This window comes from Taudactylus pleione, unplaced genomic scaffold (assembly GCF_031769625.1).
Source record: "Taudactylus pleione unplaced genomic scaffold, aTauple2 ptg000066l, whole genome shotgun sequence".
Lineage (NCBI taxonomy): Eukaryota > Metazoa > Chordata > Amphibia > Anura > Myobatrachidae > Taudactylus > Taudactylus pleione.
The window spans coordinates 5,988,663-6,060,751 of record NW_028284468.1 but is presented as its reverse complement, the minus strand read 5'-3'; the positions used below and the strand labels follow the sequence as shown (position 1 = coordinate 6,060,751).

At 46.1% G+C, this 72,089-nt stretch overlaps 1 protein-coding gene across 1 annotated transcript; it reads right to left on the bottom strand.

Moving 5' to 3' along the window:
• Positions 1–19,215: 19,215 nt before the first annotated feature.
• LOC148534399 (uncharacterized) lies at positions 19,216–63,123 on the bottom strand. The gene is made up of 2 exons (XM_088466795.1): positions 63,014–63,123; positions 19,216–20,154 (listed from the first exon to the last, which is right to left on the bottom strand). The coding sequence occupies exon 2, from the start codon at positions 20,128–20,130 to the stop codon at positions 19,216–19,218; it is 915 nt and encodes a 304-aa protein (XP_088322921.1). The 5' UTR covers positions 20,131–20,154; positions 63,014–63,123.
• Between the last annotated feature and the right edge of the window lie 8,966 nt (positions 63,124–72,089).

Genomic DNA, 72,089 nt, shown 5'->3' with positions numbered 1-72,089 from the left:
CCTGAATACAGAATAGTGGTTATTGTTATATTCTATCTTCACTATACAATACATAATACAAGAGATGCTTTACCTAGTGGCCCAGCTGGCGTTTGCCTGTGCGGCATAGCGTACACTCCCGCCACCTGGCAGTTCCTCGTGAAAGTGAATGTGGCCTGGGGGTGTGGTTTTATAGGTGTTTCCGCCCATGTGGATTGCGTGTATTGTTTGCACCTGCATACGCTTATGCCTATAAATATCACCACCTGCGTTTTTAAAAAAAATGGCAGTCATGGAGGAGAATATGACTTCTGATTTAGCAGCCTGGTTTACTGATATACATGAATTTCTGGAGGAATTTGGAATGGGTTTAGGATAAGAAGATGAACTTAATTACACACTTGCAGATGTGGATGGTGAGAGTGGTCCTGGGACAATACCAAATGTTTCTCCTCCACCTCCTACAAACACATCACCTCCAGATGTGTCTGCCCCTGATGGTGAGATACAGGGTTACATTATTCCTTGTACGGCAACGGATACTGTCATCCATGAGGCACTAACCAGATTTTACAGTGGCGAAGAAGTGACATATACAGACCGTGGATAGATCTGGGCAGACATTACCTAGAAGATCAATAAGATGCACTCCACTCGTTATGCGGCTGCTACATTGCGCAAAAGGTAATTTATGCACAATTTTTTTATTTTATTTTGGAAACTAGAATCTGAAAATTTGTAATTGTAATTGGAATTTACAATATTAGATGGAGTGACGTTTACAGCCGACTCTGGACATAAGTAAATTCCTGGATCCGACACCTAAATGGCCCAGGGGGTCCCCTCCCTGACATCTTGGCTTTAAGCCAAAGAGAAATACAGCTCTTGGGGACCTTAGAATGGAGGTTATTGCCCAATGCCAATTTAACACATCTGGTGACTGGCCAAGCTACCCCACATGCTGTGTCTGGTAAATATTTGCAAACACCTGTCTCTGTATCTGTCTCTTTATGTGTAAAGTCCAAAAACTAATATTTTTAACCCATTTTCAAAGGACCTGTCGAGGAACAATGGCTGCAGTTGGATGTGGGGAGGGAACAACCTCCATCAACTGTGCCTCCCCCCTGCCACCCTTGCCGAACTCATGAATGGGCTTAGGGTGACAGTGGATCGGCAAGCTGCAGCAAATGAGACAGTCCAGGCCAGCATGGTGGAGGTAACCTCCATTCTAAAGTCAATTGGCCAAGATATCAGGGAGCTGAAAGACCGACTGGGCCAAGAGAAGGTGTGAGTGTGGTGGACCAGTGCCCTGCTCTGGCTGGAACGAGTTCCAAGCAGGGTACACAACAGCCCACCAGGATCCGGAAATTGACATATTGGGAGTTGGCTGCAAAGCGTCCAAAAAAGGATTGATCTTCTTGGTAAATTTCTCCCCAGATCTTTTCAGGAACTTTATTTACTTTTTCGGCAAGGTAAGATCTGGTTAGTGCCTCTGGCAAGCCTACAAGGAATAATTTAACCTTGTATCTTGCCATCATATGTGGCAGACATATTTGGAGGTGAACTTTGATTTGTAGGAGGTGAAGGAGGGACATTTGGTGATGGCACAAGTCACATTCCACATCTGCAAGTGTCTACCCATTCCAAATTCCTCCAGAAAATCATGTATATGATTTTTTGTGTGTTTCTTTTCTTACTAAATAAAATGGTGTGTAAACACAGTGTTGTACCTCAAAATTACATTTAAAAAAAAATGTGAGAGTTTTATTTATAATATGCATTTTAAATGTTGGTATAACAAAAATACAAATTAATATGTCCTCTATTGGCTGCTGTGGAACTACACATCCAAGCATTGGCTAACACAGTTTTGATTTTAAAAGTTGTAATTACTCAGAAATGTCATGCTGGGATGTGCAGTTCCACAGTAGCACCATTTATAAAATACTTTTTAATTACAAATTTGAATTGTTGTGTCATTTTAATTACACAATTAGGAATGTCTTTAATTAAAATAAACATGACACAAATTGTTAGGACACTAAAATGTATTTGAAACCAGTAAACACACACAATAATAAAGTATAAAAATATTTGAATGTGAACTCAATTGGCTTGTGTAAAAAAACACATTTAAACAGCAATCCGAGTGCAATGAGCAGCAGCTGCTACTCTCTTCTGTGTGTTTGCAATCATCAGTAACTGGGAACCATCGAATGCATTCATAGTGCTTGAGGTAGACCCTGGGCCCTTAAACTGGTGTAAGAACATCCAGCCACGCCTATGCTAGTGCAAGCACACCCCACTTACAAAGACTGGGCCTTGTCAACACCCACTCACGCCCTCGTGCTGTCACTCAAACTTCGCTGTGTGTTTCGGAAGAGAGCGAGCTTCTCCCGATCGCAGTGCGTGCTTCGCGCACTGCGGCGTATTCGCATTGACAGTTGGTTGACCATCAGCCGGCTGCGTGCGTGCGTTCGCAGCTTAGCGTCAAGGTCTGAATCAGGCCCTTAGTACATTATCCAAGTACCATATCTTATACCATTCTGTGCCAGTTCTGCATCTGAAGCCACAGTGTGTGTACTTAGGATCTGATTCAGACCCGCTCGCTAGGATGCGATCACTCGTATCTGGCCGATATTTGAATTCTGCGCATGCGTATGCATCACAATGCGCGTGCGTGACCCACTGCAACAGATCGGGAAGCACTTGCATAGACAGCCCAGTTGAATGAGTGACAGGAGAGGCCGTTTGTGGGTGGTAACAGGGGCAGGCCACTAGAAATGGGGGAGTGGAGGTGCGAACGCAGGCGTGCCTGTGTGTTTCAACGCCGTTTCATAGGCGTACATTACTAACAGGCAGCGTCATTGTACACGTCACCTGGTTGTATTTCACACTGAAGTGCTCGCAGTGCTTGCGGCCAGGTATAGTCAACCTCAAGCGCTGCGATCACATCCGATGGTGCTCGGTGTACCAATGTTTTAATGCGCTTCCAGGAGATGACGTGCACAAGTGGGCGTCTTATGAATGGCTGGTGGGCATCTGCATAGACAAAGTGATTGCTCACCTAGACATAGTGGGTGTGCTAATGCCTTCCCGTGTGATCGCCTGCCTTGCTGCGCGTGCGCTGGATTTGCATACGCTGGGAGCGAGCGATCGCATCTAGCGAGCGGCTCTGAATCAGGTCGTTAGTACATCATCCAAGTATCATCTCATCATACCATTCTCATGTGTCAGTTCTGCGTCTGAAGCCACAGTGTGTGTAATTAGTACATCATCCAAGTATCATCTCATCATACCATTCTCATGTGTCAGTTCTGCGTCTGAAGCCACAGTGTGTGTAATTAGTACATCATCCAAGTACCATCTCATCATACCATTCTTTTGTGCCAGTTCTGCGTCTGAAGCCACAGTGTGTGTACTTAGTACGTCATTCAAGTACAATCTCCTAGTGCCATTCTCCTGTGCCAGGTCTGCGCCTGAAGCCACAGTGTGTGTACTTAGTACATCATCCAAGTACCAACTCATAATATCATTCTCCTGTGCCAGTTCTGCATCTGAAGCCACAGCGTATGTACTTAGTACATCATCCAAGTACCATCTCATCATACCATTCTCCTGTGCCAGTTCTGCGTCTGAAGCCACAGCGTATGTACTTAATAGGTCATCCAAGTACAGTCTCCTAGTGCCATTCTACTGTGTCAGCCTTGCGTCTGGATCAACAGAGCTTGTACTCAATACATCACCCCAGTACAAGATTCCAGTATCTTTTTCCTTTGCATTCCCTGTGATAGTGTTCTTCCATTTCCTATTTGTGCCTGATATCTGACCAATGGGTCGCGACCTGCTTGCTGGGTGCAGCTTAAGCCCAAATCCCGCCTGCCTAATGGTGGAGCCGGCCCTGATCCCACCCCAATTTTTTTTTAAAAAGCAGTATTGAAAGTAAATTAGGCACCCACCGCAACTTTCGGGTCAGAAAAATAAAGTAGAATATCATCAGCGAATGCCGAAAATTGAATCTCTGAATGAGCTATTGTGAAATCCCGCCATCTAGTTTCTTTTAGGAAATGTCTGAGAAGGGGGTCAAGAGCCAAATTAAACAGGAGGGGGGAGAGTGGGCAACCCTCTCGTGTACCTCGAAACAAGCCTTAATAGCATATATTTAAAGAGTTAACCATCAGAAATTCTTCTGGCTTTTGATACAAAGTGTTAAAAGCATGGATGAAATCAGGGCCAAAGCTCTGATATTGAAATAGTCTATTTAAATGTGCCCAAGGCATTCTGTCGAACGCCTCGTCTTCGTCACAGCTGATAACAATGTTGTCCCTCTCACGCCCCTGGTGAGTTTTAATCATAGCTGAATGGCGGTTTCAGAGAAACCCTATTTGAGCAGGATGGAGAAGTTTAGGTAAAATTAATTGAAGAAGCATAGCGAGCATTTTTGTAAAAATTTTTGATCTTTATTCAGGAGAGAAATCAGTCTATAGGAAGAGACCAGTGTGGGATCTTTCTTTGGTTTTGGTAGGGCGGTATAGAAACCAGATGGGGCAGCACCACCAGCAAAAATAGAGCTAAATAATTTGGAGAGGTGGGGAGTTACAAAAATTCCCTACCCCTTTCAGAGTGGTCAGAGGGAGCAAAATAAAATGATTCAAAATGTTTGAGGAAGGTCTCACTAACTTGGTCTGAACACGTGGTGAGTGTCCCTTGTGTTCTGTGGACAGAAGAAATAAGTTTAACAGCAGTAGAGGCTCTCGCTAAAGTCGATAAAAATTTCCCTGGACGATTACCCCATCAGAAATATTTATTTTTCTTATAGCTAAGATCCATTTGTGCCCAATCCTCACAAAGAGCATCATAGACAGCTTTAGCATCTTTATACAGTATTAGCCTCCGAGGGGTCTGCCAATAGGGCAGAATATTTAGGGGATACTATATTAACGGCCTGGGAGAACCGGTGCTGTAATTGTTTCTTTTTGGAGGCAGTGTATGCCAGCAAATGTCCCCTCAAAACCAGTTTAGATGCTTGCCAGAAAAGGCTAATGTCATTACTGTGAACAGCATTATCAGTTACATAATTTTAGAATGTCTGCTGGAGGTGTTTTTGGAAATACTCTGAAGAGGCTAAGAAATCAGGGAAATGCCAATTAAATGAGGAAAAGCGGGGAGCATTTAACTGAATTGTCAGTTTGATAAGGGCATGATCGAAATAAGAATGTCAGCTATTGTGGCATCTTCAATTCTATGAATCAAAGTGCTTGATGTTAACCAATAGTCTAAACAAGAAAAGGACCTGTGGGGGTGTGAAAAAAAGCAGTATTACCTAGAGACTGGATGGAGGTAACACCATGGGTCCATTAACTGAAGGGAGTCTAAGAACAATGCAACCGTGGGAGGTGCATTATGACTATGTCCATCCAAGTAACATCCAAGGAAGAGTCCAAGACTACATTAACATCCCCACCTAAGATCAAGGGACCCTCCACCCAGGCCTGTAAGGTCGCATAGATATCAGAAAAGAAAATTGCATTAGGGCCCGGGGCACATAAAGACACGTTAAGGTAAAAGTTAAATTTTCAATAACCACCTTTATAAAAAATATACCTCCCTTCTGCATCAACCTTTTTGTCCTTAATGGTATAGTTGAGAGAATTACTAAACAATATCGGTACACCCCGTGTCTTAGCAGTGTAGGATGCGATTCTATAGTCCTTTACCAAATTGTCTCTCAGAGTGTTCGGATCAGTAATACTCCAATGCGTCTCTTGTAAAAAGACTACAGTATGTCAGGGCAAACATTTTTAAGGTGACGTAATATTTTCTTATGCTTGACTGGAGTATTTAGCCCCTCCACCAGTGTAAAGTTACTTCTAATTAAGGTGACCCTAACAGTAGGTAACATTGTAGTAGACATCAGCCCACACCAGTTTTAAGAAAACAAATGAAAAGAAACCTCTTGTGAAACCCCCCAAACCCGACCCAGCGAGCAAGCCAAGGGAATTCCAATAGAATAATTAGAATATAGATATACAAAACATATAATAGTTTAATACCAGTATATGTGAAAAAAGAAAAAATTTGCAAAATAACAATCCGTCAAATTTCAAATATTTTATCTGAACCCAAAATGGCAATCGCGTAGACTGCCTCAATATAAACATTAAACCGTTAAAAAATAAATGCAAAAAACAGTGTATTAAGAATGAACAATCAGAGACGCCCTGATTGTGTGACCACACTAAAACTGCAGAAGTTAAGTAAAATTAACCATAAGAATAAGCGATATTGTTAGTCAAAATACAGACGGCCGGGAAGCCATCTGACGAAATCCCAACGTCTAAATCCCTATTTGGGACTAAAGATAGGAGTCTAAATCCCGATGCCTATCTTTAGCCCGATGAAGGAATCCCAGCAGACAGCTTCCCAAAGGTAAGTCGGCTACTGTCAGCTCTTGGCCAAAGGGGGGGAAGGGTTATTTTTAGGCACTCCCGGGAGGACTTAGGGTTAGGCACCACCAAGGAAGGGTTAGGGTTGGGGGGGGGAGAAAGGTAGGGTTAGCTGACTTACCTGCCCCGTCGAGAATCTTCTTGTTCAGGCTTCCAGCGTCGGTATTTCATACCCAACCCGAATAAGCATATCAAGAAGTACATCATGAAAAAGGTAACAGTATATGTTACAATAAGAAACGTATTAATACAATACTTATCACCACTCAAAAGGATCAATAATTGTCATCCAGAGTAGAGTGAGGAGAGGCAGAACCCATAGATTGGAGATCTGTGCAGTTTTCGGAGAATCAAAGTAGTAGGGTTTGCCTTTGTGAATAACTTGCAGCTTTGCAGGATATAGGAGGGCGAAGTGTATGCCCTTTGAGAACAGTTTGGTGAGAATTCACATCTCCTCAAGGACACTTGAAAGGAGAAGTCCTGAAATATGAGCAATTTGGAACCTTCATAACACAGGTTATTAGTTTTACAGTAGGCTTCCAGGAGTTTGACCTTGTCCAGATAGTTCAGTAGTTTGAAGCTAACCGGTCTTGGTCATTGTTGAGAGGCTTGACGATCAGGGCCAACACTGTGCACCCTCTCCACCATCAGTGGCGACAAAGCCGGAGAGACTCCCAAGGTTATAGGAAGCCTTGTAGACAAAAGTGTATGAAGATCTTTGGGTTTAATAGACTCTTCAAGGCCAATAATGTGCAAGTTATTCCTTCTATTACGATTTTCCAGGTTCTCGACCTTATCATGTAATGCAGTAAGTGTGGTATCCTGGGAGTGTAGCAAAGTTTTAACCTTTTGGAGCTCATCTTCCAAAGTGGAGATGTGATCCTCTGCTTCAGTCAGCCTTTTGGTATGTTGAGAGATCTACACAGTTGCAGTATTGATTGCCTCTGTGAGTGGGGTCAATTTTATATCCAATAAAGGCGAAATAATATCAGATACCTCTTTAGCTCTTTGCACGGAGAGAGAGGTATACCAGCTGGTATCAAACAAAGCATCCATGGGCTCATCCTGCCCAGGTGATAGGTGATGGTGGAGAGAGGGATGCATCAGAAACAGAAGTTGGACTCTTATTCGTTAGCTTGTGAACCTCTAGGAACTTTAGGGGTTTTAGCCACATATTTTTCTAGCTGGTCTAAATGCCAATGGCTGAATCACGAGAAGGGACTTAAGATAGGCGTTGAAATACTGACACCTTTCTTAATGCCGACGCCAGAACCCAGAAGGACGGCTGCCTGAACAAGGTAAGTCTGGTGCGTCCGTCCTTAGTGTCAGCCGTGGGGCGGAGAGGGTTAGATTTAAGTTACATAGTGGGGTTAGCATTAGGTTTTGGGGGGGAGGTTAGGTTTAGGCACCCCTAGGGGGGAGAGTTAGGATTAGGCACCACTGGGGGGGTTAGGCACTAAGGGGGGAGGGTTAAGTTTAGGCATGAAGGAGGGAGACTTAGGTTTAGGCACCAATGGGGAGGGTTAGGGTACGGGGTGTGGAGGGTTAGGCTACAAGAAGGGAGGGTTAGGGGGAGAAGGGTATACTTAACAATGGGCGGGTAAGTATACTTACCCAACCCCTGTTGGGATACCAATCATCGGGATGCCGCTGTCGGAATTGTGACAGGAACTTTATTTACTTTTTCGGCAAGGTAAGATCTGGTTAGTGCCTCTGGCAAGCCTACAAGGAATAATTTAACCTTGTATCTTGCCATCATATGTGGCAGACATATTTGATTTGTAGGAGGTGAAGGAGGGACATTTGGTGATGGCACAAGTCACATTCCACATCTGCAAGTGTCTACCCATTCCAAATTCCTCCAGAAAATCATGTATATGATTTTTTGTGTGTTTCTTTTCTTACTAAATAAAATGGTGTGTAAACACAGTGTTGTACCTCAAAATTACATTTAAAAAAAAAATGTGAGAGTTTTATTTATAATATGCATTTTAAATGTTGGTATAACAAAAATACAAATTAATATGTCCTCTATTGGCTGCTGTGGAACTACACATCCAAGCATTGGCTAACACAGTTTTGATTTTAAACGTTGTAATTACTCAGAAATGTCATGCTGGGATGTGCAGTTCCACAGTAGCACCATTTATAAAATACTTTTTAATTACAAATTTGAATTGTTGTGTCATTTTAATTACACAATTAGGAATGTCTTTAATTAAAATAAACATGACACAAATTGTTAGGACACTAAAATGTATTTGAAACCAGTAAACACACACAATAATAAAGTATAAAAATATTTGAATGTGAACTCAATTGGCTTGTGTAAAAAAACACATTTAAACAGCAATCCGAGTGCAATGAGCAGCAGCTGCTACTCTCTTCTGTGTGTTTGCAATCATCAGTAACTGGGAACCATCGAATGCATTCATAGTGCTTGAGGTAGACCCTGGGCCCTTAAACTGGTGTAAGAACATCCAGCCACGCCTATGCTAGTGCAAGCACACCCCACTTACAAAGACTGGGCCTTGTCAACACCCACTCACGCCCTCGTGCTGTCACTCAAACTTCACTGTGTGTTTCGGAAGAGAGCGAGCTTCTTTCGATCGCAGTGCGTGCTTTGCGCACTGCGGCGTATTCGCATTGACAGTTGGTTGACCATCAGCCGGCTGCGTGCGTGCGTTCGCAGCTTAGCGTCAAGGTCTGAATCAGGCCCTTAGTACATTATCCAAGTACCATATCTTATACCATTCTGTGCCAGTTCTGCATCTGAAGCCACAGTGTGTGTACTTAGGATCTGATTCAGACCCGCTCGCTAGGATGCGATCACTCGTATCTGGCCGATATTTGAATTCTGCGCATGCGTATGCATCACAATGCGCGTGCGTGACCCACTGCAACAGATCGGGAAGCACTTGCATAGACAGCCCAGTTGAATGAGTGACAGGAGAGGCCGTTTGTGGGTGGTAACAGGGGCAGGCCACTAGAAATGGGGGAGTGGAGGTGCGAACGCAGGCGTGCCTGTGTGTTTCAACGCCGTGCTCGGTGTACCAATGTTTTAATGCGCTTCCAGGAGATGACGTGCACAAGTGGGCGTCTTATGAATGGCTGGTGGGCATCTGCATAGACAAAGTGATTGCTCACCTAGACATAGTGGGTGTGCTAATGCCTTGCCGTGCGATCACCTGCCTTGCTGCGCGTGCGCTGGATTTGCATACGCTGGGAGCGAGCGATCGCATCTAGCGAGCGGCTCTGAATCAGGTCGTTAGTACATCATCCAAGTATCATCTCATCATACCATTCTCATGTGTCAGTTCTGCGTCTGAAGCCACAGTGTGTGTAATTAGTACATCATCCAAGTATCATCTCATCATACCATTCTCATGTGTCAGTTCTGTGTCTGAAGCCACAGTGTGTGTAATTAGTACATCATCCAAGTACCATCTCATCATACCATTCTTTTGTGCCAGTTCTGCGTCTGAAGCCACAGTGTGTGTACTTAGTACGTCATTCAAGTACAATCTCCTAGTGCCATTCTCCTGTGCCAGGTCTGCGCCTGAAGCCACAGTGTGTGTTCTTAGTACATCATCCAAGTACCAACTCATAATATCATTCTCCGGTGCCAGTTCTGCATCTGAAGCCACAGCGTATGTACTTAGTACATCATCCAAGTACCATCTCATCATACCATTCTCCTGTGCCAGTTCTGCGTCTGAAGCCACAGCGTATGTACTTAATAGGTCATCCAAGTACAGTCTCCTAGTGCCATTCTACTGTGTTAGCCTTGCGTCTGGATCAACAGAGCTTGTACTCAATACATCACCCCAGTACAAGATTCCAGTATCTTTTTCCTTTGCATTCCCTGTGATAGTGTTCTTCCATTTCCTATTTGTGCCTGATATCTGACCAATGGGTCGCGACCTGCTTGCTGGGTGCAGCTTAAGCCCAAATCCCGCCTGCCTAATGGTTGAGCCGGCCCTGATCCCACCCAAATTTTTTTTTAAAAAGCAGTATTGAAAGTAAATTAGGCACCCACCGCAACTTTCGGGTCAGAAAAATAAAGTAGAATATCATCAGCGAATGCCGAAAATTGAATCTCTGAATGAGCTATTGTGAAATCCCGCCATCTAGTTTCTTTTAGGAAATGTCTGAGAAGGGGGTCAAGAGCCAAATTAAACAGGAGGGGGGAGAGTGGGCAACCCTCTCGTGTACCTCGAAACAAGCCTTAATAGCATATATTTAAAGAGTTAACCATCAGAAATTCTTCTGGCTTTTGATACAAAGTGTTAAAAACATGGATGAAATCAGGGCCAAAGCTCTGATATTGAAATAGTCTATTTAAATGTGCCCAAGGCATTCTGTCGAACGCCTTGTCTTCGTCACAGCTGATAACAATGTTGTCCCTCTCACGCCCCTGGTGAGTTTTAATCATAGCTGAATGGCGGTTTCAGAGAAACCCTATTTGAGCAGGATGGAGAAGTTTAGGTAAAATTAATTGAAGAAGCATAGCGAGCATTTTTGTAAAAATTTTTGATCTTTATTCAGGAGAGAAATCAGTCTATAGGAAGAGACCAGTGTGGGATCTTTCTTTGGTTTTGGTAGGGCGGTATAGAAACCAGATGGGGCAGCACCACCAGCAAAAATAGAGCTAAATAATTTGGAGAGGTGGGGAGTTACAAAAATTCCCTACCCCTTTCAGAGTGGTCAGAGGGAGCAAAATAAAATGATTCAAAATGTTTGAGGAAGGTCTCACTAATTTGGTCTGAACACGTGGTGAGTGTGCCTTGTGTTCTGTGGACAGAAGAAATAAGTTTAACAGCAGTAGAGGCTCTCGCTAAAGTCGATAAAAATTTCCCTGGACGATTACCCCATCAGAAATATTTATTTTTCTTATAGCTAAGATCCATTTGTGCCCAATCCTCACAAAGAGCATCATAGACAGCTTTAGCATCTTTATACAGTATTAGCCTCCGAGGGGTCTGCCAATAGGGCAGAATATTTAGGGGATACTATATTAACGGCCTGGGAGAACCGGTGCTGCAATTGTTTCTTTTTGGAGGCAGTGTATGCCAGCAAATGTCCCCTCAAAACCAGTTTAGATGCTTGCCAGAAAAGGCTAATGTCATTACTGTGAACAGCATTATCAGTTACATAATTTTAGAATGTCTGCTGGAGGTGTTTTTGGAAATACTCTGAAGAGGCTAAGAAATCAGGGAAATGCCAATTAAATGAGGAAATGCGGGGAGCATTTAACTGAATTGTCAGTTTGATAAGGGCATGATCGAAATAAGAATGTCAGCTATTGTGGCATCTTCAATTCTATGAATCAAAGTGCTTGATGTTAACCAATAGTCTAAACAAGAAAAGGACCTGTGGGGGTGTGAAAAAAAGCAGTATTACCTAGAGACTGGATGGAGGTAACACCATGGGTCCATTAACTGAAGGGAGTCTAAGAACAATGCAACCGTGGGAGGTGCATTATGACTATGTCCATCCAAGTAACAACCAAGGAAGAGTCCAAGACTACATTAACATCCCCACCTAAGATCAAGGGACCCTCCACCCAGGCCTGTAAGGTCGCATAGATATCAGAAAAGAAAATTGCATTAGGGCCCGGGGCACATAAAGACACGTTAAGGTAAAAGTTAAATTTTCAATAACCACCTTTATAAAAATATACCACCCTTCTGCATCAACCTTTTTGTCCTTAATGGTATAGTTGAGAGAATTACTAAACAATATCGGTACACCCCGTGTCTTAGCAGTGTAGGATGCGATTCTATAGTCCTTTACCAAATTGTCTCTCAGAGTGTTCGGATCAGTAATACTCCAATGCGTCTCTTGTAAAAAGACTACAGTATGTCAGGGCAAACATTTTTAAGGTGACGTAATATTTTCTTATGCTTGACTGGAGTATTTAGCCCCTCCACCAGTGTAAAGTTACTTCTAATTAAGGGGACCCTAACAGTAGGTAACATTGTAGTAGACATCAGCCCACACCAGTTTTAAGAAAACAAATGAAAAGAAACCTCTTGTGAAACCCCCCAAGCCCGACCCAGCGAGCAAGCCAAGGGAATTCCAATAGAATAATTAGAATATAGATATACAAAACATATAATAGTTTAATACCAGTATATGTGAAAAAAGAAAAAATGTGCAAAATAACAATCCGTCAAATTTCAAATATTTTATCTGAACCCAAAATGGCAATCGTGTAGACTGCCTCAATATAAACATTAAACCGTTAAAAAATAAATGCAAAAAACAGTGTATTAAGAATGAACAATCAAAGACGCCCTGATTGTGTGACCACACTAAAACTGCAGAAGTTAAGTAAAATTAACCATAAGAATAAGCGATATTGTTAGTCAAAATACAGACGGCCGGGAAGCCATCTGACGAAATCCCAACGTCTAAATCCCTATTTGGGACTAAAGATAGGAGTCTAAATCCCGATGCCTATCTTTAGCCCGATGAAGGAATCCCAGCAGACAGCTTCCCAAAGGTAAGTCGGCTACTGTCAGCTCTTGGCCAAAGGGGGGGAAGGGTTATTTTTAGGCACTCCCGGGGGGACTTAGGGTTAGGCACCACCAAGGAAGGGTTAGGGTTGGGGGGGGGAGAAAGGTAGGGTTAGCTGACTTACCTGCCCCGTCGAGAATCTTCTTGTTCAGGCTTCCAGCGTCGGTATTTCATACCCAACCCGAATAAGCATATCAAGAAGTACATCATGAAAAAGGTAACAGTATATGTTACAATAAGAAACGTATTAATACAATACTTATCACCACTCAAAAGGATCAATAATTGTCATCCAGAGTAGAGTGAGGAGAGGCAGAACCCATAGATTGGAGATCTGTGCAGTTTTCGGAGAATCAAAGTAGTAGGGTTTGCCTTTGTGAATAACTCGCAGCTTTGCAGGATATAGGAGGGCGAAGTGTATGCCCTTTGAGAACAGTTTGGTGAGAATTCACATCTCCTCAAGGACACTTGAAAGGAGAAGTCCTGAAATATGAGCAATTTGGAACCTTCATAACACAGGTTATTAGTTTTACAGTAGGCTTCCAGGAGTTTGACCTTGTCCAGATAGTTCAGTAGTTTGAAGCTAACCGGTCTTGGTCATTGTTGAGAGGCTTGACGATCAGGGCCAACACTGTGCACCCTCTCCACCATCAGTGGCGACAAAGCCGGAGAGACTCCCAAGGTTATAGGAAGCCTTGTAGACAAAAGTGTATGAAGATCTTTGGGTTTAATAGACTCTGGAAGGCCAATAATGTGCAAGTTATTCCTTCTATTACGATTTTCCAGGTTCTCGACCTTATCATGTAATGCAGTAAGTGTGGTATCCTGGGAGTGTAGCAAAGTTTTAACCTTTTGGAGCTCATCTTCCAAAGTGGAGATGTGATCCTCTGCTTCAGTCAGCCTTTTGGTATGTTGAGAGATCTACACAGTTGCAGTATTGATTGCCTCTGTGAGTGGGGTCAATTTTATATCCAATAAAGGCGAAATAATATCAGATACCTCTTTAGCTCTTTGCACGGAGAGAGAGGTATACCAGCTGGTATCAAACAAAGCATCCATGGGCTCATCCTGCCCAGGTGATAGGTGATGGTGGAGAGAGGGATGCATCAGAAAAAGAAGTTGGACTCTTATTCGTTAGCTTGTGAACCTCTAGGAACTTTAGGGGTTTTAGCCACATATTTTTCTAGCTGGTCTAAATGCCAATGGCTGAATCACGAGAAGGGACTTAAGATAGGCGTTGAAATACCGACACCTTTCTTAATGCCGACGCCAGAACCCAGAAGGACGGCTGCCTGAACAAGGTAAGTCTGGTGCGTCCTTAGTGTCAGCCGTGGGGCGGAGAGGGTTAGATTTAAGTTACATAGTGGGGTTAGCATTAGGTTTTGGGGGGGAGGTTAGGTTTAGGCACCCCTAGGGGGGAGAGTTAGGATTAGGCACCACTGGGGGGGGTTAGGCACTAAGGGGGGAGGGTTAAGTTTAGGCATGAAGGAGGGAGACTTAGGTTTAGGCACCAATGGGGAGGGTTAGGGTACGGGGTGTGGAGGGTTAGGCTACAAGAAGGGAGGGTTAGGGGGAGAAGGGTATACTTAACAATGGTCGGGTAAGTATACTTACCCAACCCCTGTTGGGATACCAATCATCGGGATGCCGCTGTCGGAATTGTGACAGGAGGCATTCCGACAGCTGGCATTACATACCAATTCCATTTTTCCATGGTAAGTATAAACTAGGGTGAACTAACTGCACTGAGCACAACGATTAACTAGCCGTAGGTAGTGACCAGCATGATACCACTGGCAATAAGGCAGCAGAGGGGGAGAGGGGTGATGCCAGAGAAGGTATGTGTACTGGACGGAGGGGCAGCAGCCGGGCAGACACTGTACAAGAAAAGAAATTTGGGCATTTTGAAAAGTAGTTGAATAGTTCCAAGTATAGAAAGCCTGCAGGCAACTATATAAATTAGTCAGACAATGGCAGGTGAAAACTATAGCCAGGGTATAATTGCAGCCTCAGCACATATGTCCTACCTGTAGACAGAGAATAGGAATATAGTCCAAAAGTACACGTGGACAAGCTCCAGAGGACAGTAAAATGGTGGATGGCAGGACTTGAGGATTGCAGCCAGTGTTGTCACCAACACCAGGAGAATTTTAATATCGTCCAACACTGGTTCAGTGGTGTAGACTGCGCAGGGTCTTCACTTGCCTGCAGGAGAAGGGAGCCGGTCCGGCTGTTTTGAGTGTTCAGAGGCCGCTGCTGAGGAAGCCGAAAATGACGTCTGGGCAGGACACAGGGATCTGGCGTCCCCTCGTACCTGTGGTATATCAACTGCTGGGAGTCGCTTGCCCGCTGTTATCCCCAGTTTCCCGACACTGGTGGGGCAGCTTTGCGGGCAGTGGAACACCCCCAATATCAGGGGTAATCACGAAGCTGCGGGGGAGCTCAAGTAAAAGCGCCCATTAACTCGGCCCACCCACCGGAAGAGGGCTTGTTGTTTTAATGAACAATATAACATTAAAGATTCCGGTGGGTCAATCTACCTTTGAGCCATGTATTTGTTAGAATATAGTGGAAATAATAAAAACAATGTTTACAAAATATATCACCTGGGATACAGATGGATCCTCTTACTTTAAAGCTGATGCAAAGGAGGAGTTTGTCGTGGCTTCATTGAGGTGAATATATTCTGGGCGAGAGGTCATCAGGGGCGGGAGGAAAAGTGCACTGCCTTTAACCACTTTGCAAGGTAATACAAAGTATCAATTTATATCTTGACAAATTAATTTCAACATTAACAACAGAGACATAGGGACACTGCAATCTGAGGGCAAATCTTTTTCTGGGTCTCTAAAAGTCACATCTATGAGGTCACCATTCTCCTTGGTAAATTAGATTTATAACCGTGCCACATACAACATCAATGTCTTATGATCATCCTAAGGGAACATAGGGAAAGGGCAAACCTGAATGAAAGGTTTACTTGGACAAATCTGGGGGATGTTTTAAAACTGTGGGACAAGAGAAGAGATTGATTCTATCCTTACCCCCAACTATTTAAAATATTGTAAAGCTTAAGAAAAACAAGACGCTAAATTTCAGGAAAGATGCTAGCGATGGAAATGGGAGGAAGAGAGGATTGATGTGTGAGTCTCTACCCTAATTTAACACTTACTATGAATGGGAGTTGTACTGTGACTAACAGACAGTAGAGACCTGTGCCATATCGCAGTAAAGACTGTGGGCACAGAACAGGCAAATCCTGTCACCTCTGGCTCCAGTATGGTTAAAGCTACTCAAATACTGCAAGGCCACAGCAATAGCAGAGACCATTATGGAGTTACTGAGGGTCAGTATCATACTGCCTGCCGTCATTCCATTTACTGCTCTGGTTTTACCCTGATGGAACCTTTTTAATGATTGTAGACTACCAAGTTCATAACTGAACACATTGATCGCAACTATGGATTGATTAAAATTGTATAGGATATATTCAAGAATGTGGCTGACTGGCATGTAGTAATGTAGCTAGTGCTTTGTTCTCTAATCTTAGCAAAAAAGAGAGCGCACAACAATTTGTAGGTATGATGGCAGTGTACCTTTAATATGCTACTTCAGTTATATCACCAACTTTTTGCTAAAGACACATAGGGCTCTATTTATTAACATTATTTTGACTAAAATAAAGTGAAAAAGGGTGTTTCCCACCCTTTTCACATTATTTTAGTATCACCTATAGTTATTACAGGGCAATTGGAGTAGTATTCGTAAAATTCTACTCCAACCCCTAAGTATCACTTATTTTTAGTAAACAGATCGCATTTCCCATAATTGTAATGGGAAATGTGATCTGTCTGGTAGTTACTAAAAATAAATTGTGAAAAAAATACCTAGGGAGGCCCTGTGATAATAACGCCACCTGGAGGTGGCGTTATCCAGGGTCTCCCCCGGTTACCGGACTACTACTCTTCTCTAACAGGGAGAGCAGAGCCGGGAGTCGGTCCCAGTAATCAGCTGTGTGGTCTAAACAGACCGCAAGCTGTTCACTGCAAAAAAAACAAAATAGTAAAAAAAAAAATTAACTTACCTGACTCCAGGGACCGGTGGTCGGGGCTCCAGGTGATGTCCTCCCTCCGGTCAGCTGGTCTCCCTTGCTGCACTGCAGCCTGGTCATCAGGTGATCGGGTCCCATTGCAGTATGGGATATCACCTGACCGGAGTCATGGAGGACATCACCGGAGGCTGGATCATGCAGGCAAGTGTAATTAAGGGAGGGAGGGTTGCAGGGGGGAAGGGTCGCAGGGGGTCCTTGATTGTGGGGGTGGGGCTTAGCGCCGGGGGGGTAGCAGCGGCGGCCGGTCGGCACATGCGCGGGCACTTTGTCACTGTATTTTTTCCGAAAATACCGTGACTAGTGTGCAGATGGGATCCGCAGGGACAGAGCTTTATCGCAAGCTCTGTCCCTGCAAGGGATTTGTAGTAAAACCCTGTGGTATTGCCTGAATTCGCAATGCTAATTCAGTCGTTAATATCACACTAAAATCTGCATTCAATATGCGGATTGTAGTAAATAGAGCCCATAGCCTGATATTTGAGAATGCGAATATTGACTTTTCCACTACATTGATAACATCATGATCTCTGGGCCTTAAGTGAAGGCAACTAAAGTGCTTTCCATCCTGATGGGCTTTCTATTATAAAGAGGATGGTCATTAACAAAGACAAAGTTGTGGTATGGATGGCAGCTCAGAAAGTGAAGTGTCTGGGATGTGGTCAGGAATGTGGAGCAAAGATATACAGACAATACAGGGATTGGCCAATGACATGGTCCCACCAATGTTCTTTTTTTTCTTCTCAAGTGCATAGAAATTTGACATTCCTTCCAGAGTTGGTGTAGTAGGATATTAGCTGTAGCTTAGTTATAATCGTAAGCTGTCCTTAAATAGAAATATTTATATTTATCCCTCTTTCTATGTTTTCTATATATTTATTTTCTTGATTACATTCTACCTATAACTTAAAATTAATAATAATATTTTGGTGATTATTGCAAAAACTATAACCAAGGTTTTCAGAGTAGATTTATTCATTAATAATTATTCCTCCATCTCTATCATATCACCAGGGGCATAAGTTCATGCCAGGTGCCTGGAGGCAAAATAGTTGTGGCCTCCTACTTCTGTCTCTCTAGCCCCCCTAGTGTCTCTCCAGCTCTAGCCAGCCCTCTTCTGTCTCTCCAGTCCCCCAGTGTCGCTCCAGCCATCATCACAGTGTCTTTCCAGCTCTAGCCCCAGCATCCCTCCAGCTGCAGCCCACAGGCACTTTCCTTTTCCTGGGTCTTTTGGCCATGGCTGCTCCTCTTCACACCGCCGCTCCTCTGCTTTTCAACAATGCGGCGTGATGTTATGATGCATGTCGCATCGATAATCTTCAGGCACCATCGGCGGTTGGTGCATTAAAGTTTTTTTGTTTATTGCAACTTACAATAAACAAAAAAAAACTTTGTTACACCATCCGCTGCCAGCAGTGCCTGAAAACACAAGACAGCGCCCCCCTGTACTCCACAGATACATCCATCTAAAACCGCTGCCTGCTCCGCTGTAGAGATCAGCAGGGTGCAGGCAACAGTTATAGATGGATTTATCTTTTTATCTTTGTGCACCTTGTAACCCCCTGCTTTTGGGCCTGCTCCCTGATGCCCCCCTGACATCTGGCTCCCAGACGCCAGTGATTCCACTGCCTCTGGGAGTTTCACCACTGCATGTCACATACTAATGAACTGTTTTGGCTATACTGTATCTTTATAGACTGTATTTTGCTTCTCTAGCATCTATACATTATTGACCTACTCCTTGACAGACATATATCAGGAAGTAAACCTAGGTTTACATGGACTAGACTTTGCAACACTATATGTTCCCGTATCAGACAAGAGTAATCAGATGGGCATTTTAGAACACCATAATTTTCTTCACCAAAAGGTCTTAAAACAAATATGCACTCAATCAGCCTAACATTAAAGTGAACGGAGAATGCAATTACCATTGACTGCTGAGCATTCTTATAACGCCCTTCCTGCTCCCAGTGCTTGTTGTGTGATATCACGGCATCACATGCTACAGAGGCGGGGAGTGATGGCTTAGAGCACAGAGGCGATCTGCTACAGCACTTTGTTCCACATTCAAATTAATATTAAGCTGCCTTGCTAAATCGCAAAACAGCAGACTTCTATAATGCTTGTGTGACCTTGCCTTTGGTGTAAAATATATGTTCATAGTGAATGCACTTCAGTGTGTCTTTCACCATATCTGACTGATACGTGCGCTAAACAGCAGAGCTGCCTCTCCATAATCTTGTTCCGTAGTTCTGTACATCTTAATCCATATACAGCAGGACTGACACACTGAGCAAATGAGAAAATAATAAAACTAGTAATTTCCAAAATGAGATACTGTCTCATGCCACCTATAGAAATGTTCACCAATGTTGGTAAGATGTGTAAACCAATCTGTAGTCCATGAATCATTATGGTTTTCCTGGCCTGGCGGTTTGAGTTAGTAAAATGTCCAGCTCGTATACCTTCCCTAACCATAATAATATAGGAAGCCAAGATAACACTAACTAATAGGAGGATGAAAACAACTCCAGTTATTCTTGCTAAGATGTTTGATAAAGTGGTTGGACAAGTTGGGTCCAAGCTTACAATGAACTCAGGGCCTCTCTCTATGCCCTCATAGACTAACGACACTGTCGGATCCAGCAGTGCAATAATCCACAAGATCATAATTATTTTAAATTTTACAGAATGAACAAATGTCAGGTATTTTAGAGGCCAGCAAACAGCAATGCATGTGTTCATTGCCATTAAGACAAGAAACATCAGGAGCCCCCTTCCAGTTGTTATTTGCACTGCAAAAATGATCCAGCAAGCAAGGACTGGGGCATTTACTTGGAAAGCTCGTATGAAGCTAAATATAGTTCCAAAGCCAAAGAATAAAGTCAAGCACACCAGGTGTTGGCACAAGAGAAAGTATCGCACTTCCTTCTTCAGGACGTTGTCTCTCCAGACAGTCTGTGTAATCAGGAGCGTGAATGCAAAGCAGACTAGGAAATCCACCAGGTAAACTGAAGCTTTTATTATATCTAAAATTTGACTCGAGTTTGAAACATTGGTGATGTTGTTCATAGTCTGGAGGTAATAAATTCAGATCTAGAAAAGAAAATAAAGACACTTGTTAAATGACTTAATATTTTGAATGTTATTCAGTTCATGCACATTAGTATTTATATATACCAGTAATGCACCAAATATGAGGCCAAGTACTTATCATTAGCACATCTGCACTCCATTGCCTGATCGCAATTGCATTCACTCACGGATCGCAGTTGCTAAAATATTCTAATGCCTTCCAAAGCATAGCCGAGCATAGGGACGCCCACTGCTGCCTTCTCATATCTGTCCAATGACATGAAACAGCGTAAACATCGGTACCATTGAGGCACATGTAAGTCAAGTCTGACCACCCGCAAGCACTACAGCTCTAATGACACGCTAAGAGCTCTCATGCCTCACAAGAGGCTAATTTATCCACACCCATGAAATTGCATTTAACAGTTAGACACGCCTTTGTTTTTCTAACCACATCCCCCTTACAACCCCCAAACGCTGACTACCTGTCACTCACTTTGCGAATCAGGGCCGGATTAACGGGGGGGGGGGCGACAGGGGCGGTCATCCCTGGGCCCCCACACAAAGGGCCCCCACATCCATCGAGGTTAAAGTGCGCCGGAGGATACGGAACCAGTTCCGCCTCCTCTGGCCCACCTCAGCCCGGCTCGCCAGAGGGTCAATTTACCCGGGCTCTCTCCCCTCAGCAGCAGCCGGTGCTGGAGCCCCAACTACCGGCTCACGCAGTGTGCACTATGGCAGAGACGACATGACATCTCTCCCATAGTGCAGAGGAGCAGCCGAGCGGACCGGACGGCAGTAGCGAACGTGGGAGTGGGGTTTAAGGTAAGTATTCATTCTTGGTTTTTTTTGTGTGCAGGCAGCTTTATTACTGGGGGCAATACGCGGAGGACATTATTACTGGGGACAATGCTCGGGGGACATTAATACCACGGGCAATACTCGGGGGACATTAATACCGGGGGCATTGCTCGGGGGCATTGCTACTGGGGGCAATACTCAGGGGGCATTACTACTGGGGGCTATGTTCGGGGGCATTACTACTGGGGCAATGTTCGGGGGGCATTACTACTGGGGGCTATGCTTGGGGAGCATTACTACTGGGGCAATGCTTGGGGGGCATTACTACTGGGGGCAATGCTTGGGGGCATTACTACTAGGGGAAATACTCAGGGCACATTACTACTTGGGTGTGGTGCATTACTACTGGGGCACTACTACAGGGGGCACTATTACAGAAGGAGCATTACTATTGGGGGCACTAATACAGGGCCATTACTACTGGGGGCATTTATACAGAGGGCTCCTCTAAAGGGGCACTAGTATTGGTGGCACTACCACAGGGGGCATTACTTCTGGGGGCCACTACTAATGGGGGCATTACTATTCAGGGCTCTACTACTGGGGGCATTTATAAAGGGGGCATTACTATTCGGGGCACTACAATAGGGGGCATAACTACTGGGGACATGACTACAGGTGGCACTACTAATGGGGGTATTGAATAGGCACTGCATAAGGGGCACCTCTCCTGGGGGCACTACTACTCTGGGCTCTGCATATGGGACACTACTACTGTGAGCACTGACATTACTGGGGGCACTGCATAAGGGGCACCACTACTGTGGCCTCTGCATAAGGTCCCCAATGTGCATGCCCCCAGTTTGTCCACATTTAATAGGGGCCCCCACATGTTTGTTGCCCAGGGGCCCCCACAGACCTTAATCCGGCCCTGTAGCGAGTGGTTCCTCTATATGAGTGTACTCACAATGCAATTGCTTCACGTGTGCAGTGTGGCAATAGCAAACAAGCGCTCAATCTGTGAAAATATAGCCTTAGCGAAAATCTCAGAATCAGGTCAAAGTGTGTACCCCAAAAAAATTTGTAAGTATCCCCTGGATCTAGAAAGGAGGGGTGCAACAGGCATATCTGATATCTGCCGCGGTCGCTCCTATTCCAACCACAAACAGAGCTGTCAGCTAAACTGTCAGATATACTAAGCTTGACCCCAGCCAATGGGCTACTCTAACACATATTTTTTGGGGCGAGGGATCTGTGTCACCCCTCACTGATGGCTTTGCAGGCTGATGGTTGCATATATGCAGTATGCTCACTGGGTCCAAATCCAGAAGCAAAATTATAGCTTTAGCTATTACTTTCTTTCTAGCACTTTGCCGGGGCAGAACTTTATCGAAGGCTCTTTCCCGGCACCCCAACCATGATACACGCATTCATTTTCAAGTTTCGCCATATTTTTCACCTCAGAACTGCATCAGAATTGGAGTTGGTGACAATATGCCCAATATTCTCAAAAATATTTATGACGTGTCTACCACCCAATTACTTGGTCACTGTGGTCATGAGAAACGTCATTTTGATTCCATCAAACCGTAAGGAACATTTGATTCCCAATAAATGTAGGGCCATCAATATATAGGCAGAGGGGATGCAAATGTAGGAGAACGGTGTATTTTGATCCATGTGTTGTGATAGTGGTGCTAGAAGTGCAGTGATTGTAGTCATAGAGTAGTAGTGGATTGTGTCCAGTTAACCTATCACAGTACTCAATTTGTTGGAGATGAAACTGTATTAAACTGACTGAAATCAAAATGATCTATCTCAGTAGGACATAAAAGCTAATGTAACAACTGGAAATTATAAAATAATTATACACATACGCTTATGTGATGTTTTTGAGGGCCAAAAATTCAGCGTCTGCAAGGGTGCAAATAGGAGGAGCTGGCTGGACGAGGGACATATCTTGCTGAGTACAGAATAGGCACAAGAGTGTGTCTACTTATTCACTATCATGCAAACATCTGCATTGTAGTCTACAGGGCCTCTGATAAATGGGAGAATGAACTACGAAGATGTCCTTGAGAGAGGTCTGTTACTATGCCTCCATGGTTATTTCGGGCTCCCAGACAAGTCCAGTCTTGCTCTGCCCCCCTCTCAGCGCATACATGATTTTTGGAAAGGGACTATGGGAAAAATGGAATTTCTAGTCACACTTCGAACAATAAAATATAAAAACTTTCATAAACACAAGTGTTTAATACAAAAATCATCCTGAGCTTTCATCCCATTGTCGAAGCTGAATAATTGGCTGAGACAAGATCAGTTTAAAATTGAAGCGTGCGCGACGCCATCTTGCAAATGGCAGCTAGACTCCATTTTAGAAACAAGAATCTGCAAGACGACATTTTGTGACCAGCGTCATTTCAAGTTACAACTCAGGAGCTAAGAACAGATGGCAATGTTTTTGTTAATCTACCAAGGGCAACTGGAAGAACAAGCTTTCTGAGTAAAAGTAAATAGAATAGACAATGGGTATTTTTACATACAAATTGGGAATCCCTGGATGCAGATAAAGTATAGTTGTGGCAATTGTAATATAATCCAGGCATTGATCTACACAATTGGATTTGTCTGAATCCTAAACAGGTCTTAGCCCCACACACAGACAGGATGGCCCCAACTTCACAGCTTGATTCACAGTTCACACAAGAGACTGGGAGAACAAAAGAGGTTTGTTCCTTTGAACACAGGACAGGTGGGGGCCTGCTGACAGAGGGCATGTGGAACTACAATGCTCAGCAATCCACACTGCTGGATGTTCACTTCGTGTATGAGAAATTATGCACTTAAATCTCACCCATTAATAACTAGCGTCCTTATATCAAACCCCGAATACCAACACATTACATATTCACACATAAGGTTCAATAAGCTCTAAAGTGTATGATTTAAGTTGGTTCAGTTAGTTAAATGCTGAGAAATAAAGATATTTGATAACTAAGGTATTATACATGCTAAACAAGTCGTGTTTGGAGTTGTACTGATGCGTATTCTTTTTACAGTATTCCGGTGTTATCGGTGAGGAGATCGCATCATGCATTCTCGAGTTATGGATCGCAGAGCCTACAAGCAAAAAAATTTATATTTTAGGAACAGCTGTTAGGATGTTGCAGGGGGCGTGAAGAGGAAGATCCCCAGCTGTTAGAGGCAGGGAGAGTCTTTTTGAACCAGCCTGTTAAATGTGCTGTAACAGATGCTTCTCCCCTGGGAACCAATGATATCAGCAACAGACTTCCCTATTGTCCTCTTTATTCTGGGGGGGTATAAATATGAGTGCACGAACGCTGGTTCTCAGTCTTCATGCTGAACGCTGTATGACTAGGGGTCTCTTGCTGATGCCTATCTCCGAGTCCGGAAGCGCCTGCGTATGTATACTGTACTTGGGTCTGTATAATTTTCCTTTTGCGCCTAAACTGTGTCTTGATCAATTGCGTGTAACTGTCTGAACTTTTACCTGAATATCACTTGTGCTTTGGAACCACAGATTCCACGTCTAAGTCTTTATTTATGGTATGACTGCGTACACAAATTAGCGTCATCCTTAGAGGTTTATAGGAAGGATTTTAGAAGGTACAGGCAGGGGTATATAGAGGTTCATTTTAATATCAACAGATGGGGGCTCGTCGAGTGAAGTCACTTACCTACTCACATAGCACATACTTCTAGCGATATCTCAGCAAAGGGTGGAGTGGCCACATACAGGGTTTTCCTGTAACCGCTTTGTGCTGAAAGATCGCTATCTGTTTTCGTGTGAGCCAAGGAAGCTGACTAGAATCTAGGGACAAGAAAAAAGTTTATTTTCCTTTGTTGATAGAACCTAACGCTTAGAGGAGTGCCGCAGTATTGAGTACGCGGCTGAGACGCATTTTTGCGTACGCAGTTAAAAAGTCATTATACGGTTGTGCAGTAGTCGCATTATTGTGTATGCGGCTGGTCGCACAAAAGCGTATACGCACTTCCGGTTCTGCTGCCAGGTGTTTTAACAAAGCCGTTGAGGTTTACCTTTTTCAATTATTACCAATATCTGGGTTAACGTTTATTTTTCTGCGCAGGAAAAAGTGTGTAACAGTGAATGTATTGTTGATAGGGGTAATTTGTTCCCTACAGTTAAAGGTACCGTATGACCTTTAAGGGCTAAGTGGTAGCCGCTCGGTAAGCAGCTTACCGTTCAGTACATAGAGCAGGTGTATGGTTTGTTTTTTTTGTTAGGGACCAGCTCTCAGTGTGACTGCAGTGTTCAATAATATTTGAGCATTTTAGTTGAGCCGCACTAGGTGTGATTGTGATCTGAGAGATAATAGGTGAGCGGGGGCATTTAGAATTTCTTCCGCAGGTGAGCGGGGGCATCTAGAATTTCTTCCGTAGGTGAGCGGGGGCATCTAGAATTTCTTCCGTAGGTGAGCGGGGGCATCTAGAAATTTCTTCCGTAGGTAAGTGAGAGTATCTTGATTGTCTTTCACCAGTCTAAATCTTTATTGAAAAGTGTAGGATTGTGTCCCAGAATGGGAGCCATGCAAACAGTAGAGATGTTAGACAATAATGTGCTGCTAATGGAGGCGCCGATAGGATCGTCCCGTTATATTATGCATACTAAGTACGGTACGACTAGTCGCACAATAGCGTATACGTATTTCCGGTCTTGCTGCCACATGTTTTAAAACAAAAATTACTTTATCAATTGTTGCCAATAACTGGGTTAACGTGTATTTTTCTGCGCAGGAAAAAAGTGTGTAACTGTGAGTATTTGTTTAGGGTGTAACACGGGACCTAAATGTTAAGGGTATCGTAGGACCCTTAAGTGCTAGGCGCAGGAGTTGGACTAGTGACTCGGTAGCAGCTTACCGTTTACTTTACACAAAGCAGGTGTATGGGTTGTTATTTTTGTTAGGGTTCGGCTCCCAGTGTGATTATAGTATTCAGTAATCAGTGTGTGATCTGTTAGGCTTATTTGAGCACTATAATTGAACCGCATAGTTTTGGGATAAACTGTGATTGTGAACTAGTGAGAGAGTGGACGAAATCAACTGGAAAACAAAGGGTATTTATTGCCCCCTAGCAGTTGGAAAGTAATCAAAAAGGGATTTCTGAGTGGAAGCGGCCTTTCTTCCATAGGTGAGTGGAGGCGTCTAGATGTCCTCCATAGGGTTCGTGGATACAACTTTTTTCCAAGATATCTGCAGGTAAGTGAAAGTATCTTGACTGTCTTTCACCAGTTTAAATCTTTATTGAAAAACGTAGGAGTTGTCCCAAGATGGGAGCCACGCAAACAATAGAGATGTTAGACAATGATGTGCTGATAATGGAAGCGCCGCTTGGATCGGCCCGTCGTATTATGCATACTAAGTACGGTGCTTATGCAATAAGGTATTGTGATGTATGGTTTAAGATAACGATGAAGAGTTGTAGACCGTTTCCCAGAATTGGTAGTTATGATAAGGATGTATTAGAGAATGTCCGGGATCACATCAGTTTGATGCGCTCCCAAGAGAAAAAGGTTAAATATTTTGAATGTTTAAAACTGTGGCAGCATGAGAGGGATGCGTGGCTTAAAAATGTGCAAGCGACGCAAACTAGCGTCGTGAGCACATTGCCAGAAAATACATCCGCGACGCTAAATTGCAATACGGGCGAGCCGAAAAATTGCGCAAGGTAGCATCGTGGAGAGTATTGCCAGCAGTTCACGCTCACCTCCCCCACCTTATGTGGATGGAGGTGCATATACAGTTACCAAAAATACCCATAAAAATGTAACAAGCAACTTGTACCCTCTCTTAAGCAACTATAAAGAACATGTACATGATATGGATGATGAGCCTATTGTAATGTCTGCCATTTCCCATGCTGTGCAAATGATAGATGCTGCATCACCACAATCATGGGTGGTGCCGCCATCTCCATCGGTAGCAGCAAGGGAAGTGTTAACACACTCTGCACCCGTAGAGGAAGTTGTTAATACCATACGTAGCAGCAGCAGATTAAACCCCCAGCCAGGTAACCAGGTCAGAGGTAGCAACGCTGCCGGTCTGCATCCTATTCGGACGATAACTGTTCCGAATGGAAATGCAGATGCGAACTGTGTAGTGCACCCGAGGGAAGTAGTAATGCATTGTCCATGGACAAGAGCAGAACTAAATTCCATCATAAATGATTTCCCCGATCCCAAAAAGGAATTAGCCAAATGTCAAAGATTTTTGAGAAATTTGGGTAGTTCACATGAGCCCACTAATAAAGATTGGCGTGTGGTGTTAAGGGCCTGTCTGCTACGCAATACCGACGTGACAAAATTTATCACGGATTGTGTATTGGATGGTGACGTTCCCTTAACAGACCAAGTAAACCAAGGTAACATTTCCCGCATTGTAACTCAATTGGGTATATATTTTCCAGTAGTAGTTAACTGGAACAAAATCTTCACAATTAAGCAAAAGGAGAGTGAAGACTATTGCGACCGGGCTCTGCAGGCTATCACCCAGTACACTGGGATAGAAGATATTAAAGATAGCACTCACCACAGGGGAATGATAGTCACTGTACTCATGGACGGTCTGAAAGACGATTTAAAGATTCGGGTTCAGACCTCACAACCTGGCTGGTGGGGACTCACAATAGATAACCTCATAGAGTCTGCCATAGAACATGATAAAAATATCACAAAGAAGAGAGAGACCCAGAGCAAAAAACTAATGGCTGTCAGTATCCAAGCTCTGGAAGGAATGACAATAACATCACAGCCAACTGACACACCTGCACCTGAACAATTACACGTCCTCACCAATCCCACACCACAGCAAACACATCCTTACCCCACATATCATACACAACCACAGGCCTCATACTACCCACAAACTTCAATCCTCCCACAATACCCCTATCCTTCACATCCTTACCCTCCCTAACCTTACCCATACCCACCATCTTTCCCTCTTGCTCAAATCCCACAACAATCTTTTCATCCACCCCGTTCAAAATTATGTTTTAACTGTCACCAAGTGGGACACATAAGTAAGTACTGCAAAGTGAAGAACACCACACAGGAACACGAGTTTCCCATGGGTTCATAGGTAACCCCAGTATCTTCTCCCAGGCCTTATTTGACTGTTTACAATCTTTTCAACCTGCCAATGTATCTGTTCTAATGTAAAATGTGGACGATTTATTGTTGTATTTTAGGTCATGTTTAAAAATGATATTAAACTGTTGTGCTTTATCTCCCACTCATAGGACACAAGGTTGCTAAGGATAAATGGCAGCCATGCCAGGCTAATGTCGAATACTCGGAATACTATCCAACCCAGTGGCACAGACATTATTTAGAGCAGTAGCTATTAATAACAAGATTTAATTGCAGGAACCTGTATGCAGATACTATATCCGTAGAATTATTAAAAAATTATAGGGGGACTTATTTTACAGGTGACGTTTCCAAGAACATGCGTAAGATGATGGGTAACAACACTAAGATTATCCCAGACTGTCTTTTCCTTTATTTGCCCCCCCTTTGAGATACTGTTCAAACAGGCAGCCTCATGTGAAAATATGATAATGAGGTTACTGTGCAGGGTCTCACGAAGATGAATGAGAATAACCGAAATTGAAGGTGTTATTAACTAACATGTCTAATGCAACCTGTCATGATGTCAAATCTGGAAGAATTTGTTATGATCCAAATTTTTTTTTAGCTCAGGTTGGTTGACTGATCGGTGGAAAGGTCCGTATCTGACGATACAACATCCTCAAAGGGTGGCCGGGGAAGATACGTGGGTCCATTCCACTCACTATAGGGAGGTTAACCAACCGGTGGAGATACAAGGCAGAGACAAGGCCGATAACGTGGACCTGTCGATTGCGAGCTTGTGCATGGAAGGATTAAAAAGGTGACGGTGAGATATCTGAGCTAAAGAAATTTGTAGATCAGTGCTTCCAGCAATGGAGTGGTCTGCTGTGGTTATCCTAGTTATTTTTCTTTCCAGAGTTTTGTCGTGATAATCTGTTTGGGTATACTCAGTGTCTGTGATGGAGGACCGATTGAGGAAATGGGAGCTGATGGCAGTGCTGATGGAGTGGAGTCAGGAGGAGTGCAATGCCAATCAGGGGAGTGTCTGACCAATTTTAGTATTGTAATTGTTATGTTATTTGGGAAAAATACGTCCAGAAGTTATGACCCTCACACATGTTGAAATGCTGGGTATACATAAAAACACACCGTCACCCTATCTTCACACACAATATGAACATAGAGGCAAAAGAAATATGATGCGTCCGGTGTGTTCCTATTGTGTTGAAGTGTGGAAAATGTAAAAATTAAAAATAGAGTAAAATGAATGAATGAAATTATGATAGTGGCCAGTATGAATACCGAGGTAAATATAGAACTGCATTACAACCCTGAGCTAGGAAATACCATCATTTAATGTATTATATTTAGACATGCATAGAATGTATTATTGAAATGTTATTTTTAAAACACCTCAGATAATGTAAAGTCTAAATTCCCCTTCAAGACTGCTTTTATAAGACTGGTGCATCCCCACACCTTTCACATGATCTTCCAAGATCTGCGGTGTGCGTATAATAATAGTTGTTTTATGTCCCCACTCAGAGACACATTATTGATGGATTAAGAACCACCTTGTGCCATCCCATGATAACACTAAATAATATGTGAATGTAAACCTAAATTAAATTCTAATAGCAGATTGTGATAGCATGTTGTTTGCTATCAAAGGGTGGACCGTCAAAGCTGAATAATTGGCTGAGACAAGATCAGTTTAAAATTGAAGCGTGCGCGATACCATCTTGCAAATGGCAGCTAGACTCCATTTTAGAAACAAGAATCTGCAAGACGCCATTTTGTGACCAGCGTCATTTCAAGTTACAACTCAGGAGCTAAGATCAGATGGCAATGTTTTTGTTAATCTACCAAGGGCAACTGGAAGAACAAGCTTTCTGAGTAAAAGTAAATAGAATAGACAATGGGTATTTTTACATACAAATTGGGAATCCCTGGATGCAGATAAAGTATAGTTGTGGCAATTGTAATATAATCCAGGCATTGATCTACACAATTGGATTTGTCTGAATCCTAAACAGGTCTTAACCCCACACACAGACAGGATGGAGCCAACTTCACAGCTTGATTCACAGTTCACACAAGAGTCTGGGAGAACAAAAGAGTTTTTTTTCTTTGAACACAGGACAGGTGGGGGCCTGCTGACAGAGGGCATGTGGAACTACAATGCTCAGCAATCCATACTGCTGGATGTTCACTTCGTGTATGAGAAATTATGCACTTAAATCTCAGGCAGTGGCGGAACTCCCGGAGACAATGGAGTCATTTGCCGCCGGGCGTCAGCCCTGAAGGGGGCACCTGGCTCCATTGTCCCTGGGAGCTGCATGGAGAAGGAGCGCCGCTGATCGGCGCTCCACCTCCATTGGCGTAACTACGGAGGGTGCAAGGGGTGCGGTCGCACCCCCTGCACCCTCCATTTTCCGGGCGCCCGCTGAGTGTGTTACCAGCGGGTGCCCGGCTCCTATCCTCCTGGCGGTAGCCGGAGGACGGAGCTCCCTCCGTCTTCCGGGTCCCGCAGTGCACTATGGGAGTGACATCATAACGTCACTCCCATAGTGCCGAGGAGCGGACGCCGGGGACGGAGCCCAGGAGTGAGCTCTGTCTTCCGGGTCCCGCAGTGCACTATGGGAGTGACATAATGACGTCACTCCCATTGTGCCGAGGAGCAGACACCAGGGATGGACGGCAGCAGCACTGGAGCGGGGATAAAGGTAAGTGTTTGTTTGTTTGTTTTTTTTGTGTGTGTGTGCGCGCGGTGGGGGCCTTCACTACTGGGGGCAACTACAGGGGCTAACTACAGGTGCCTACTACTGGGGGCAACTACAGGGGCTAACTACTGGGGGCAACTACAGGGGCCTGCTACTGGGGGCAACTACAGGGGCCTACTACTGGAGGCAACTACAGGGGCTCACTACTGGGGGCAACTACAGGGGCCTACTACTGGCAACTACAGGGGCCTACTACTGGGCAACTACAGTGGCCTACTACTGGGGGTAACTACAGGGGCTCACTACTGGGGGCAACTACAGGGGCCTGCTACTGGGGGTAACTACAGGGGCCTCACTACTGGGGGTAACTACAGGGTGCTCACTACTGGGGGCAACTACAGGGTGCTCACTACTGGGGGCAACTACAGGGGCCTCACTACTGGGGGCAACTACAGAGGCCTCACTACTGGGGGCAACTACAGGGGGCTCACTACTGGGGGCAACTACAGGGGGCTCACTACTGGGGGCAACTACAAGGGGCCTCACTACTGGGGGCAACTACCGGGGGCTCACTACTGGGGGCAACTACAAGGGGCCTCACTACTGGGGGCAACTACCGGGGGCTCACTACTGGATGTACTGCATAGGGGGACAATTACTGGGGAGCACTACATAGGCGGACCACTACTGGGGGCATTATATAAAAGGAACTGCATAAGGGGGGCGGTGGCAGCTGGGGCTGGCATAGGTGCTGGGGGGTGGTACATTTTAGTTTGGGGGGGGGCACCAACATTTATCTTGCCTCCGGGCACCTGGGATGAAGTTACGCCACTGGTAACAGGAGTAGACACTGGAACAGGTTTAAACTGAAAGGTGTTTTGTTTAATGTAAATGTTGGTAGACATGAACAATAAGATAAACTAAAGTCCAGTAAGAAGACACGATTTGAGTTTGCCAAAAGGCATGTGGGTAATTCCCCAAATGTATGGAGGAAGTTGCTCTGGTCAGATGAGACTAAAATTTTACTTTTCGGCCACCAAGGAAAATGCTGTGTCTGGCACAAACCCAACACATCCCATCACCCCAAGAACACCATCCCCACAGTGAAACATGGTGATGGCAGCATCATGCTGTGGGGATGTTTTTCAGCAGCTGGGACTAGGAAACTGATTTGAGTCAAGGGAAAGGTGGATGGTGCTAAATACAGGGATATTCTTAAGCAAAACCTGTTTCAGTCTGCCTGTGATTTGAGACTGGGACGGAGGTTCACCTTCCAGCAGGACAATGACCCGAAGCATACTGCTAAAGCAACACTCGAGTGGTTTAAGGGAAACATTTACATGTGTTGGAATGGCCTAGTCAAAGGCCAGATCTCAATCCAATTGAGAATCTGTGGTCAGACTTGAAAATTGCTGTTCACAAGCGGAAACAAACATGAAGGAGCTGGAGCAGTTTTGCCTTGAGGAATGGGCAAAAATCCCAGGGGCAAGATGTGGCAAGCTCATAGAGACTTATCCAAAGCAACTTGCAGTTGTAATTGCCGCAAAAGGTGGGTCGACAAAGTACTGACTTTAGAGGGGTGAATAGTTATGCATGCTGAAGTTTTCTGTTATGTTGTAGTAAATGTTTTTTGATTCACAATATAAATATAAACACAACTTCACAGTTGTAGGCATGTTCTGTAAAATAAATGATGCACACCTTCAAACAATCCATTTTAATTCCAGGTTGTGAGGCAACAAAACATGAAAAAAGCAAAGGGGGGTGAACACTTTTGAGGAGGAAATTAATTGTAAAGCTAATTCTGTGTCACAGTTCAAGATAATATAAAGACACTTTGTACAGGCCACATTATTTCTCTCCAATAATGTATGATCATTTGGGGGGATATTAACCATTTAAAACATTGTTGTTTTTTTTAGCTGATCTATCTAACCTCATGGAAATCCAAGGGGATTTCTAATTTCCATAATGATGTACAGTAACTACAAATTTGCATTATGTTATTTAATTTCAGCCACATCTTTGACAGACTGCACTTACAGTATAATAGACAGGTCAGATCACATCCTGAAATCTACTTTTCCTCTTATCCCTGAGGAAGTCTGGGCCAGACCAAATGAAACGTGTTTCATTTTGATATAAGGGCAGATGGACAGGCTGTACCTACATTTGAAGGGTATTGCATGGTTTCCCAAACAAACATTATATTTAGAATCAAATTGTTTTGCATGTATTTAATGTAAAATACTAATGTTACAATGCAATGCAATATGATTTAATATTAGTGATGTGTCCAAAGCAAGTACATTTTTTTTTTTATCATATTCCAATTACAGCTCAAACACCTCTGAAAACCTCCTGTCTGAAAAAACATGAAACACATAAAAAAAATTTATTTTGTTTTGTGCCACCTTTGGAAGCTATTCAAGTGGCTGGGTGCTGTGGAAATACAGACGTGGATAATCAAGTTTCTGGAGCTATACATCAATGATAGGGGGATGTATCATGCCTTGGAGAAAGATAAAGTGGAGTAGTTGCCCATAGTAACTGTCATTTATCTAGCACAGTCTTTGAAATGAGAATAATAGTGTCTGCGATGGATAGCTCCAATTGCAAGTTCTGCTGGGGTCGGAGAATCTGGGAAATCCAACATGTTGGAAATCCTCGATTTGCTAATCCAAACCAAAAAATTATCCGGATCGGCGAGTCAGGGATTTATAACATGCTGTTTTTCCCCTGCCGATGGATCGCCAATCATCGATGGCTGCCAATCTGCGAATTGGAACGATGAATGGCGGATCCGATAGCAGAATTGGGGCTGTAGCTGTATGACCCACATTTGGAGCTTATTGGTTGATTTGGGCAACTACTCCACTCTATTTCTCTCCAAGTATTGAAACATCTCCCACTAAGTGAGTACTCACGTTTTGTCTGTACATATGCCAGTCGTGCTGTCTGAAAGTGTTACATTAAAGGATATTCGTTCCTCTGAACATTTGCAGCTCTACATAGAGGCACTATGGACAGGAGGTACTTCACCTCTCCTCTTGGAATACAAATGTACAATCTGCCCTGAGACACAGCAACTGGGGAGATTTTCTGATTCCATCATCACTTGCATAAAGATTGAAATTTAGAGAATCGCAAAAGATCAAATCCCAATCGAGCACCATGCGAGTTTAAGGTGCCAATGAAGATTATTACTGCACTCACACACATTGTCCATCTGTTCAATATAGATATTAGTCCATGAGCGTCACTTTATCATTCGTGATTAGTTTACTAACCCTATGTCCTTTTGTCTGTGTGTGCTTCATGTAATAATATTTATTTGTCCATACTGGTTTAATTGTGGCCACATATCAGTGCAGCCAACCTTGGGGCCTGATTTGGCGCTTGCGTAGGGCCCCTTCTGCTCATGTGCAGAACAGGTCCTGTGATGTCACACACAGCTTCCCTAAGCCTCTGCCTGATTGACAGGTAGAAGCATTTGAGGGGCAGTGTGGGGGTGGGATGGGAGTGTTGCCCCCATTTTCTGGGAGTGCTGAGGCCAGAGTTTGCATCCATGGACACAGACTTCCTGGCCTCTCAAGAAGCCAGGAATTGGCCAGCTGGTGTAAGCCGAGGCTTATTCAGCTGGCTGATGCCGGGGTACATCACGACCATTGGTCGCAATGGTGATCTCAGGCTGCAACCTCGATCGCAGTGCTGGGATCACAGAAGCTGACAGGAGGCATCTCTTCTCTTTAGACGCCTTCTGTGCATTAGTGGACATTTTAGATGGACAGTATTGCACATGCGCTTTGCCTACTGTATATGCTGATATCACCACTGCTGCTCATTCACTTGCAATGGATGCCCTCTACTCCACCATCACAGTTCTTTCCTTGCTCACTTCTTACCTATCCATCCACTCCTTCTAGTACATCCTTCCCTGCACTCCCGCTATCTACTGGGGTCCAACAAGGCTCTGTTCTTGGCCCTATGCTTTCCCCACTGTACACCTGGTAAACTTGGTAAATGCACTTATTTAGCTCCAGTACAACCTCTAAGCGGATGACGCACAAGTGAATGTCTCCTCCCCTGACCTCTCCCCTTCTGTACTGTCTCATATGATCCTCTGTCTCTTTACTATCTCCACATAGATGGCCCAAGCTACCTAAAGCTCAATATGTAGGAAGTAGAAAGTATCATCCACAGACATATTAAGAGAAGAAGGGGCCTGTGTGCAGTTTCCGTCTGGGGTCCCCGCCGTCTTTACCCAGCGACCGGCAGCACACCGAGTGCAGCAGACTCCGGGCACTAGAGTAGACTCTACTGCTATGACAGGCAGCTTCTACTACACATGCACAGCTCACCGGGAAAATGGTGCTGCAGCCGTTTTCCCAGTGATTTCTCTAATGCGCCTCTGCAAAACGCTGGGAAAATGGCTGCGGCGGCCATTTTCCATGCAATTTGTACAGCGATGCTACTGCCAACACGGGACTCCGAAGATATAAATATGTAATAAACGGGTGCAGGGTGTGTGGTGTGGGCCCCCCAGGGGCCCGTGTGCACCACACACCCCATTATAGATACACCCTATCATCCTACCTCTGCCCACCATTCATTAACACCTAAATTCAAATCTTCCTCTGTTAGTAACAAAACAATTTCCTCATTCTCCCAAGTCCATTGCTTTGTTGTTATATTTGACCTTTGCTTAACACCTCACATCTAGTCTCCCCTCCAGTCCTATCACCTGCACTTTCAAAATAGTGCTAAAATACATCCCCTTCTTCACCAAGATGCAACCAAAATTGTGAAGTATATTCTCATTATCTCCTGCATCTTTTATTGCATTCTTCTCCTATCTGGCATTCCCATCACCCATACTGTAGATGATTACTGTATTTCAATCTGTCCTAAATCATAATCTTCCTATCTCACCACTCCACATTCAATGCATCAGCCTGCAAATTTTTACACTGCCTTCCCATATCTTCGAAAGTCCTGTTCAAGTTACTTACCTTTACCTACAAAGCCTGCAACAGAAGTGCAACTGAAGCCTCAAAAATCTCCCCCTCACACCTTCTTAGACCTACATCCGACCTGCTCCGCACCTCTCGTCTACAAGACTCCTCAGTGGAAGCCGGTTTTTTTTTGTTCACCAGTAATGCTGTCCCCAGTCAATATGTTGCCAGCATTATGTCGACCCGAGAATGCCGATACAGTTGTAATGTTATTTTATAGCATTTTAACTGTGTCATCATTATAACTTTAAACATGATGCTTTATAATTGTATGTATTCCTTCTCCCATGCTGCGCTACCTATTTGTGCAATGATCAATAAGCCTTTCCTACAACATTCAAAGCTTTACATTCCTCAAATCCCACATCCTTATAACTACTAAATTTGCCACCTATTCATCTCATTGTAGCTCCTTACAGATCAATGGCAATAATAAAATACATATAATAGACTAAATAATCGTAATTACTGTAATTTCACAGATTTTGGATTCCAGAAATGTAAACATATGTTAATCTCAGTCTTGTTATTATATAACATACTGCACTATGGGCCTGATTCAGACCCGCTCGCGAGCGCTGAGCGCTCACAAGCGGATCGATGTTGCTCTAGTGCGCATGCGCACGATGGAGGCTGCTCCGTCGTGCGCATGCGCGAGACCCGAATAACGACGGCAAAGCCGTCGTTATGGGTCTCGCACCAAAGGGGGCGTGCTGTCGATGGTGATTAACAGCACGCCCCCTTTGGTGGGCGTGCTGGGGGAGTGGCTGCCCAGACGGAGGCGTTCCTATGGGAACGCCTACCGTCTGGGGCCGGCCCTACTGACATCACTAGTGATGTCAGTGGGAGTGCTTTTGGCTCTGATAGAGCCAAAAGCACTCCTGGGCTTGCGGAAGCGAGACCCTACCTCAGGGTCTCGACGCAAGCCCGATGGTCGTGATGGTCTTCACCATCGCGACCATCATTTTGGCCACTCGCTATAGCTGTGGGTGGTCACCCACAGCTATGCGAGCGGCCAGGAGGCCGCTCCAAAATGAAGGAGGGACGGCCCTGATTCAGAGCAAGCGCTCTGTCAGAGCGTCCGGCTCTGAATCAGGGCCTATGTGCCTAAGCTACACTTTGTAACTCATCAATACCTGTTATTTACATAAGGAAATTAGACTGAAAAAACATGTGCGGTGCAAATTTATCATGGTAAGTGTGTTTGCTTTGTTCCGAATAAAGCATTTGGAAATTCTCCCATAGAAATCCTGTGTTTGCACCAGCAGCTTATCTTCAACAATATGTATCAAGACAGATCCATGGAACCTTAGCGCAAATGGAGGCACTGGTGGCTCTAGGAGAGGGCAAGCAGGGCTATTGCCCGGGGTGCTGCGGCCTGAGGGTGCGGCCGCAATCACCGTGCTGGCACCGTCTAATATGACGGCGCCTGTGGAGGCACCCGTTCTTGTCCAACACTGTTTGATGTGCAGGGAACAACTGCACATCCCAGTAATAAACTGCAGCGGTGCCATGATGTACAGTTGTTCCCTCCCACTGTCTTCCTGAAAGCCGCATGACATCGTCGCGCATGGCATTCTGGGAGTGGCCGTGGTGTGAAGAGGATAGAGTCGGAACAGCAGAAGGAAGAGGGACCCATTTGCCTTCCCAAGGTAAGTTAAAGGCTAAACGTGCCCCTCCCATACAAACGGCCTCCCCCTGGTCAAACTGCGCCCCCCCCCCCTGCGTGCAGCGCAGTATTAGTATTTTATTTTCATTATAATCTTCTTTTCCCCAACTATGGCCAATCAGGCCACACACCCTGAGCTCAGGACGCCAATGGAAACTTTCACCTTGAGCTCTGGAATATATAGAACCGGCTCTGAATGGAGGTGTCTATGGGCCTGATTCAGCTTGAATCACTATTGCGAGTACGTACGCACGCAGTTCAACTGCGATAGTATGCTAATTCACTGCGATCGCTATGCCACCACAGCACGACATAAGGGCACCCACTTTACTTTACACAAATCCGTAATGTTTAGCACAACTGCGAAACCATCGGTAACATCGAGTACTATCGCAGCCTCACGCACACTTGCACAAGGTCTGACCTTACTCAGAAATTGCTAACTTCAGCGCCCGCTATGAGGCTTCAGGCTGCGTAGGGCATCACAGTGGATAATTTATGCACGCCTCTGCTACGGCATTGAAATGCACTGGCACACCTGCGTTTCTCCGACCACTCCCCGTCACCACCCACAAACGGCCCTTCCTGTCAATTACTCTGCGATGGGTCTGCGTAGTCACTGTAGTGGCTGGTTCAGGCACTTACACTGCAATGCATACGCATGCGTTGTACGCAGCAATTGGCTGATTGCATGCGTATTAGCAGCTGCGATCCAAGCTGAATCTGGCCCTATGTGTTTATAGACATAGGGCCTATAGACTTAAGAGAAAAACTAACGTGTTTATAGACTTAAGAGAAAAACTAACGTCCCGACTTAGAGGTGGACGCGCTGCCGATATCGGATATCGTGGAGCGTTTTTTTGTTTCTGTGCATGCATCTAAGTCACTCTGAGCATCCGTCCTAATTGTGTCCGTGCAGAGTCGCAATTCTAATATCAGGTGCAGGGAGAAGTGTAATGAAAATGTAGTGGGCGTTCCTGAGCGGTGACAGGGGGGTGTCTTAGTGCACGCCCAATTATGGTCCATCTTATGGGAGTGTTGTGGGTGTGTAGGGGAAGGTGGAACTACTGGCATAACTATGCACAACTTTATATGGTAATACTATAGAGAGGGCATGGTTAGTCCGGTGCAAGATCATGGCGATCTGCTTCATCTGTGCCAATTCTTACTGTGAAATAGAAACATTATGGTATGGATTCAGCTGCTGGATCCCTAGCAGTAAACAGAATAACAAGCTTGTAACTTTTTTCTAATTGGTGATTGTTGTCCATTAAGGTATGAAGCCTTCACTATAGCTGTGTATTGCTACGATCAAAGTTAATAAACCCTGGGATAAAAGGTTTTGTAGACATGTATATGATAGGTGCAGGGGCTGATTGAGCTGTTTGCTCAGGGAGACTAAGCATATTGTGGAAAGAAATCTAGATAACAGTATTGGCAAACACACAAATGAAACTTGCATCACTGTGCTGTTCATAGCTACTGTAAACTGTCATGTCACCAATCAATGCTGCATAAGAGACCCAAACAGATGTTTCTATACTGATGGGGAAAGAAGCTGATCAACGCCACAAGTAATGTCCAAGCTGTCATAGATTGTCAGCTTTCTGGGTTGTGTCCAGGGCCGGCCCGAACCTCAATTTTTGGGTAAGCAGATATAGATTTTGGCTCCCCCTGTTGTGTATCAAATATCGGGAGTACATGTAGTAATAATGTAACAATGACAAAAGGGAATCTGTTGATCAAAAGACTAGCTTTATATACACATGGTTATAATCAGTGGCGTAACTACTGCCCCCGCAGCCCCCGCGGTGGCTTGGAGGCGCTGGGTAGCTTTGGGGACGACGGGGGCGGAACTCCCGTGACTATGGAGGGTGCGGTCATACCCCCCATCTGCCTATTCAAACCCCCGGCGGCAGCCGAAGACGGAGCTCCCTCCGTCTTCCGGGTCCCGCAGAGCACTATGGGAGTGATGTCATGACATCACTCCCATAGTGCCGAGGAGCGGACGCCGGGGTATGGACGGCAGCAGCACTGGAGCGGGGATAAAGGTAAGTGCTTTTTTTTTTTTTTTGTATGTGTTTGTGTGCGCGCGGGGGGGCAGAACAACTACAGGGGGCTAAACACTGGGGGCAACTACAGGGGGCTAACTACTGAGAGCAACTACAAGGGACTCACTACTATGGGCAACTACAGGGTGCACTACTTTAACGGGCACAATTACAGGGGGCCCTGCATAATGGGCACTATTACAGGGGGCATTGCATAAGGAGAACTATTACAGGGGGCATTGCATAAGGGACACTAGTATAGCGGGCATTGCATATGGGGCACAACTACAGGGGGCACTACTTTAATGGGCACAACTAAAGGGGGCCCTGCATAATGGGCACTATTACAGGGGACATTGCATAAGGGGCACTATTACAGGGGGCATTGCATAAGGGAGAGTAGTATAGGGGGCATTGCATTTTGGGGCACAACTACAGGGGGCACTGTATAAGGGGCACTAACTTGATTCACACAGTTTACAGGTTATAAACTATGTTCCCAATAATCTGGTTCTACACGGACATAAAAACTGTGCAACCTGTCTTGAGCTGAGGTGACAGACTGGCAGGAGCAGAGAGGAGGGTTGGTGAAGTAGATCTGTCAGGGTCGGATGTAATGGGCATTACTGTTTGGCATAATGTGTATTTGGCATTACTGTGTGCACAATGTGCTATTAGGGGCATTACTGTGTGGCATAATGTGTAAGGGGCATTACTGTGTGGCATAATGTGTTGTATGTGGCATTACTGTGTGGCATAATGTGTTGTATGTGGCATTACAGTGTGGCATAATGTGAAATAGGGGCATTACAGCATGGCATAAATTTGTTATAAGGGCTTTACTGTATGTCATTATGTGTTATATGTGGCATTATTGTGTGGCATGTGTAAGGGGCATTGCCATGTGGCATAATGTGTTGTAAGTGGCATTACTTAGTGTGTCATAATGTGTAAGGTACGTTGCTATTAGGGGCATTACTGTGTGGCATAATGTGTTGTATGTGGCATTACTGTGTGGCATAATGTGTTGTATGTGGCATTACAGTGTGGCATAATGTGAAATAGGGGCATTACAGCATGGCATAAATTTGTTATAAGGGCTTTACTGTATGTCATTATGTGTTATATGTGGCATTATTGTGTGGCATGTGTAAGGGGCATTGCCGTGTGGCATAATGTGTTGTAAGTGGCATTACTTAGCGTGTCATAATGTGTAAGGTACGTTGCTGTATCATGTAACCACACACCTTAAACGTCGTCTTTGGGTGTGTTTGATCTTGGGCAATTTAATTTAATACTATATCCAGCGGCATCACTAGGGTTGGTGTAACTGAGTGCAGTAACTAATGATGTCACCCCACATGGACCATCTAATGTATCAGACCATACAGAACCCTTATACTGGGCATACACTTTACAATTATCTGTCAGATATCTGTCCAATCTGGGTGGTTGGAATGAAATTCTGGTAACGTATAGGATCATATGACATTCAACCATTTGCTCGCAAACACTAGAAAACAGACAAAAATGGTGCCCTACCCCGGATTGTCATTCTTGATTCAACGAACAATGTGTGAGGTATACAGGCAGTGGCTGTGGCACTGGCACCTGGCTGCGGAGCAGCATACAATGACTCAGTGTGACTCATTATAATGCTGGCGGCTGTGGGGGACAGCACAGCGGCGGGACTCAGGGGATGACGCTTGGCACCGTATGTAGCTGCGTACCTGGCATAATGAGCCGGCGGCCCTGGTTGTGTCTCTGGGCCTGATTCAGCAAGGATCGCTATTCTGCTTATACGCACACAACGCAGTTGCTAATATCAGCGGTGATATGTAAATATTTGCATTCACATTGCGATCACAGCCTAACATAAGGACGCCCACTTCCCCTTACATCCGTATACTTGGGCAAAATAGCAAAACAATCGGTAACTTCGAGTAACTTCGGACCCTTACAAACAGTTAAGGCAGGTCAGACCTCACTCAGGAATGCTCTTGAAACGGCGTGCAAACGCACTGGCACTCCTGCGTTCAGCCGACCACCCCCTTCCTTGCTGTCAATCACTCTGCCATGGGTTGGCATAGCCTCTGCGATCGCAGGGAATCAGTATGGAATCCCTGCTGCCAGGCAGTTCGATTCCCGGCAACAGCAGCCCGACAGATCAGCAGAGTTCCCGGCAGCGGAAGCCTGACAGCACTGGAAATCCCAGTCGTCCATAAGGTAAGTATAAACTTCCCCTAGCCTGACCCTAACCCTCCCGGGGGTGTGCCTAACCCTAAGTCCCCCCCGGGTGCCCTAAACCTAACCCTCCCCCCCGCGACTGTCCGCTCGCGGCGCCCGGCATCTCTTCAATCGGGATGCCGGGCGCTTGTCTCCCGGCATCAGGAAAATGACAGGCATCTAGATATAGACGCTGGTCATTTATCCCACGCCTGGATAAAGCAGCCGGGAAGCCGGCTGTCGGTATTAAGACAGCCGGTTTCCTGACTGCATTCCGATCGCAGTCCCGATCGCAGAGGCTAGTTCGCACACAAACACTGCGATGCGTATGCATAACACAACAATTGCACAATTGCGTGCGAATAAGCAACTGTGTTCCTTGCTGAATCAGGCCCTCAGTTACCATGCCATGTATGTAACAGTAGGAATCCTCAGGCCCAGAAGGGTCCCTCCCCGCGTTGTCTCCTGGTGCGGGGAGGGATGCTGCCATGCACCAATGAAAAAGGGTGTGTGGCCTCACAGAAAGGGGCGTGGCTCGAACCATGTCCCGTGCTTTTTACCCGTGGTCCGAGTGGGGTGCGCAAGAGGTGCGGACTGCCCTGTCCTGTGTGCACTGCCATCTCCTTCGCAGTGTCAGTAGCCGAGTGCTGCACTTAATACTATAGTGCAGCACCTGGCTCCTGTCACGTTCTCCCTGCAGCCTTCGGTTCACCTCCATGTTCATTTTACAGATGTAGACCTGTGTTTTTTTACCAAAATGCAGCAGAAAATCATAATGTGCAGTCACATTGGTGAAGTTGTTGCTTAAAATTTGAAAGCATGATCAAATCATACTGTACCTTGTAATATCTCTTCCCGGGAGAAGCCTGGGTAAGAGAAGCAGGAGGGTGGCGACAGGGGCGGGGCCTGACAATTTGCGTCATTAAGCCCCGCCCCTCACTGTAAAATCGCCGCGATTGGCTAGAATTTATATAGGGGGCGGGGCCAAATGACATGATTCATGTAGAATTGCGTCATTAGGCCCCGCCTCCTACACGGTGACCCGCAACCGGCGCAGACATTCTCCTCAATCTGCCCACTTCACTAGGAAGTGGGCAGAATGCGGGAGAAATGTCTACCCTTTCGGGGTGCGGGGGCTTACCAGAAAAATCGTGAGCTTCCCGTGAAAACCGGGAGGGTAGGCATGTATGGATCAAATTCACCCATAGTGTCATATATCCTCCATGTAACATAATTGTTTTTAGTTAATGCAACCTATGTAATGTGCTAAAAAAAAATTGTTATGGGGTGTTAGATCAGACTGGGAGTGAGTGGAGAGAAATTGGGTCTGGTGGTTGTAGAAAAGCTATTCAGGGTGGATTTAGATGCAAAGGGAAGGAGAGGTAGGGCTGCAAAATCTAATTTTTGAGTATATAGGAGAGATGAGATCATGTTTGCAGACAGAACTGAAAGTCTCAGTGGAAAGAGGCAAGTTAAAGAGGTAAGCATTGGAGGTAAGCATTGGAGGTAATCACTGGAGGTAATCACTGGAGGTAAGCATTGGAGGTAATCATTGGAGGTAAGCATTGGAGGTAAGCATTGGAGGTAAGCATTGGAAGTAATCATTGGAGGTAAGCATTGGATGGGGAGGAAATGAAGGCGATGATAGGGAACAGAAACAGATTGAGGGGAAAGATTATAAATGTTAAAGTTTCCTCTCACAATACAAATAATATACTGATAGGCTATGCTTGAGTGGTAGACTTTAGTCTGTACACTCTACTGGTAAATTAAGCACTGGATAATATGTTGACACTATCTAAGTAAAGGTCCCACAAATAACCCTGATATCACTCCTTTTATCTTGCCATTATCTGCACCCATTACTCTGTATACTAAATCCTCTAATGTTGTCACTAAAGTACTTTATCTCCTTGGCACAGGCAGAAACCAGTCAGTACCCGGAAGCATTTTAACTCTATATGCTGGTTCGCTGCTTAACATAGGGGTAGGCAACCCTTGGCATTAGTTCCTCAAGGTGGCACTTAAGGATGTTTTGAATGGCACCAATGGGGTCAGTCCAGTGGCGTAACTAGGGCAGGGTGAGCAGGGTGCTTGCCTGGGCGCCATTGGACCGGCGGCGCGGGGGGGCGCCGCTGGCCACGGTACCGGCCCGCCCTAGTTAGCCAGTGTAGCGCCGACTGCAATGAGTGCGGTCAGCGCTCCATTACACAGGACCGGCGCTAGGCTTCCAGCACCGGTCCTGTGCTGAACACCTGAGCCCGTTCCCTCCCCCTGAGCGCTTGCCCAATAGCGCCAGGAGGCGGGCTCAGGCTGTGCATAACACACGCATCGCCGCCAGCGCTGCCGGCGATGCGTGTGTTAAACAGCAGCCAATGAGAGTCAGATAGACTCTCATTGACTGCTGCAGCACCCACTGCAAGAGCCGGACTTCCGTCAGGCTCCTGCAGTGGGTACTGGGAGAGACGTCATGACATCATGACGTCTCTCCCATTATGCTGAGCGCGCCAGCCTGGGAGGACTGGCGGGCGGCAGCGGGAGCGGTGTCACGGTCCAGAGCAGCAGCGTGGATTCAGGTAAGTATATTTTTATTAGGGATGTGCAGGCTCGGTTCTACTCGGTTCCGTTCGGTTCTTTTTACCGAATCTTATTGGCTATCCAAAACTCGTGACAGCTGAAACCCAATAAGATCCGGTAAAAAGAACCGAACGGAACCGAGTAGAACCGAGCCTGCACATCCCTAATTTTTATATATATATATTTTTTTATCCTATCTGCACTACTGGGGGCACAACGGGGGAGGGGGGTGGCTACTACTGGGGGGACCTCTACTGGTGGTGGGGGCACAACGGGGGAGGGGTGGCTACTACTGGGGGCACCATTATTGGGAGGACCTCTACTGGGGGTGGGGCTATTACTGGGGGCACTTAATCGGGAGGGGGAACCTCTACTGGGGACTACTACTTGGGGGGGGGAACTACCACTGGGGGCATTATAAAAGGGGACTACTACTAGTGGCACTGCACTCGGGGGACCACTACTGGGGGCAATAATAGGAAGGGTCACTATGGGGGGGCACTGGATAGGGGGGATCACTACTGGGTGCCTGCATAAGGGGACCACTACTGGGAAAACTGCATGGGGGGGACTACTGCTGGGGGCACTATATAAAGGGCACTGCATAGGGGGGGACTACTGCTGGGGGCACTATATAAGGGGCTTACTGCTAGGGGCACTGCACTGGGGGGACCACTACAGGGGGCACTAGATAGGGGGGGATCACTACTGGGTGCCTGCAAAAGGGGGACCACTACTGGGAAAACTGCATGGGGGGACTACTGCTGGGGGCACTATATAAAGGGCACTGCATAGGGGGGGAGACTACTACTGGGGGCACCATATAAAGGGCACTGCATAAGGGAATACTGCTACTGGGCGCACTGCATTGTGGGGACTGCTACTGGGGGCACTGCATAAGGGGGAACACTACATGGGGCACTGCATTTGGGGGGGCCACTACTGGTGGTACTGAGTAAGGGGAACTAATTGGGGGCTGTATAAGGGGGACCACTACTGGGGATACTGCATAAGGGGCACTACTATGGGCCTGCATAAGAGGGACCACAACTGCATACTGGGGGTACTGTATAAGGGGTACTACTGGGGTTAAGGTGCATATAGATAGGAATGTTCAGTGTGAAAATAAAGGGGTGTGTCATGTTGACACACCCCATTTTTAAGTGACCACGCCCATTTTTTTTGCCGCGCGAGCCTTCGGTGCACGCACATCAGGGGGGGGAGGGGGGCTCCCTTTTCAAATTTGCCCTGGGCTCCAAATACCCTAGTTACGCCACTGGGTCAGTCCCTCTCCTACCAGGCACGTTCTACTACTCCCCCCCTACTGCTCCACCTCCTTCCCTCACAGAGGAGACCCTTTTGGTGCACGAAACCTTCTCCAAAATGAAGAACCAAAGCTTGGCCTACATACCCAGCAAATCCAGAGCCACTGGTCAGTGAACCCTGCCGGAGTTATTCCAGTTTGCAATGGAATAAAAGTACAAAATTCTGAATCATGTCTTTGTCTAAAGACTCAGGGGCCTATTCATCAACACTAAAATAAAGTTTTTAAGGACATTTTCCTTAAATAACGTTATGTTCGTATTCATGAACAGACTTAGCACAGGAGATATCACAGATATCTCCTTGCTAAATCCCCCTGCGTTAATTTCCACACTCCCCATACATTACTATGGGGATGTGGAAATTGTGGTATTCATCAAATTCCGAAAATTATGAATTTTCGGAATTTGATGCAGTTACTATTCGCCACTGTGAGGTGGCGAATAGCAGAATCGACTTACCTGTATCCGCGTGTGCAGGTCCCCCGACGAGTCCCTCCGGCGCTCTTCTCCGTCCTCAGGCTCCGGAGGCTGGTCGGACATGTGTGCTCCCCAGCAGAGCACAAGAAAGTTTAGAGAAAAAAAAAAAAGTTTTTTTTTTTTTCTAATCTGTCATGTGGTCTGCTGGGAAACCACATGACAGACCAGCAGGACAGAGCCGGAGGCTGCTGCGCGGACAGGTAAGTCGTGGGGGGGGGGTAGGTGAGTGGAGGGGTGAGGGGGGTCGGGGGGGTACACAAACTTAACGCATCTGTGGGCAGTGCTGCGCATGCGCTGGTTTTACAGATGTAACAGCGCATGCGCAGCACTGTTTCCAGATGCGATAAGGTAGTGAAGGCAGGGAAAAGTATCTATTTGCCGAAAAGTTGTCATCGCAAAAATGACAGCTTTTCGGAATAGACACTTATGGAGAGGTGGAATGATGAATTCCACCTATAATTAGGTAGAACTCCATGAGAGTTCTAAACATAATTATCTCTAGAGAATTTTTAGGTTTAATGAATAGGCCCCTCAAAATTATTAATCTAACCAGAGCAAACTAGTTTCAAAAATGGAGAAACAGGAAACCGCTAACATTTTTAGTACCCATCTATTACTTTTGTAAACATTTTGTATATGTTGTAATGGTGGTGGCACTCTGTAAGCTTTTTTTGGCTTGTAATGTTGATTGTCTGGCACTCAAAGAGATAAAGGTTGCCTACCCCTGGCTTAACACCATACTTACCGACTTCTTTTTTCTCTCCTCTGGGAGAGGTATAGAGGATCCCTGATTGGAGTGGGGTCAGGCACCTATAGTAATTGCTGAAAGTAGCAATACTCAATATATTTTTAATAAATATAACATAAAATGGTTGTTACAATTGATGTGACAATAAATATAGCAGTTGCCGGCCAGCAATATACAAACCAATATTTAATTATAATCTCTATTTAATAAATTATACCACATGTGTATGCATAAAAATATTGTTACATATTGTAAACATTTCAGTTATAGCTTGTCCTGAATAGTCATATTTTCTCTGTGACCAAGAGTCTTTCACGAATACAATTATAATTATTTTTTAATATTAATTATTTTGTAGATGCATATGTGTATATATTGATTCTTTGGATATATAATTTTTTATAATTGTGTATGTGGTATAATTTATTAAATAGAGATTATAATTAAATATTGGATTGCATATTGCTGGCCGGCAACTGCTATATTTATTGTCACATTATTTATAACAACCTTTTTATGTTATATTTATTAAATATATATTTAGTATTGTTACTTTCAGCGCTCTCTTTTTCTCCCTTTTTTATTTGTTTTACCTATGAGGCCAGGAGGTTTTGAGTAGATCTCCCATTTAGAGAGCTGCAGAATCAGCATTTACTAATTGATTGTTTGTTTTTTAATCTGTTTCTTAATCAGATTGGCGCCAGGTATATTTTGTTTTTTCTGTTATCACCTATAGTAATTAGACTCCACCCACTTTTGGCATAATGCCGCAAATCATGGGTCTATGAAGGGAGGTGGGGCCAAAATCATGCAATCTCATAGAATTGTGTCATATTGGTCCTGCCACCTCCGCATGTGCTAGAATTGTGTCATATTGGTCCTGCCACCTCCGCATGTGCTAGCATTATGACCCCTATCCTAGTCACTTCACTAAGAGTGGGCGGGATGCGGGAAGGGCACCCTCAAGTTGGGAGTCTTCTGCACCAACCTTGGGTTGGGTATGAGATGACGGAGGTCGGGATGCCGCTGGTCAGAGGATGTAGTTATATGACTGGCGGCTGCAAGGCCACCAGTCACAATCCCCACGCTGGAATGCACCCTGGGGGGACTTAGGGTTAGGCACCCCTGGGGAGGGTTAGGCTAGGGGAAGGAGGGGTTAGGGTTAGGCATCCCCGTGGGTAGGTTAGGGTTAGGCACCCCTGGGAGGGTTAGGTTTAAGGAGGGGGTTAGGTTTAGGCACTAACGGGAGGAGGTTAAGGTTAGGCACTAGGGGGGTGGTTAGGGTTAAGCACCCCTAAAGGTGGGTTAGGGTTAGGGGGGAGAGGGGAGGGTTAGACTACTTACCTCAGACTGTCGGGATTTCAGCCTCTCAGTCTCTCCTTGTCGGGATTTGAACCAGGGGCTAAACAGCCGCCAGTAATACAAACCCATTCCGCTGGTCAGAATACCGACATCGGCATCCCAACAGTGAAGACCCCGACAGTGGTAGGTAAGTATAGTGCAACTAACCCTAACCCCAAACCTAACCATCTCTCCCCTAGTGCCTAAACCAAACTTCCCCCTAGTGCCTAAACCAAACCTCCCCCTCCCCGGACCCTAACCCTAAGTCTCCCTCCCCTGTGCCTAAACCTAACCTCCCCCTCCTAGTGCCTAAACCTAACCTCCCGCACCCCAAACCTAACACTTCCCCCTTAGTGCTTAACCCTAATCCCTAAACCTAACTCCCGATACTTACAGTACCTTCGGGTTGCCGGTGGTCGGGATACTGGTGCCGGGATCCCGACTCAGTCGGGATTCTGGCGCCGGTATTTAGACCTTCAGCATCCTGCACGCCGGGATGCTGACTACATTCCGAATAGGTAAGTAGGCTTAACACATACACTTAAGGTTCAATTCACATATTCCCTTTTACACTCTTCAAGGAGTAGCTTCTGTCTTTTTGTCTCATTATTATCCTTTACTGTACTGTTTACTGTTTCCCGAATTCCAAAGAACACTTCTGGACTCCAGGGGCATATCATATATGCCCACTTCCCCAGAAAGATCTGGGGCTTGATTATTTAAATCACAGCACTACACCCCTGCATCTCCCAACGGGCATCCCCCTATGACATCCAGGGGCACCGAGAGGGGGAAGGGGAGCAGGTACTAATTACCCGGGCTCGGGCTTGCTGGAGGGGCCTGGCGGGGGCCCAGGTCCGGCACCGTTCCCTTACTCTTACATCACAGCAGCCCAACACCCGCTGCTATGTTCTGGGCTACACTGGGAGACTGCTTGCGGCTGCTAAGAAGCAGCCATAGCAGTATCTTATGCCTGTGGGGAGAGCGATCAAGCTGATAGCGCCCCCCACTGGTTATGTGCCGGGCTGAGGGGTCTCACTGCGCCCCCCTCCCCAGCGTGCAGGAGCTACAAAACTTTTCTTTCTTTTTTTAACCTAAGGGGACGTGGCCACACCTCCCGCGCTTAGGTCACGCTCCCTTTTTTACCGGGGCCCGGCGCGGCTCTTGACGGGCCTGATGGCATCTCCCTGGGGGTGGCAGATATAACCCAGGTCAAGGACAAACAGAGGATTACTAGGGGGCATAAATAACACTTTATAAGCTATAGTCTGCCTCAAACAAAGTTCAGTGTATGCATGGAATACTTCAGACATATACAGGGCCAGTAATCACAGTAAACCATTGCAGCAGAAGGGCCATCTCACCTAAGCTGAATATTTAATTTTTTCAGGATGTAGGCATCATTCCACAATCCAAATCCCTTGTTCTTCAGAGCAAGTCCGGTAGTCTAGGAGTGGGCGGCTCAAGGGGTGGGCTGGCAGAGCTATTGCCAGGGGCGCTGTGGTCTATGGGCACAGCCACAGTCACCCTGCCACGTCTCAACTAGCAGAGCCGTAACTAGACTTATTGGTGCCCTGTGGCAGAAAGATCAATGGTGCCTCCCCTATTTTTCAAATAGGGACATAATGTACCCGAAAAAGGGGAATGGCCTCATGGGGAAGGGCCAGGGAAGAGAAAGGGGAGGCCAGGAGTTCTGGGTACAAAATGAGAGGAAGCCACAAGTGAGATTGATAATAAACAGAAAATTGAGAGGCCCCAACAGCGCCCCCTGTCCTGCAGTGCCCTGTGCCACGGCACAGGTCGCACCACCCTAGTTACGGACCTGTCATCTAGTACCACCCAACAGCCACTGGGAAACAAAACCCAGCGGCTCTCAACAGAAGCGCATCCGGACATGCACTTTCTGTGCGTGCGCACCTCACTGCCGCATCTTTCCCCATGCTGCGCCTCTGAGGAAGAGGAGCATGCAGGCTGTCCAAAAGGAAGGTAAAATGAAGGGGGCCGGGAGGGGGTTGGAGTGACGGGGAAGGAGCATGGAGTGACGGGGCAGGATGCTGGGGTGACAGGAGTCAGGAGGCTGGAGTAGGAGCATGGAATGACAGGGAACAGGACACTGGGGTGACAGGGATCAGGAGGCTGGGGTAATGGAGCAGGATCATGGAATGACAGGGGGCAGGAAGGTGTAGTGATAGGTCAGGAGGTTGGAGTGATGGAGCAGGAGCATGGAATGACAGGGGGCAGGAAGGTGTAGTGATAGGTCAGGAGGTTGGAGTGATGGAGCAGGAGCATGGAATGACAGGGGGTAGGATGCTGGAGTGACAGGGGTCAGGTGGCTGGAGTGATGGAGTAGGAGCATGGAATGACAGGGGGCAGGACACTGGGATGACAGGGGTTATGAAGCTGGCAAGATGGAGCAGGAGCATGGAATGACAGGACAGGATGCTGGGCTGACAGGTATCAGAAGGCTGAAGTGATGGAGCAGGAGCATAGAGTGACAGGGGGCAGGATGCTGGGGTAGCGAATCAGGAGGCTGGAGTGATGGAGCAGGAGAAGGAATGATGGTGCAGGACACTGGGGTGACAGGTCAGGATACTGGGGTAATGGAACATGGAGCAATGGGGAGGATGCTGGGGTGGCAGGGGTCAGAAGGCTTGAGTGATGAAGCATGGAGTGACGGGGCAGAAGGCTGGAAAGACAAGTAGCTGGAGTGGCAGGAGATTAGAGTGACAGAAGGCTGAAATGATGGGGCCGGAGGATGGAGAGACACAAGGGGCATAGGTGTGCACAGAAGCTGGCACAGGGTGCTGCTTCAGCACTTCCCCCTCTGCCAGGTTATGGACTAACCGATCCCCCCCTTCCCTCCGGGACATACACTACTCATCTGGACCATACTTACCTACTCTCCCGGAAGTTGTAGCAGGCTCCCAAATTTTTGGGTAGCCCCTCGCAGCCCCGGATGCAGGGGTGTACCTATTATGAGTGCACGGTGTGGGGCATCCTGACCCATACAGTCTTATACTTACCTGTCGCTGGGAAAATGTGACCATCGCCATGGTTTACGGTGATTCCTCAAAGTCACGTGTCATGTGTGCATTCTGTGTACCCGGGGTAAAATGTGCTCACGTTACTATAAGTAACAACCTGGCCGTGAGCATAATGTGTATTATAAGTTCCCCTAAAATGTATAGTTCAGGAATGTCTGGTCAATATGAATTGGTAGGTCAAATCTGTGTCTGCATTGGATCAGCTACTCCCTGGACCCAGGAGGATTCTGCAAGCACGCAGGCCTGATTCTGCAAGCACGCAGGCAGCTTTGCAATTGCGATCCTTGCAGATATGGTAATGCAGCAGGTAGCATCACGCATCCTGTGCATTACTTTTCTGAGTTGTGCAACACAGCATCGGATAATCTGCGTACCATCGGCGGCAGTGGTGACCGATGGGGTCCCGCAGCCGGCCGTCGCACTTTAGAGGAAGAGTAAATCTGAATTGAACATTCATGCCATGTTAAAGAAACCTTGATGTGCAAGATTTTACTTAATCCAGTGTGAGTTTGGGTACGCTACCTTCACAGCAAATGGTACCTTTATGTGTATTTATTCGCTTTATTATACGTGAGTTATGGTATGCAAAACATACAGTCATACTTGCCTACTTTTGAAAAAGCATTTCAGGGAGATTGTGAAAGCAGCACCTATGAGCGCATGTTACAGTGGGCGTGTACTGCTAAATCTGAGAGGCGTGTCCTAAACCTGACTTACATCCAAATGTAAACCCAGCCCAAAAGCAGTTAGTAAGATCTGTTTGTTGATGAAAACACAATAATACTTTTCAGAAATTCATAGGGATCATTGTGCCTTATAATAACCAATGCAAGGAAATGACACTAATTATCCCATTTGAATGTGTATATATCTCTGTTTTTTTAATATAACAGCTTCATAATGGAGGTAAGGATGAAATCAGGGAGAATGCTAGACTCTTCAGGGAGACTGGGAGATTGCAACTATTTCAGGGAGTCTCCCTGACAATGAGGGAGAGTTGGCAAGTATGCATACAGCACATTGGGTGGAATTTCACTTTAAAGATTATTTTTGAAGAATATATATCCATTTTCTCCCGTGAATGGGGTACGCTCTTTCAGCACGTTGACACACTCTCTCTCCTTTTTTTACATAGCAGTGTTTTAGGTTATTGATACATCAATAATTTTCTTTTTACATGTCATATTTTACATAATGAGGAGAGATCATACTACCGAATTCACAGAATAACCAAAGAAAACTTTACATGAGGATCAACAATTTCAAGGAATGTATATTTATTGCTGATTTGTGATAGTCTCTTTGTTTTGAGAGCCTATATGTGGTCTCCCTTTCCCAGTGTTTGTGTATAGTGTTTGATATTGTGGATTGGATGGTATCCACAAAGATCTGGGGAACATTTGAGGCTGCTTTGCGCAGATTAGTTGACACCCCTAACACTTTTTCCTTTGAAAGGGAAAGCGTTGGAGGCATTTGCTGACCTTCCCCAGACCTGGATGGCGATTAACGCGCCATTAAAGCGGCACTGCTAAAGTGATTTAACCTCACCCCGGGAACTTACCAGCAGAAATTCTCAGACTAAAAGTGCGGTTCTTCTGACACCTATGCTGGACTGTTAGCGCAATTGTAAACCATGATGGGATAACCGGCATTATGAAGCAGAGGGAGGGGCCATAATGATGCGATCCTGTTATTCGCTTCATGCCGCGGGGAGGGTGACACGATTCTCGCCAAATTGCATCATTATGGCCCCTCCCTCTGTTTCACAATGCCGGTTTTCCCGGCATTGTGAAGCGGGGCCAAAATGACGCTATCACACGGCCACACCACAGCTCCACCCACAAATGCCGGTCTTGTCCCCTTAAATTGCCGATCTGGCCGCCCTCTCCAGGAAGGGGCAGCCAGAAAGTCAGCAACTCTGCTGTTATGAGCAGCCATGTAACCAAGGTTTTAGCAGTGACTACATGCAGTGCTGCACTAAAGAAAGAGTGTACATTAACCCCTTCACCCCCCTCTGAGGAGGCAGCAGCACTGAGAGAGTGTGTATTAATCCCTTCAGGTGTGGCGGACAGCTCACTGGAAGGCAATCCCCCTCCCCTTCTCTCCTGTGAGAGCTGAGGAGGGGGGGGCGGCCTCCCAGTCTTCTGCCCCCCCCTGCTGAGCAACACAGTGTTTAAAGCATGTCAGAACACAGACCCAACTCTGGAGTCTGTAAGGGCTTGTGTTAATCAGGTGTGTGCAGAAGGTGACCCAAATAGAATATGTTGGGAAAATGGGCTTTTGTACAGAGAGAAAAAAATCAACAGTGAGCATTCTGATGTACTAATTTACTGAGAAGCAGCTGGTTGTACCACAATCTTACAGGGGTGGCTTGTTGAAGGTGGCCCATGAGATTCCCCTGGCAGAACATTTCGCTGTGTCCAGAACCAAGGCCCGGTAAATACACAATTTCTACTGGCACGGCATGATGACTAACATAGCTAACTACTGTCGTTCATGCCATGCATGCCAGGTGGTTGGGAAATCTGGTAATGTGAAACAGGCCCCCTTAATGTCTTTGCCAGTCATCTGAGAACCTTTTGAACGGGTAGCTGTAGACATTGCACGGTCCCTAGCTATTCCCAGTAGCTCTGGGAAGGAATATATTTTGATGGTATGCAGTCGGAATGCCGACGGTCTAAATGCAGACCCTTGGTATCCTGACTGTCAAATCCCGACGCCTGTCATTTTACCTATGCCGGGAGCCCGACGCCCGGCATCCCGATCAAAGGAAAGCCGGGCGTGGACAGCCGCAGGGGGGAGGGTTAGGTTAGGAGCTCCCAGGGGGACTTAGGGTTAGGCAGCCCCTGGGAGGGTTAAGCTAGGGGAAGGGGGGGTTAGGGTTAGGCACCCCCGGGGGGAGGTTAGGGTTAGGCACCCCCCCGGGAGACTTAGGTTTAGGCTGTGGGGAAGGGGGGTAGGTTTAGGCACTTAGAGGGGGGTTAGGGTTAGGCACTTGGGGGGAAGGTTAGGGTTAGGCACCCCTAAAGGAGGGTTAGGGTAGGGAATTAGGTTAGCGGTACTTACTTAAATTAGCAGTCAGGATCTTCACCACTGCCGGGCTTCCGTTGTCGGGATTTGAAGCGCCGGCCATGTGACCGGTGGTAAATAATACCGATCCCATTTTGACAGTGGTAGATTATGACACCTGATATTTGGAAGCAGTGGCTCTGTCATCCATCCAGGCAGATAAGGTTGCTGATGCCCTTATCGCCATATTTTCCAGGGTGGGGTTCCCAAAAGAGATGTTAACGGACCAAGGACCCTACACCATAATACAGCGCATCAATTATGTAAATTATGTAGTGGCACAGGAGGCAGGCCACAAAAGACAGAAAATATACCACATTAACATGCTTAAGGCGTATCACTACCAGGAAGCGTGTGTTCAGTTGTGTGTAGCTTGCCTGAGAATGAACACGAATCAGCACATTTTACATGGAAGCCTGGCAAGACACACCTAGTGACGGATCATGTCAACACTGGCACCCAAACCCCATTGTGACAGGCAGCCTACCGCACCTCCCCAGAAGTAATAGCATCCATGAAAAGAGAGATTGATGAGATGCTGCAGCTAGGGGTGATTCAGAGGTCCAACAGTTCTTGGGCAGCCCCAGTAGTATTGGTTTCCAAGAAATGTGGGGTACCCGATTTTGTGTAGATTACAGGGTTGAATGAGGCCACAGTGTTTTATGCATACCCAATACCTAGGATAGATGACTTTCTAGATCAGCTGGCCCAGGCGCGCTACATCACTATCATGGATCTCAGCCGGGGGCCTGGCAGATTCCATTGCCGCCTGAAGTCCACAAGAGGTCCACATTTATCACCCCATTTGGGCTGTTCGAGTTCCTCGTCATGCCCTTTGGAATGAAAAATGCCCCTGTGTCCTTTCAGCGCCTGGTCAATGACCTGCTGGCAGGCCAGGAGGGACATGCGGTGGCATATTTGGATGACATTGCTGTGAGGGAGGAACACCTGAGACACCTTGATAATGTATTGAGCAAAATCACTGTGGCAGGTCTATCAAGCCAGAAATATGCCAGCTTGGTATGAGTGAAGTGCAGTACCTGGAACACCGTGTAGGGGGAGGTACAGTATTCTGCACCCAGAACTGAGCAAAGTGGAGGCTATCACAGCAATGCCTACCCCTTGGGACAAGAAATAGGTCAGGTCATTCTTGGGGACTGTGGGGTACTACCATAAATTTGTACCCAATTATGGTGCCCTCACCAAACCCCTAAATGACTTGACCCAAAAGAAGCATCCAAATCTGGTTGTGTGAACGGCAGACTACAAACAGGCCTTCAGAGCCCTGAAGTCTGTCCTAGCTCAGTCTCCTGTGCTGCAAGACCCAGATTTTAAACACATATTTATTGATGCCTCTAACTACGGTCTGGGAGCTGTCCTCAGTGAAGTAGATGGGCAGGGAAATGAGCACCCAGTCCTCTATTTGAGTAGGAAACTGCTCCCCCCATGAGGTATCATATGCCACTATTGAGAAGGAATGCTTATCTATTGTGTGGGCATTGCAAAAGCTGCAGCCATACCTCTATGGGAGAGACTTCACGGTAATTACTGATCATAACCCACTCAGCTGGTTGAACAAGTTTGCCAGGGGTAAATGTAATTTCTGAGATGGAGTCTCATTCTGCAGGAGTACACATTTACCATTCAACACAAAAATGGAGCGGAGCACGGAAATGCAGATGGACTTTCCCGCCAAGGCGATGAGGTAGTCGCCGTGGCACAGTCGCCGTGGCACAAGGAAGTATGTGATGGATGATCGCCATCTCCCTGCGCCATTTTTAGGAGGGAGGTGTGACCATCGGTGTGGGTTACGGCGATTCCTCAAAGTCATGTGTCATGACTGTGTGCATTCTGTGTACCACGGGTAAAGTGTGCTCACGTTTCTATGAGTAACAACCTGGCCATGAGCATAATGTGTATTATAAGTTTCCCTAAAATGTATAGTTCAGGAATGTCTGGTCAATATGAATTGGTAGGTCAAATCTGTGTCTGCATTGTATCAGCTACTCACTGGACCCAGGAGGGCCAGGTGGTCCTTTGAAGACAAAAGCCTCATGGGAAGAGTTTGTTTTTCACTGTAGGGGGCCCATGTTTAAGCCCTACACACAGACAAACAGGCTGTATTAGTGTAATTTTTTTCATCTCAGTTTATCAGCTGTCCTGCTATAAAAATACCCTTTTAAGTCATGGAGATATATGATGCTTAGGTGTTAGGATCTGCGGTTAGCAGATCATCTTGGTGGCAGTTCCCAGTCACAGTTACTACTGGGACACTCATCATGTCTTGTCCTTGTTCCAGCCAGCTGGAAATCCTGTCTAGTCTGTTTTCAGCTAAGCTGTATCTTGCCTATCTGTCTGTGTACAGACTGCAGCTGCACACTAATTAATTGTCTCTCTATGCTGAACCCAGCTGCACACTAGTCTGTCATTAGGGAGCCTTGCAGGGTTTTGCTCTGATTGGATCCTGCATCTGTTAAGTTACAGCCAGCTCTTTACTCCATGCAGGTTATACTGCCTGACTTCCAGAGTATGTGGTCATGTACTCAGTAACCTGAATTCTAGCCGGTTTACCAAGTTCTGCTGTTCCAGTTCCCAGTGCCTGTTTGTCTGACCTGGATCTGGCTGTGTGTCATCCAGCCTGTATTCCTGCCATGTCTGAGTGCACCTGTCTGCCATCTGATTCCTGCAGCTCAGCCTGCTAGGCCGCATCACAGCCTGCATATCCATTGACTATCAAGCCATGTCTGTTTAAGTTCACCAGAATCAAGTTTGCAGTGTTCTCATCCACACACAATGTTTCCAGTCACTGTTCCTGCCGTGTCTAAAGTTCATCTGTTTACTGTCCTATCTCATTCGCATCACCTTGTCCCAGTCACACCACGGCCCTCTAGGCCGCTCTGTTCTTTCTCAGACGCATCACCTTGTTCCAGTCTCACCACAGCCCTTAAGGCCGCTCCGTCCTGTCTCAGTCACAGCACCTAGTTCCAGTCGTCACGGCCCTCAAGGTCGCTCCGTCCTGTTTCAAGTTGCACTTCAGCCCTCAAGGCTGCATCACCAAGTTCCAGTCGCGATGGCCCTCAAGGCCTACTAAAAAGGGGAAAACAGCGCTATGTGGATATTATAAAATTGATATAGCTATAAAAAAAATAGTACTATCAAATGCAGCTTGGTATATATTCTATTTTAATCAACATATAGGTATCACATTCAATAAAATCTCAATAAAACACATATATGGCCATATAATAAATATATTGAGACCTGTCAAAAATCTTGTAGTGTGCACACTATAACTAGGAGTCCCAAATCTTGCATTTATATGAATATTCCTTTAGTACATATGATGATATAGACTGAGGTGTCCGGTAAAATATCCAATAGGTGCAAGGTGTATATTACCCTTTTTAGATAGCAGATCTTCTATTAGCAAGGCGTCCTCACAAATAATTTCCTAGAAGGTATAGATAGTAGACCTTTAGGGTAGATGTCACCAAATAGGGCTGGTCGGGAACAAGTCCAAATGTTGTTAGTAGGCTGGGGGGTCTCCATAGTGAATAAAGTTCAGGTAGGCTCAATGCGTTTCAGTGTGGTAGTGTCCCACACCTTCCTCAGGAGCAAATGAATAGGTCTCAAAGGTATTATGGAGCTAAATAGCTCTCTTAATAAAACAATCAGATACAGGTGTGTTTTATCAAATTAACCAAGCCGCATTTAAAGATCTCAAATAAAGTTTATAGAGAGTGAATCATGTGATTAAACCATCTATTTGTTTTAATATCAAAAACGAGCTTTTATTTTATTGAAATAAGCCTTCAAGGCCGCTCCGTCCTGTCTCAGTCACTGCACCTAAATCCAGTCATCACGGCCCTCAAGGCCACTCCGTCCTGTTTCAAGTCACACATTGACCCTCGAGTCCAGTCTCAAGTCGCACTTCAGCCTTCAAGGCTGCATCGTCTAGTTCTTGTATCACCACGGCCCTCCCGGCCGTTCCATCTAGTCTCAAGTTGCACCTCAGCCCTCTAGTCCTGTTTTGCCTGTCTTGTCCTTGTCAGTCCAGTCACGCCTGTCTTGTCCTTGTCAGTCCAGTCACGCCTGTTTTGTCCTTGTCAGTCTAGTCTTGCCCGTCTTGTCTTGCCAGTTCAGTCTTGGCTGAAATCCTGCATATCATAGTTCTGGTCACTCCTGCCTTGCAGCTCATACTCTGTGTCTAGTCAGTCACTGTCTAGCATCTTAGCTGCATTATAGTCCCTAGACACTTCTCATACCATAGTGACCTGCCGCTGCTTGTGTTGTGTCATCTTTCTGTAGCCTCACTCCAGCTAGCTCCAGTTGTGGAAGGACTGCCACACCTCTACCCAGTCTTATCCATTGTCAGTAGTCCTACGATCTCATCATCGAGTGAGAATCGTAACTGAAATACAGATGCTACTGGTGTGTTCTCATTATGGTCTCTGTCCTGTCAAATCCAGTCCAGGGATTGCCTAGTCAGACTTCAGTAATGAATCCTGATTTGGGACTTAATAACAAAATTCTGAACCTAGAGAGTATGCAAACACTGCTGCTACAGGCCTTCCTTGCATTGTCTTCTCGTGTGGATGTGCTGCAGCAGCAAATAATTCAAGCCTACCAGAATTCCTCGGATGCATCTAGTCATTGCGTGAGTCCAACTAGGGAGAAAAGATTGGACGGCTCCACAACTGTAAACTATTCTATAACATCTCAGTCTACTGATTTGAGGAATCATGAGCTCTTAAGGGAGTTTAATTTAAAGACTGAACGGTTACAAAAATTATTGTACAGTACTAATATGTTAGTACAAAAATGTTTTGGGAATTTACCTGACTTTGAAGATATTTCATACTTCCCAGCAGAAACAAAAGAGATGACAGACTCCTCTTGCCTTACCACTGCTACCACTATGCAGAAGGAAGCTGGATATCGGAGCTACTTATGACCTAGCCGAGCGGCAAAGGCAGAGGGAAAATTGTCTATGTTTGTACTTTGGGAGTGCTGATCATATTATTGCAGACTGTTCGTTATGTAAGCCAAGGAAAGATGACCAGCCTCAAAGTCCTAGGCTTCAAGTTAACCAATTGCCTTGTAAGCCTATTAAAGCTGTAGACTCCCAAGAAAGGTGCCGAGGTTCCCCAAAAAGAGCCAGTTATTTAATATTGGGGTGCTATTACCAAGGGGCCAAATCTCAAATTTGGGAACCATTTAAACAAAGACTCTCTTTATTCCAGCAGAGGTTCAGTTTTTTCTTTTGAAGGAGGAATGTCCGATATTAAAATCAATGTCTTGACCTCGACTATATCTCCAGAGAATATGACCAATGTTCCCACCTCAGAGGAGGTGTCTGAAGTACCAACACCTATAGAAGTGTCCGATGTACCCACTCCTGTAGGAGTATACGATGTCTCAATTGTCCAGACCCCAGGAGGTTATTTTGATGTACCAACCTCAAATGAGGAGTATGATGTTCCGATTCTTGAAGGGGTTCCCGATATGCCAGTTGTCTAGATCCCAAAAGGGGAGTCCCTTGTATCGACTTCAGTAAAGGTGCCTGATGTACTACCTTCAGAAGACGTCTCCATAGTACCGCTCCCAGGAGGGGAGTTTGATGTACCAACCTCTGAAGAGAGGTCTGAAGTATTGACACCAGAAGGAAAATCTCATGTATTGACTTCAGTAAAGGTTCCTGATATACTACCCTCAGTAGAGGTCTCCATAGTACCGCTCCCAGGAGGGGAGTTTGATGTACCAACCTCAGGTGAGAGATGTGAAGTATCAACACCAGGAGGGGAGTTCGATTTACCGAAAGAGAAGGCTGATGTTTTGTTCCCAAGAGGAAAGTCTGATGTATCCACCCCAACTGGGGATCCACAATCTGTCATGCCTGTTCAAGACTCTGATTGTATTATCTTTGATGGGAATTTGGAACAATTTCAGGGCCTAATGCTTCAAATCCAGGTGCTTCCTCCAGATCTTTCTCAGCATGAAAAAGTTTTGGTCTTGGTTTTGACATTTAAAGGAGAAGCCAAGATATGGTCCGAGTCCTATGTTAGATCTAATGATGCCATTCTCTACAATCTAGATTCATTTGTCTTTGCTGTTCTTAGGAGGTTTTTGGGGTCCGGACATAGTGATTGCTGAGCCTTCTGGAAGTCCTACTTGTGCCAGCAAGGACTATGCCAGTCAAGATCTGCTAAAACAGCCAGCAACTCTAGACCTCCTCAGGAGTGTGGTTTTTCCTCATCTTCACAGGAGACTCTGTCTACATATCTCCACTCTGGATGCCTGTTAATTTCTCCTAAGAATGAGTCGTACGTGAATTCGGAAAAGAGAAAACTGTCAGCTTTTCAATCTGTGAAGCATTCCATTCCCAAAACCAAGGGGATGGTTCTGCCTTTGGATAACGACTCTAGTTCTGACAACAATCCAGTAGCAGATGAATGATTCTTGGAGGAACTTTCTGTGTACACTAATAACATCTTTATGATCCCCATTGCTAGTCCTAAGCAAGTGGGGAAAAGAATCATAACATTAGGTCCCTGTAGACATTCTGGTTTACATCTACACAGATCTGTGGAGAACAAAAGGACAGTCCTTTTGAGCCTTGAAAGGGTGGGGGCTGCTGGGGTGAGGGTAGTTGTGGAACTATAAGGGTCAGCAACCCACACTACTCTGGGTTCACTCTACAAGGGAGTAGCTTTGTGCTAGGAGTGCTCCCCATCTTCTGTCTCCTTTGGTCTCCCTCCACCCAGATCTCCTAAGATCTCAGAGTAAGATAACTTAGAGTTCTGACATTTTATCCTTTTACTTTATTTGAAATCAACCTATGCAATTTATATCTGTATGTCTTGTTTATTTATCTGTTTTTCCTTGTAATTTAACCCCGGAGATATTTTCTCAATAAATCCTAAAAATGTATCAGGATACCTTTGTGCTCTTATGAATTCACGTGCCTTAAGAGGCCCATGCTACATTTGTGTAACAATTTTGAATTACGATTTAAGTGTCTGGCGATTGCAAGAGCGCTATTCTAATACTCTTCATGTTGGCAGCTTGAGTAAAATCCACATCACAACCGCCCACCTGCATCAGTGGGCGTATCTGAGCGCAGGCTGGGGCGCTGTGTTGTGACACTTACCTGTCCTTAGTCTTCAGAGTGCTGCTCTGCAGTGCCGGGCCACCACTGCAGAACAGCAAAAATCACTGGGAAAATGGCGGCGGCCATTTTCCTGGTGACTCAGCACAGGCGCCATTTTCCCAGGGAGCCGCGCATGCACAGTAGATTCTGGCACTAATCCAGAATTTACTGCACCACAGCACCACCAGAGAGAGGAGGGGGCCTGCATTGAGGACCTGATTCAGACCCGCTAGGATGCGTTCGCTTGTGGCCGGCTGATTTTCACATTGTGCGCAAGCGTATACATCGCAATGCGCGAACGAGTGCGAGAGATCGGGAACCACTCTCTCGCTACACATAGACAGCCCAGCAGAGTGAGTGACAGGAGAAGCCATTTGTGGGTGGTGACAGGGGCTGGCCATTGAAAACGGGGGAGTGGAGATGCAAACGCAGGCGTGCCTGTGCATCTCAACACTGTTTCAAGACTCTAGGACTTGCTAAAGAGCAGGGAACTTGGATTGTGAAATCGTGCCCACATCCAGAAAAAATCCCTGGCTGTAATCGCTGGCCTTGTATATGTGTGAATTATTAAATGCACTGCACTTTTTATGAGGCAGACTAGAAATTGCTGCATGCTATTCATGCCCACTTCATGGGCTGGCCACACTCGCTCTAAAATCAGGCATTTGGAAACGCCCCCTTTAGACATTCTGTGTTTTTCCGTTACAATCCCAATCTGTTTCCATCGCAAATCCTCAACTCAAAAGACATAGGGGTCTATTTACTAAGCAATGTTAGAAGACAGAGTGAAAAGTGATGACAGTGATAAGGTGCCAGCCAATCAGCACCCAACTGTCATCTCACAGGCTGTGTTTGAAAAATGACAGTTGGGAGCTGATTGGCTGGCACATTATCACTGTCTTATCACATTTCACTCTGTCTCCTAACACTGCTTAGTAAATAGACCCCTTATTTTCTATCATTTAAACTGAAATGAACATAAATGAAGAGGACAAGTTGCAATAGGTCTCAACAAACAAGAACAAAAAAAACTGTGGAGTGTATTTGGTGGGCAATAAGTGGCTCCCCAGCTGTTGTGGAACTACAAATCCCAGCTTGCCCTGCCACAGTTTAAGCATACCCTCATAGTAAAACTGTGGCAGACCATGTTGGTATTTGTAGTTCCACAACAGCTGGAGGGATGCTTATTGTCCACCCCTGGCTTAAACCCTGATTAATTGCAAATTACATTTGCCTATAAAAATATAAAATGTTTAAGTTGAATATACATAAGCATGATATGGGACAGGAATAAGGCACACATTTATCCCAACACAGAAACATTATTGCCAGCACAACCCTTCCTATGTAGAAACAGTATGCTTTGCGGCTGCTGATATTATAATAAAATGCATGTAGGATACATGTCTGACCTAGGAGTCATTCTGGGGACAAATTATCAATATTTCATATGCAGTTAACATAAATGAGGAAGTTTTACATGATGCCCACTGAATGATGGGGCATATAGTAATTAACAGTTTTGAACATAGAAGCAACGTGATGCCACTTACCTGTCAGCAACAATAATACCATGCCAGCATCTTCTTGGATCTACTGTAGCCAGTGTTACGTTATAAAGCACACAGTATTAATGAACACATCTGTGTTGGTTAGCTCTTAGTGTCCCATATTGTCATTGCTTTGTGTGTGTGAATGAGAAGTGGAGGAGGAGGAGGAGCACTAGTTTCTCTCAGCTGACCCACAGTGACCAAGACAGGATGCTGCTGTTGCAACCAATATGCATCTTTTACTGTATATATTGCACACAAATGCCCCATACAAAATGATAATGATTTTAAAAAAAATAGTTTGGGGTTAAAAAAAAACATTCTGTTTTCTTTCATTCTCAGGTACTATGTGACATGGGTCTGCCTGCAAGTTATCATAAAACACATTTCTATACACACACAACTCCAAACGACACAAAGAACCACAAGACACATTAACAGAAGTTGGATGTGACACTTTCAGGAGACAATTATAGAAGTTTAACTACATATATACAAATGGTTTAGTACTAAATGAGGGACTGTATTTCTCCAAAAGAGGGATAGTTTCAAAATGTCTGTGGACCAGCGTACATTCTTATCGCCATGAAGCCACTGGACTGAGTAAAAGCAATAAGTCCTTTTGTTGTAAAGATGTTGGAACTTGGGAATGTACAGTATAAGAGTTTTTCCAGAGGTGACAGCAAGGAGAGACTGAGGACATTGTGGTTGTTGAAATGTGCGAGATTTTAATGGGAAGTGATCAAAGGTCTTTTAATCTAAGAGGGAGTCTGGGCCTGATCCTGACTCGCGAGCGCTGAGCGCTCGCAAGGGGGTCGATGGTGCCCAAGTGCGCAAGCACACGACGGAGGCGCCTCCGTCGTGCGCATGCGCGAGACCCGAATAACGTCGACCAAGCCGCCGTTAAGGGTCTTGCACCAAAGGGGGCGTGCTGTCGATGGTGATTGACAGCACGCACCCTTTGGTGGGCGTGCCGGGGCGTGGCTGCCCAGACGGAGGCGTTCCCATGGGAACGCCTACCATCTGGGTCCGGCCCCACTGACATCACTAGTGATGTCAGTGGGAGTGCTTTTGGCTCTGATAGAGCCAAAAGCACTCCTGGGATTGCGGCAGCGAGACCCAACCGCAGGGTCTCGTCGCAAGCCCGATGGTCGCGATGGTCAAGACCATCGCGACCATCATTTTGGCCGCTCGCTATAGCTGTGGGTGGTCACAGCCAGGAGGCCGCTCCAAAAAGGAGCAGGGATTGCCCTGATTCAGAGCGAGCGCTCTGTCAGAGCGTCCGTCTCTGAATCAGGGCCTCTGTGTGCAGCGGACCCACCTTGCTGCGCCACACCCTCCTCCTTACCATAAATGTCTTCAGAATTTTGGAGCATGCATACAAGACACATAGAGCCGTATTCAATTTGAGCCAAGTCGCGATACTTTTTCACGGCCCAGACTTTTCGCCTACTTCGTCTGTTTTGTAGGCGGAAAAGTATCGTGCGCGTGCCTGCTTTACCCTGTATTCAATTTGAAAGTACGCGAAAACCGGACCCGACAAAACTTGAACAGGTGGAAAGTCCTGTCAAATTTGGGGAAATCAGCCTGACACCCCCCAAAAGATGCTCTGACATGGGGGTCCACTATGGTACCCCCCGATTTGGCTTGCTGAAGGTATTTGGTGTTTTTAAACGGGCTCAATAGCTGCTAAATAGCGTTTTTCTATACGTGGTGCAGAATAGTATTCAGGAGTATTTTTTCCAGAAAATAACTTATCCCAGCAAATTTGGGGTACTTGAAAATGGGGGTCAGCATATTTAAGAGTTGCTAAAGTGAAGTTGAAAAAATTGTGAAAAATCCACCTGCCGCAAGCACCTGCAATCAAAAAAACACTTGGGGCATACTTGGGGACCCCCAGAGTCAAGTTCGCTTGTTTTTAACTTTGTACCCCAACGTTTTTTTTTGCCCCCTTTTTCAAAGTCATATTTTGGGGTATCCTTAAGTGTTTTTTAAAAATGTTTTGACACAGATTACCTTTGGGGGACTGTCTGAAGGCTGCAGGGGGGTTCCCGCAACGCTGCACCCCAAAACCCTAATTCTGCACTTTTTTCCGCCTGCTATTCATAGGCAAAACTTTTTCGCCTAGTACATTGCATTGACTTTCCGCCTAGGCGGAAAGTCTTTCAAATTGAATACGGGGTAAAAGCAAAACAGGCGAAAATGACGTCATCGGCGAAAAAGTATCGCGGATCCGGACTTTTCGCCTCAAATTGAATACGGGCCATAGTGCCAGAGTCTTTGCTGCCTCCTATGATGGAGCCATCTTTCTAAAGACATTGCTAGAAAGATAGTACTGCTGGCAAACTGGCAATTGGGTCTGTGTGCAGGGTGTGCGTCACAGGATCCCCTTTGATCCGTGGACCCATGTGCACAACCCATCCATGCAGGGCAATCGAGAGCTCTGACTGGGGGAGGATGTGGCCCCTCCCCAAAAAAACTATGCGGCTCAGCACATGGGGGGTGTGATCGCCCCCACCTGTAACACTTTTCTTCTGCCCACTACCACTGACTATGCCTGTAAAGCAGCGTAGCCCATACTTGCCTACTCTCCCAGGACTGTTGGGAGCCTCCCAAAAATTGGGTGCCACTCCTGGCACCTTGCAAGAGTAGGCAAGTCCCCCGTATTATCCACCGGCCCCCTGTGACCCACCCATGCTCGCACGTGAAAGTGGGTTATTTGGGGGGTGATGACGTGATTTGCGCTGAGTCGCGTCATTGTAGCCCCACCCCCTGCCTTGTAATGGCAGTTATATCGCCATTATAAAGTGGGGGGCGGAGCTGCGATTACACAGTCGCGTGGACACGCCCCTGCTCTGCCCACTTGAGCCGCCCCCTCCCTCTTGATGCCCGGAGGGGGCTGCCATGATGTCGGTAAGTATGGCGTAGCCACAGCGGCAGTCTCCACTCTCTCACTGCCCAACGTGCCACTATGGCTGCGCTGCTATACAGGCGTGGCCAGAGGTATAGGGCAGAGCGTAGGGCAGAGCAGTGGGGATGATCACTGACCTGGGCCCCTCCAACCGGCCTGGGTAAGTAGTAGTCACCCCTCTTGGCACCCCTGCACCCATGGGTCAAAGGGGACTCCATCAGCTCCACTGACGCATGTACTGGCCAACAACCACACATGTGCAGTATTCATGCCAATGCTGAACCTGTCAGCAAAGTGATAGTGGTAGCTTTTTTGGAAACTCTGGGCCTGATTCAGACCCGCTCGCAAGCGCTATGCGCTCGCGAACGGGTCAATGTTAGGCCACTGCGCTTGCGGACTCCGACGTGCGCATGCGTGAGACCCGGCTAGCGACGGGCGCTCCGGGTCTCGCACCAAAAGGGGGCGGCTGTCGATTTTGATCGACAGCTCGCACCATTTTGGAGGCGTGGCGTGGGTGTGGCTTCACAAACGGAGGCGTTCCCATGCGAACGCCTGCCGTTTGTGGGCGGCCCCACTGACATCACCAGTGATGTCAGTGGGAGAGCTTCCGGCTCTATTAGAGCCAGAAGCTCTCTGGGGCTTGCGGCCATGAGACCCTACCACAAGGGTCTTGTCGGAAGCCTGATGGTCGCAATGGTCTTGACCATCGCGACCATCATCCTGGCCGCTCACAATACCTGTGGGTGGTCACAAAATCAAAACAAACGCCCTGATTCAGAGCGAGCGGTCTTTCAGAGTGTCCAGCTCTGAATCAGGGCCTCTGTCTCGGAGCACCAACTTTGATACAGTATTCACAAGCGCTCATTTTCATAACCGCATTGCGAGTTTTCTTACCTCAACAGCATTTTATATACGGATGTTGGTAAATATACCCCAAACTGCTTCATTATAATTGTTCAATCTGTCTTCACAATCAATGGTTTTTAAATAATGGGTTTCAAAAGCATCAAATGGAGACAACTACAGTATATTTCTAAATAATCTTTTGGGTTAGATCAAGTAGTTTTAGATTATTCATGGGCAACACATATATGTATCATATATAGATATATGATTATGAATATAAGCGCATCTCAAATAATTTATAGACTAAATCAAAGTAATGTTATTTATGATCACCTATAGGGGGATGGAGATAACTTAGAGTTTGCAATCCTCTTGAAATATTCAATAAAACATATATACATAAGTCACACAGAGACCATATTTATCTACAAATCTACTTAAACATAGATATGTAGATTAATAAGCTTCCTCAATACTGGTTTTGAAAAATAAATAAAAAATATAAAAAAATATTATTAGCACTAGATCCCAGTAGATCCAATGGAATGCTTGCTTAGCTCTATGGGGTCAATTCAACTCGCCGCGAAGGGGATGGCTTGCCATTGTATGTGTGGAAATGCTGCCAATGGCCCTCACAGCTCGATCTCACCCTGGACTCGTGGGTTTTTGTATGCAGCCCCATAACCCGCAAGTCTGGATGTACCATAAGTGCGACATACAGCCGCACTTACTTGCACCGCAAGTGGATTTGCGTCTAATTGAATCGACACCTATAAGCCATTGTTAAAAAACATTGAAAGTTAATATACAAAAACAAACCCTTTTAACTGCACCAGTAACTTGCAGGGTCAGGACTCTCATGTCGAATGTCACTGACACTAGGAGACAAATAAATACAGAATGGGTAAATTAAACCTTATAGCACTGGTATAAATGCAGTGAGTATAAATGCAATTAGAGGCTGGTAGGACAATTATCCCAATGATCCTCCTATATTACACCCTCAAAGGTCCACATTAAACTGCTCATTGATTAAACAAGTAACAAGACACTGACCTCTTATTGCTCACCAGAACCTCTTTCTCTAGCATGTGTCCAATGCAGGGGCATATCTATAATGGGTGCACCCTGCACCCATATTATTTAAAATTACCTCTCCAAGGTCCAGTGTTTTGCGCATGCGCAGTGAGGAAATCGCCGGGAAAATGGCAGCCGTGCCATTTCTCCGCCGATCTACGCATGCGCAGCAGACTCTGGGCACACTCTAGTGCCCAGAGTCTACTGATGCTGCGATGGCCTGCCAGGCGCGTCAGTCGGCAGCTGGGCACCAGGGAGAGATGAGGGGGCCCCGGATGGGGAATGCACACGGGCCCCCTCCTCTCTTAAGACGCCACTAGTCCTATGTACTTTATGTATATATAAACCTGCTTATGTCTTGATGAAATAGGATAAGTATTATAGTTTCATTAATGTAAACATCCCATTATGTTGCATAATCCTGTCTGTGTGGGTGCCTATTTCTGCTTTTCTCTTCCGCATAAATTATGTTGGAGTACATTACATTTACTAATAATTAACAGATATTGGGCAGTCTGTTCTGATCCCTACTACTGGTCTAAGGAGAGAGGGCCTAATTCAGAGGTGGATGCTAATTTTGATGCGGTTGCATTTTTTTTAGCAGAGTCGCATTGGCGTAAATAATATGCAGATGCTAGTTTCAGCTGTCCCCTTGTGTGCTAGCATACACCGGGCAGTGCAGGCCCTGAGATGTTCACTTTCAATGCTCGTAGACAGTGCAAATCCACCAGTGGTTCCAAACTCCATCAGCGCATTATCAATTTTGTCATCAACATTTGCACCAGCTTATGGCTAGCACAGTGGGCCTGATTCAGCAAGGAACGCAAGTGTGCGCACGCACTTGGCCGTGTATATGCTAACCAATGCATACGCACGGTATCCGCAGCATAAGATGCAGACACCAAGTACTACACAATGCCACCCTCCTCCCTTTACTCAAAGCCTGAGTAGTCCGCAAGATAGCGGAAACATCGGTAACATCGAGAACCATCGGAAACATAGGCACAATGGAGGTTGACCTGATGTCACTCAGGATTTTAGCCACTATCTGCGTGCATCGAGATGTCTGGCTGCGCATGCCGCCGCACTGCCTTAATTATATAGGGGCTATAACGGCATCCCAATTCACAGGCACGCCTGCGTTCGCCCAACCACCTTCCGTCACCACCCACAAATGGCACTTCCTGTCAATCAATATCGGGAGGGTCTGCGTACACACTACGTGTAGTCTGCATACCCTCACACGATCGCACTGGTAAGTTTGAGCATGCGCAGTGCAATGCATATGCATGCGCAGTGCAAAAACATCAGCCGAGTGCGTGCGTTCCTTGCTGAATCAGGCCCAGTGTCTCCTCAATTCTAGCTAAACATGTCCTCTGTGGCTGCGGTTCTGCATTTTGGAATGCAACTGGCTTCACTGACACGCCTGTGACACTTCCATAACACGCCCATGAGACAGCTTATTCTTGCGCACTCTTCAGGTCACCTCCCAGTCACCACCCAGGAATGCCCATGGTTTTGCCTCACCAGTTCTAATGACAGCCCCTCCATACACAATAGTGGATTCCACGTACACTCAGGATAACACATGTGCCGCAACTCAACTGTGCAAGCATGAGTGTTATGCCCACCTCTGAATCAGTCCCAGAGCGCTGCATAATCAGGCGATGACAGACACTATACCATGTGCAGCTGAAATCTTGTTAGTTACACATTCTAGCAGCATGATAAATTACAGAGAGTAGTAGAAGCAGGGTCAAAACTCTGATTTTTGTCACCCGAGGCAAGACCATAATTTGGCGCCCCTCCAAAAAATACAACATGGAGGACGAAAAGGGTGTCTAGTTTTGTGACACAGTAATGCCCGTTATAACACATTGTGCCACAGTAATGCCCCTTACAACACATTATGCCACACAATAATGTCCCTTACAACACATTATGCCACAGAAATGCCCTTTATATATTAAGCCACAGTAATGCCCTTTATACATTTTGCCACAGTAATGCTCCTTACACATTATGCCACAGTAAGGCCCTTTTACATTATGCCATAGTAAGGACCCTTTACACATTATGCCACAGTAAGGCCCCACCTCCCTTTGAGAACCCACTTACCTGCCAGGGCCGTACGGTGACTGAGCTCAGGGTGGCGCAGGACAGGGCTGCCACATGCTGGGGAACTGTCACTACTGCTGTCATTGTAATGTGGCGCTCACAAACCAATTGGAGCTCACGGACCAGCAGCCTTTGCAAATTGGCTGCCGGTCCGTGAGCACTGATTGGCTTGTGTCCGGCACCACAGTAGACTGACGGTGTCTCTGTGCCTCTCAAGGCTGGGATGCAGCTCCAAACCCACGAAAGCAGCAACCTAGCCTCCCGGCACCCCCTCAAGTATGGCACCCGGGTCACGTGCCCCCTTAGCCCCCCCCTACCAAGTTGCAGCCCTGGTAGAAGGAACAAAGTGCATGGGTGTTTGGGCCTGATGCTCTTTAAGAGCGCTCACTCTGAATCAGGGCGTTTTTTTTTTTGCTGCAGCATCCTGGCCACTCGCTAAGCTGTGGGTGACCACCCCAGTGGCGTAACTAAGTGGGGTCGAGCAGGGCGTGTGCCCTGGGTGCCGTAGGACTGGCGGCGCGGGTGTGTGTGTGGTGGGGTGTCTGGGGGGGCGCCGACGGCCACGGTACCGACCCACCCTAGTTAGGCAGTGTAGTGCCGACCGCAGTGTGTGCGGTCAGCGCTACACATTTACAAAGGACCGGCGCTAGGCTTCCCTGCGCCCAGCGCTGGTCCTTTGCTGCACAGCCGGGACCTTCCCTCCCCCTGAGCGCTTACCCAATAGCACCAGGAGAAGGGTGGGAGGGGGGTGGTCTCAGGCTGTGCAGTAACACACACATCGCCACCAGTGCGGCAGCGATGTGTGTTAACCAGCAGCCAATGAGGTCAGACAGACTCTCATTGATTGCTGAGCTCCCAGTGCAAGAGCCGGCTCCCTTCCGGCTCCTGCAGTGGGTAATGGGAGAGACGTCATGATGTCATGACGTCTCTCCCATAATGCAGAGCGCGCAATCCCGGGAGGACTGACGTGCGGCGCCGGGAGCAGTGGCTGGAGCCGGAGAATGGATTCAGGTAAGTGTATTTTTTTTTACTTGTGTTGTGTGTCTGCACACCGGGGGGGGGGCACCATTACAGGGGGGGACCACTACTGGGGGCATTATGTGTATTAGGGGCACTACTACTATGGGTTTTGTGTATAAGGGGCACTAATGTGGGCATTGTGTAAAAGGGGCACTGCTGTGTGTACATACATGAATAAGGGACACTACTATGTGGTGTAATGTGAATCAAGATTGTGCTACTGTGTGATGTAATTTGAATTGTGAATACTATTATGTGACCACGCCCCTTTTTAAAGACCACACCCCTTTTTAAAGACCAAGCCCCTTTTTCAGCGCTCGCTGTCCCTTTTCTTAAAAAAAACGCAGGGGGGGGTGAGTTCCACTTCCACCACTTCTCTAGGACCACTTTAAGCACTGGCTGCCCCTATCATAAATCTGATGCTAGACGTGGGCAGTGCGATTCACTCTACTGAGTTGAGCCACATGGCTCAGCTCAGTGGCGTGTCTCGGGACACGACTCTTTGACTGAGCATTGGCTTTCAGCGACTGCAGGTGTGTAACTGATAACTCCGCCCCTTGCAGCCCCGCACTGCTGCTGATTGATTCATCTGCACTGACTCTCCCAAGTCAGTGCACACCCCGGGACCCAGCACTAGCAGTGCGACTCTGCGTGAGTCACAGCTCCGCCCCCCACAGCCCTGCACTGCTGACTAACAACTCGAGTCAATGAAGGCAGCCATGGCATTGGCAGTCTGGCAGGATCACATAAATGATGACTCTCCCGAGTGCCGACTCCCGGAGTCTACAGTATTAAAACAACACACTCTGTAACCTCTGCATCCTGGCTCCCTCTGACTGTGTAACTGTGAGAGGCTAGAGAAGTGACTGTCTCAAGACCCCAAACTTTGAGTGATTCGAGTCATTGTGTCGAGACACTTATACCACTTTCAGACAGAAAAATCCCCAAAACCCAGGTTTTTCCCGTATTGTTCAACCTGGGAAGGACCCGGGAATTTGCTCCTAACCCCCTTTCACACAGCACATAATTCCAGGGAAATTCCTGGGTAGACCCCTTTCACACAGAACCCAGATTATCCCTGCAATATACAGTGTGTCATAATAAATG

Bases quoted from the DNA above. Each gene is read 5' to 3' on its own strand.
- LOC148534399 (XM_088466795.1), bottom strand. From the start codon at position 20,130: ATGAACAACATCACCAATGTTTCAAACTCGAGTCAAATTTTAGATATA.